Genomic DNA, 70717 nt, shown 5'->3' with positions numbered 1-70717 from the left:
ACAATTTGTACTTTACCCTCATTTATAAAGCAGTCACACGAAGTAGTAGATAATTAAACAGTAGATAAAAAAAAAAAAACATAGCAAAATCAGCCATGCAACCACACACACACACACACACACACACACACACACACTCACTCATGCACATATATTCACACACCTGAGTCTAGTGCGGGCTACAGCTGAGCCTGTGGCCATGAGTGCTCTCTGGGGAGGATTTTCCCACCAACCATTATGACCTGCTTAAGAGAGGGAGCGGGAGTGTGTGCATGAATACATGTGCATTTGCACATGTGCAAAGATATATTTGTGAACACCAGCATATAACCACACACTCCCACTAACACACATATGCACACACAGGAGATAGCTATAGACAGCAGTTGAGATGGAGAGGGACCAGATTGGCATCGTCTGAGACAGTAGACAGACCCACAGATAGACATGAGAAAAGAGGGGAGGTGCCGCTATGTAATTGATGTGCCCACCAGGAGCTTTAGCTGGCTGCCTGGCATGGAAGAGGAGGTGGGCACCGCTGCCAAGACAGCAGTAGGAGAAAGGAAAGGGAGGCACGGGCCTTGGGGAGCACAGTAGCGGGCTGAAACCATGCCCATCAATCAGAGGCTAGTTCACCTTGCCATGCCAAGCGGGACCCCCCTCTGTGCCGAGGGAAGGGGTGGCACAGGGAGTGAGGCTGGCACAGCCGCTAAACCTTCCCTAATCCTCCTGGTGGGTGTATCAGTGCCACGTCCGAATGGCTGTAGAGTGAATTGAGCTAGACACAGTGAAAAGAAAAAGAAAGTTCAGCCCTATTCTCAAAGAGGTGTCACTGCATGTTGTTAACATTGTGATGTAGAAATGTGAATGTTGGTTCAGGTAAGGACTGAAAAATGCCACCGCTTGTCCTAAAAAAGCTGTATTTGACCAGAACGGGTCTATTTTAGTATCTGGACATTCATAGTGCTGTCTTGTCATTAGCTTTGGAAAGACTCTTAACAAATCCTCACTGATAGTTGTGCCATATACTGCATGTATTCTGTGGTTTTGACATTTTTTTCACATTATTTATATTTAATAACTTCATGCCCGATTAAAAATGAGCACTGCAACAAACATGTGGGTGGCTAATACCACAACACAAGAGCATTAAACAATGACTTCATATTTCTAATTTTGCATAATCACGTACACATACGCACATACATTATATATAAACGCTATGTGGTGGATAGTGTACATACTGTATGCACACCTCCATACGTCTGTGCATATATACATACATGCACAGTATACGACGAATTACTGATCGTTCTCATCCCATACCGTCCTTGTAGTGTCAGAAATCTTATAGTTTTGAAGGAGATGACGGCGTAACATCTCCATGAACACCTGTATTTGATTTCCTCTGCATACTTCCAGTTTTTGTAACACAGGGGATGGAGATGTGTGAACAGCTTGGCAACGTTACTGAGTGCTTTGAAGTTGACTACCCTCCTTTTTCACCATCTCTCTAGGTGAACTCGCATTTTACCTGCTGTGAATAACGGAGCCTATTTGATCATACAAGCCTCCTTGACAATTCATGGCCGACAGACAAATTAACCAGACAATGCAAACAACAGATTTGCTATAGGTTTACAAGCAGTTTTACTGAGCTGACTCTAGTGCTAATGTGCCAAACAAAAGGAATAAACTGAGCCTTTTGCTTTTCACCTCTCATACAAGTTTGAGATCAGTGAGCCTGAAGGCTGGAAGCGGTCCAGAAACAGTGAAGCATTATCAGGACACAGTTTCTGCTTCTTTGGCACAGAGTGCCTTGAAGTGCAAGGGCAGCTGGGAAGACTAGCTGGGAGGGTGATAGAGGGAGGGGAGAGCAAGAGACAGAGGGAGAGGGAGAGAGAAAGGAGGGGTCGGCCCTATAGGACCATTTGTGATGAGGCTCATTTGCACAACGGCACTTAATTGGCTACAACAATTAATTAATGTGTTGGAAAGTTGGCACAAAAAGTTCATTTAAGAGGGTTTTAATAAGCAATTAGGGAGAAGTAACCAGTGAGGTAGAAGCAACCACAAAAAAGATGCTGAAAACTCTGAAAGTATAAACTCCAGCGAGGACTCTTTGGGAATAATGTGCCATATCTGGAAATCAGGATGTGGTTTGCTATTATGGGTAGTTACTGCGCATCCCATTGTGAGCACTGATGACATTAAGATACATTATTTTTACCCCATACTTTTACAACCCCAACTGTTCATGGCACCCACTTTCCAAAAACAGCATTGTCTCCTTTCCCCTTCATTCTCCCTCCCACTGTCTGCCTCCCTCTCTCCTTCTCACTCTGTGTATGAAATATCGCATGACTAATGAGTGGAGCAGGTTGAAATCCTGGGGAAGATGTCCTTGGAAGACGAATGCATTTTCAGCAGAATAATTAACTTAATTAACAAATTCACATGCATATTCATCAGCCTATTAATGTCTCCTCTGCGCGGCTTGATGAGCAGTAGGGTAATAACCATCTCATTTGCATAGCCTGTTCACACGACTCCCCGTTTAAAGACAAAATAAGGGAAGGAAGAGCACGGGAGGAAGAAGGAAGAGAGATATTGGAAAAGGGGACAACAAATAGAAAACAAGGGAGAGGCGCAGCGGGGTAACGCGCAGAGGTGAGGAAGTGACGTGGAAATAGGCTAACAGTTTATCTGACGGATGGGTGACATGAGGAGGGACGGCAAACATGAGCCCCAACAGATTGACTCCATCTCTGTCTTTCTCTTTCTCATCCCTCCAGTCAACCTTGTAAACCATCTTCTCCCTCCTGCTGTTCCATCATCACCATCTCCTTGCATCCATGCCATAAAATTCTCCTTTCTGAAATAAGCATGTGTTTTCTTTGAGCTTTTTTTCATTTCCAGTGTAGAGTTATAGCCAGGAGAACAGTAATATCACCCATCACATGTTTGTCTTGGTGAATTGTTCCTGTGCTGATCCTATCAGCGTGCCCTCTCCACGTTTCTCTCCCTCTCTGTCTGTCTGTCTCTTTCTCCCCTTCCTACAGTCTCTCAGGGGGAATCTTCTTGGCATTGCTCCACTCCTTTCTTCTCCACTGCCAGGCTGCTGCTACCGTCTCTACTCTGTTACCACTGTCTGCACACAACCTGGTGCTCCTAGCAACGCCACCTCTCTCACATACACTCCACATGGCGGTCCGAATGCTGTGTGTGTGTGTGTGTGTGTGTGTGTGTGTGTGTGTGTGCGTGTGCACTAAACACACACACCTCATGTTTACCGTGGGTTTATTGCCACTCTTATATTTGTGTCTGTACTAGCATAAATCCTTGGTCTACAGAATATAAGCTGAGTGTTTATTCTGCCACTTTGAAAGAAAACAAAAGAAAAATGTTAAACTCAATAACCCTGCATGCTGTCAATACTTCTGTCTGCTCCAGTTTGGAAGAGTTTAGTCTCAATATAATACACCTACTTTTGTTCTAAGCAGCCAGAATAATATTTTTTTTTCTTACCAAGTGAGACAATTCTATTACACTTTATTACTCTAAAATCGCAACAGTTCTCCCTCTTTCATTGCAAAAAAAAAAAAAAAAAATGCATCACACATGCTCAGATTATTGGTTTATGAATTAAACAGGTGCATTTCAAATGACTTTTCTACAATTTCCCTCACGTTTTTAGCTCTTACAGTGAGCTTTTTCAATTTTGCTGTTGTGTGCAGGAACATAAATGAATGAAAAAGAAAATGGATTGGTGATTGGCTTGATGGACTAAAGTTTCTTCTTCTGTCCTAACAGACTAAGGCCACCTTGTCTGCGAAGAAGCAATACAGTATTGAGTTGCACAAAGGGCTCAACTTCTCCTTTTTGTTCACTTTAAAAGCGTATCTTTTTAAGTAACTCTCCCCACTCTGTCTTTCTCAACCATGCTTTTGTTCTTAGGGAGTAGCATTGATAAAGTACCAACATGTTACAAGCCCTAAATTTGCTGTTCACAATAGCTGTGAGTAGGCGTTTCATCTCTGAATGCGTGCGCTCCATGGCTTTTCTTGCATTCAAACAATGTTCTTCAGTTCCAGCGGTGAGAAACACAGGTTGGATACCTCTTTGGATTTTGGCTAACTAATTTGAATCACTTGCTGTCATGTGGTGAGCATTTCCTCTGCAGCTGTGGCATCCCAAGTCTGTTTGATCGGCCGTTGGGCGATGCTGATACTATACATTTGCTTTTGGAGTGTCATTGCCTGCAGACGTACGCACAGCTGTGGCCTGGCTGGGCATACCAACTTATAAAATCAGGTCCAGCCAATTAGAAGTACTCAACACTTACAGGGTCAAAACTGGACCATCTAGTGGATAACTGCATGAGTAAACTGCTGCAAAATGGCCTACAACTTTCAAGCATTTGAGAACCTAAAGGTCCTGGATGGGTTTGGTTTAAACAACTTTTGCTGGGCTCACCCACACTATGATTTCTGTCTGTCTGGCTGCCCGTGAGACTTGATTGGTGCAAGGGACTTTGGTTTGACACTGACGATATGATGACCAGGAAGGTTTTTTTTTTTTTTGTCAGATTTTACTTAGTTTCATCCAATGACGCTGTGAGAAATTCTACTGACACAATGAAGAACACTAACTCCATAAAGAAAACAGTGATTGTGTTCGCTGATCTATTTTACCTCCACGAGATGGTTAAGATGCTTATCTGTCATGCCAACACAATGCTGTGGCTTTGACACGTCTTGTTACTGTGGTTAAATATTGGCATGAAAAGTGGCATAACCATATTTTGCCGTTTTATTTTAAGCAATGTTTCCTCCCATTATCTCCTCCATCGTGACAACATAATTCCACTGTGGGGCGTGAGGCCATCTGCACATCCCTGAGCTTTAACGCATGAGTTTTGACGTCAGTCCAGGTTATGTCACTCAGGGGGATTACGTTTTAGATAATTTCACATTTTTGTAAAGTTATTATTTTGTGATTTGTCTCTTACACTTCTGCGGACAGGTTACGCCATGATGATTGGCCGGGGCTCAGGCTGATAGTGTAGTCGTCATGAGAGGAAGAACTGGGAGAGGCGATTGAGATACAGAGCATTAGCCGGTGTCAGGAGGAAATTAAAGGCCAGATCGCTTTCTTAATCAGAGCACAAGCACTGCGTTAAGAAGGAATTAGGTCGACAGCTGCTGTGTTGCTGCTTACCTTGCTCTCACTCTCTCGCCTCTTCGTATGCACTCATGTTCTTTACACACTCTCATAGTCATCCTCCGTTTTGTTTCACTCCTTCACTTTTTTTCTTTAGTCACACTGTATTTGTTGTTCCCCCTGTGTTGTCACTTTTTGTTTTGCTGTCTACCGACACTACCTCCCAGGCTCTCTTTCCATATCCAACCTTTGGCCACACCAAACCCACACTGGGACAAACAAGTAGAACCAAATGTACCCAGAAAAAAATCGAATAATCTACAAAACGTGTTCACAAAAAATATGAGAGTGTGGAGAAAAGAAGAGAAGTGACGCATGATGGATAGAGATGTTTTTTGGTTCTGTTCCAGCAGGCTCAGTAGTATCCCTGTGGCTGATGGATGAGCTGTCATTGTTGAGCTCTTCCACGTACACCTGAGATGAATGGACAAACAGCAGTGGCCCTTTCCCTGTCTATCCATCTTCCTCTGTTTAGATACATTCTGCTGTCCATGCTTGTTCCCCACCCACACACGCGAGGGGCTCATCAGATATGAGTTTCTGAACGCTAATACCGTTATTTTTAGACTTGAAATTGGCAGTGGCCAATATTTTGCACCATTAACTGCATTTTTTAATTTTCCCATTTAATGCCAAAACCTGGCAAGGATCAGTGGGAAATCAGTGTTTCCCAAGATCTGTATTGTTGCTGGAATGATTCAAAAACAAACTCTAAAATCACTTACACCATGTGAAACCAATAACATGCAAGTTGGCAGTGGCATAACTGACTTCATTTATTCAACAGTCAAAATAAAGACTCACATGGAATTCAAAAGTAGGATTGATCAGTACAAATTCTCATTATGAAGCTGTGAAGACACAGAACCTTACTTACAGTGCAGGTGGGTAGCTCTGCCATAGGATCTGATTAAAGGCCAATATCAGCTCAGCGCCAGATCAGCATGTCAGTCCAGATTTTACACCTAAACATGCATATTTAACGCTCTTGCAATCAAACTCTTGTCCACATTTCCAGCTCCCACATCTTTTCAAACCAGAAATAGGGAAGATTGGTCACTCAGGTCAGGAGTCACTCAGTTTTTTAATTTGGCAAATGCAGCGTATAAATTTTAATTTGTTGCTTTAATCAGTTGAATCAACTGGAATGACCCGGAGTCTGATTGCCAGCGTCTTTCTGTATGTAGACAGTTTTTTTGGCATATTGTTCAGGTCATCACTCCATGGAAATTACAACCAAGTGACAGGATTCAATATTCAGGCACGGACTTCCAAGTTCTCCTGTGGTGAATCTGCTAAAATCCTGGAATTGTTTTTCTCAAAATGTAATTTCAGTTTAGAGGAATTAATCCATAATTAATGGTCGTAATTCGGTCAATATGAAATCATGTGCATTTCGTGTGATGGAAGGATACGTTGACACAACAAGTTATTTAAAAATGATCATCATACATGTGGTATTAACTAGATTTCAAAAGCAACTACAAAAGAAAATTATAAATAACTGGCTAACTGTGTGCAATAAATAATATCGGCTTGGTTTAATGGAACAGAACATGTGATCAGTGTCCTTTTTGGTGCATAAAATGTAACATTGCTAAATGGGTGTTTTAATATTTTGCATCCTGGAAAGAAAAAAAATAGAAATACCCACTTTATTTTTGCCCCTGGGTCAAATAGCATAAACACACTTGGCATACATGGATACACAAGAATACCACAAACTGCCCTCATGAAGTTGGTTTGATTTGTACGGTCCATGTTAACCAACCTCTCGGTGGCACAGGCACACTTTGGGGTGAAACTACTCCGCGTCCTCTCTAAGGGGGAAGCTTTAAAAAACATTTAATTAGGCTTTTGGCATGGCTTCACTTTTAGCCTGGAGGTGTTGGAGGAGGTTTTACAGACTTCATCCCTTTTAGAGCCGAGCAGATTAAACATTCATGGGAGCAATCAGCAGACCCTATGCGATCTCTCCTGCTGTACAACTTCATCTGTAGTTTGTGTGAGGCGTCACGTTTGTGTAGGTTGATGTCGGTGCATATGAATGGTGCACTTATATAGTGTGCACACTATATTTAACTGTCATTCTCTTATACCGATGCAACAGCGAACTGTATGGCTGTGAAACATAGTATATTTAAGTGTTATTTAAGTATGCATAATATCATTAAAAGTGTGAATCTTAAAATCATGTTTGGTGGTGCCCAGAGCCGGGCTAGAGAGGTGGTGCATGGGAAGGATGGTGCAGGAAGGCGGAGGAGGTTCGGGGGAGAAGGGTGGAATAGGGGGTGGGTGGGGGGGGCAACAGATGGTACGCCACGCTGCGAGGGACGTCGGCTGCCACGGGTGGGGGGTGGGGGGGTGGAGTGGGGGCAGATAAATGGGGGGTGGGAGGGGGTACTTTTCCCCAAAGTGCCAGCAGGGATGACGAGGAGGGGGACTGGCTGTTTGAGTGTGTGTTTGCGTGTTTGTATGAGCGTGCTTGCATCTCCGTGTGTGTGTGTGTGTGTATGTGAGAAGGGAGAGCCATATTCAGACTTGAGTTTCTCATCAAGTGAGGTGAGAAGCCTTTGCCCCAGTGCCTCATGCCCACTCAGTGTCTGTGGACGTCCAGCATTGGAGAACAGAGTGATGACTCCCCACGCACGAGTACACAGCTAGTTCACAGGCATCAAGACTGTATGAAGATGATGCTGAAATTACTCGTAACCCAGTTGTTGTGATGAGCCCCCCCCTCCCGTCTCTTTTCCTCTACAATACCTATGCACGCACAGACGGCACACATGCTCACACACATGCACATAAATGCACACACCAACCCCCAATTACAGTGGGTGCCTGTAAACACACCAGCTTCAGTGGTGTATATATGGTGCTGCCTATTGAACAGATGTTGTGGAATTTAAGATGCAAAAGCACCCCCTCCACCCCACCGCCCCCCCATCCCCACACACACACACACACACACGTGTATATATACACGCACACACAAGCCCTCACTGTCTCCCTCCCCCCCAGCTGGCCCTGCCATGAACGTGCCATGTGGCGCTCCATTCCCCCTGGCACTTCGACTCTGGCTGTGCCAACTCTGCCGCGTCTGGCCGCCGCCAACTGGAAAGACCAAGAAAACAGCAGACTCAAAGTGGACTGTTTCTTTGTGTGTCTGGGAGTGCGTGTGCACCTGAAGAAGGACAACACTGCAAAACTTGAGCTGTCAGTCACTGTAATTGGTATTTATGTAGAACTGAGGAAAGGAGAATCTGACATTTTATTTTCCAGGGTGAAAAATGACTAAAATGTCCCGTATGGTTAGGTAGAAGATGGGAATATGTGTGTGTGTGTCTGTAATTGTGAGTTTGTGTACCTTTTTTGCACGTATTGTAATGTGCGCAGCGTGTCTCTCTGTCAGTCCGTAGGCCCTCATGCTGGTCGTGAATCCACTTGGGAATGGCGGTGGAATTCCTGTTACCATGGAGATGTCCAAGCTCATCTGTAATAACATTTCAACTTGAGAGAGATTAATTCAGGGGAAAGTGTTGATTTATTCATCCTGGTGGATACTGATGCACTTCCTCATTCGCTCTGATGTTTGACTGTGATGGCTGCCCATTTGCTGACTGGTTTTCATTTTTAAAACCATGTCACTGCCGAAACGTCGCTGCCGGGTCTATCGTCTCGTAGATAAAGTTAAAGGATAAGTGAAAGTAAGTGATCTTTTCATAGGATTTGTTGACTATAACAAAAATAAGCTATGAAGTGATCCTACTAATAAGTCCCGTCTATCTATCCAAACCCTGATGGGCCCTGTAGCTGATTCGTCCTTGCCAAAGAGCTCCATTGCTCCAGAAACTATTCTAAACCCACACCATTGCACTAGATGATGTTCTTTCATTACAAAGAACATGTTCGCAGTAGTTCGTTTTTGAGTGAATCCCACATACGCAGCCCTGCTGCCCTAACATCAAGTACTCAACAGCGTGTGTTCTCGTATCTGACGTCCGTATCAGCACCATCTCTCTGTGCCTTCATAAATCACTGTTGGTGAAAGAATCTGTTTTATGATGACAAAATGTTATAGTTGAGGTTTTTGTCAGGGAAAGGTCACAGTTTGGGTCAAAAGAAGTTTAGGGAAACATCAGGTTAGCGCTAGAGCCGATACATTGAGCGATATTAGCTCATTGCAGATCTCTCTATTGATATACATGTCAGCCAATACATGGCAAAAAATAGAGATTACAAAAATGCCAGAGATATATTTTTAAACAGTTCGATAGCAAGGGGAGCTTCATCGTCATGGATACAATAATAAACACTTGGTTAAGAGGGAATGATCGTCGTCACGCGTCAAATGTTGACTGGCATCAGAAACAGGAAACATTCTGCCCGTACGAGGACTTTGTCGCCAAGTGATGCTGTCGTCTGCCTTTCTCCTTGAAAACAGCTGATGGCGTCGCTCTGCCTCTACCATATATAGTCACTAGAGAACCAAATGTGTATTAATCCACAGCTGAAAGTAGTCCGCTAAAACTACACAATTCACTCCAGTTTGTTAAAAAACTGCAGTGCCCAGCTGTTTTAAGCAATTACTTTGGCTTTTTTTAAAAAATGGTGCGTGTCATTTCTGTGCATTTTTAAAGATTTATATCTTTAGTGGGAATGAATGGGCTCAGGTCAGAAAGCGTTGAGGGATGGACTTATGTGCATTGTTGGCTTTGGCTCTTTCATAGGATTTATTGACAATACTGAAAGATGAGAATAAGATTTATCCTTTTAAGACATCAGTATTCACTGTTTCCCAAAAAGCAGTCGCACAATTAAAATAATTATTCAAAAGAATTTGTTCCTGGTGCTCAGCACAGGTGCAATGACTCTGTTCTTTAGCTGTAAGTATTTATTGCCTCCTTTTGAGTTAGGGTGAGTAAATGAGTGAAGCTCAGTTCCTGAAGTTTAAATGCATATATTTCTCACATGTGACACAAGAGATGTTGATATATCACTTACAACTGAAGTGTTACCATTCCTGTGCTTGTGTTTATGTTCGTATACATGTCGATGCATCCTTGTGTGCATATGCATGAGCATGTGTTCAATAGCAACACGTCTCTATGCAACCCTCAAGTCTCTCTTTAATTCAGTGGATGACCCCCCCCCCCCCTCCCATCCTCTCCTTCCCCCCATGCGGTGACGAGAAGTGAAAGCTCCTCATTCCTCTTCTGATAATCTCTTTTAATCTAAGAAAGCAGGCGTGGGCTGCTATGTCAATGCCTCATCTCAAGGCTGCCACCGGGACGCACACTCCATTTTGTCTACTTCTCCTCAATATCCAAGGAGGGGTCGCGGGAGAGGAGGGTGAGAGACGGATGAAAAAGAAGAGAGGAGGAGGAAGTGAGCGCTAGCCCATAGGAAACGGTTGCGAGGGTGAAACGGGCAGGTTTGACTTCTGACAAACACCATGAGAGAGTTGAGTTCATGTTAATACCAAAACTAATTAATAACCAAAACCTAATTACCAGTTTTTAGTCATTTACTTTACATAATAAAATAAATAATAAATAGGTAAAAAGTGATAATTAACATTATTACAGTCATTACCTCTATCTATATGCAGGATGAAGTCATCAAAACCATGAGAGAGAAGATTAGTTTCATGCAGAAGTAAAAGATACAATGAAATACACTAACACATACAAATCACTGTAGATCCTAAGGGCTTCTGTCTTTGCAAAAATAAGATACAGACCAACTAAATGTATTTCCAACAATTTCCAAACCAACTAAACTGTTAAGTTTAAGTGGAGGTCAATGTGGACTGAACTGTGGATCACTTTTCATTGCTTTGACACAAAATTCATTCAGTGGTTTTCACAGTCAAACTCAAACACACCAAATCGCTGTGTATTTACATTCCATTTTTTTTTTACATGTTAACAAACTTGTTTAAACTGTTAAATTTGCGTTCAAAACCAAAAAAAATTTAAATGCATAAACTCCTGTTTGGGACGCTGAGCACCTGTTTTCATTCCTTTATTTAAGACTTGTGCCGGGTCAGTCAAGAGGGCAGGTGAGGCAGAATCCAGAGGGTTTTGTAACTATGGGACGATGTGGCGTTTCACCGTCTCTTCTAGTCACCAAGTGGTTTACAGCCCATCCCACAATGTCACTTTTCCCTCCAAACTTACTCTCTGTTCTGTTCTTCAACCCCATAGGAATTATTGTCCTTATGGGGGTGAAACGTTTCTGAACATCAGCCACATGCTCAGGTGTCCCTCTTGGACACAATGAATGCTGGATTTCTTGACATTTTTGCACAATATTTTCAGGTAGACAGATAATTTCCCGTGTGGATTGCAAGAAAGGACATAAGGTGTGATGTTGATGAAAACGCGTGGCCAAGTGTAGAAAACAGGAGCACTGTTTCTAAATCTGTATTTCTAAATCTGTACCTCTCCTTTAATGAATATGTATAGTTTTGTATGTGTGCATTTGTGGGATTACCCTCACTTTACAATTCGTTTTGTGCACTTTGAATTGAATAAACAGCAAAAAATATAGTTTTTTACAATCGTTAACATCCTTTTGCATAGTCTATAGACACATTTTCAACTCTAAACACAATGAGCACAACATCTATTATGGACCATTTACAGAATCCACGTTTTCACAGAATATGCAGTTAATTAGCACATTTCCAAAATGCATAACATTTCTTTACATACAGACGTACCCAATACCAAAATGATGGATCTTTCATGTCTTATCTACAAATGATTGCACACATTATGCCAGAAATGAAAACTTAATGTTCAAAACCTTAAATAGAGTATAAAGCCTCTACTTTTGCAACAGCAGCTCAAAAGCTAAAGTGAATCAGCTGATGAAAACATCATTGAAACACTGAGAAATAGCTGATTTAAGCTGTAAAACAGACGAACCACAGCTGATTCTAGTCTCAATCAGAGACATAACCAGGTACTGAAGTTCTCTCACTTAAATGTACATATACAGTAAAAAGGGGACTTTATGGATTGATTTTGTTCAATGTGGATACAGAACAACACATAGCTAATAAGGCTTTTACTGCTGCAACTCTGTCACTTCTTTTTTTTCTTCAGCTCCTTCAACACAGTAAAGATGACTAATTCACTTTTAGATAGTATATTGCCAAAACTGCACACATTTTGACACTCAACCAAGAAATATAGAGTGGTTTGTAGTGCAGGGAAACTGATTTATATAACCCTAACCCTAACAATTGATATCATATTGTCAACTGTATGCAGGTAGAACTGAAACATGAAAAGTTATGCAGCTGTTGTGACGCCATCAACTATTAGCATTTCAGTGGTTGTGTGGTTCAGTGGTCACTATACATTCCCTGATAGAGAAGATGAGATTTGAAAGGGTGCTTTGATACTGAGTCAGGTTTCTGTGTTTTGATAGACTAAGTGTATGTAGAGAAGGTGTTTTTGCATTTTGAAAAGTTAGTATTTAATGAACAACAATGTCGTTTTGAGAGGAAAATGAACTATTTGACATGTTTTGTATGTATGTTTGGTGTGTTAGAAGAAAATCCATCCATCCATTGTTTATACCGCTTATCTGTAAGAGTCGTGGCAGAGTTTAGAAAATGTATCTTACATTTTGGAAAATACTTGTCAGCAATGGTAAAAAACGTAAGTCCTGCTGAGGTGTATTTTAATATTTTTGATTTTTTTTGACACATACTTTAAGGAAGTAGAAGAAGCAACTCTATTTTTGTTGTAATGGAATCTTAGTTTATTATGAATAAATGAATAGCTGAATAAAATGTACTTTTACAAAGACAATAGTGACACTAGTTGTAAGTGTTACCGTGTTACAGTTGACAGACAAATGTTGTCAGTGTTCGGATATGTGAGTTGATACGAACAAGTGTTTTGGTTACATTAGTGCATTTTGGATGTGAGATTAAGTGTTGTGCTGAGCTGCATGATGCTAAGGGGTGTAAAGTGTGTAGAAAAATCAACTCAATTAAAGCAATAAAAAAAGATACTATACTGAAGAATATACCACCAGTGAATATATAGCTGATACACATATTACTGTCAGTGTGTCCTAAAAACGTGTAGACGAACAGACTAGATCTAAAACCAAATAGAAATTTGTACCAATTTGAGCATAATTTCCGTTCTTTGACCCCTTTTTGATCAAAGACTATATTAAGTGGGCAAACAAGTGTCACATATGCACAAAATACACACACGGTCAAATGCACACTTAGAGGTCAGATCCACACAAAGTCAAAACCTGTGGGTGGCTGCTAAGTCAAGGCCAGCGACTAAAGAGTGTGTGCGTGTGTGCGCCTGTGTGTGTGTGTGTGTTGTGAGCATCTGCATGTGTGAGGGACACTGTGGTAGTCTCTGTATGTGTGAGAGAGTGTTTAAATTCAGTGACAGCTGTTCATTAGCCCATTACAACCCCACACTGCTGATTCCTCAAAGCAGCCGACACCAGCAGAAAGAGACGCTGGCGAGGATGGCACGAACTCTGCAGGAAGGACGAGACGCTTTTCATGGCTATTTTTTTTTTGTTTTGTCAGTATTTATTCTGCAGATTTTCATTTTTATTTATGAAAAAGACATAGCCTTTTTCCAACACCAGATTGCATAGAATGTGTCTAATAGTATCTTTCTTCTCTTTTTACTATCACACTCACAAGACGCTGCATCTTACCTGTGTGGTCAGCGCCGCGGCGCCACACATTTTGTTTGAATTTATGTAGGTGATGCTCTTTGTTTCTCTGCTCACCCTTTGAATTTGAAGCTATTCTCCGTCTTCATCATCGTCGTCGTCTTCTTCTATTCACCGTTACAATACGTTGTATTTGCCGTGCAGTGTGTACATCTGTGGGCTGTTGTGTGTGTGTGAGTGGGACATTATGGAAACATATGGACAGCGACCAGCATGGGTCTGTTTAGCTGATCTTTAAATGAAATCTACACACCTGGCAGATATCTGCCTTACTGTACTTACAGTATAGGCCCGAGTTTTAAATGTTTTCATACGTAGGAGTATTCGACTTTGACTACATTGGGGGAAAAAAGAGTTGAAAATAAATTTAGGAGTAGCTATCCTATGTCACATTTTCTCCATATTTTTTTCATTCCATGTAAAGGTTCAACTTAGAGAACATGTAATCATGTAAAAACACATTTATAAGAGGTAGTTTGCAGTGAGAGTCAACAGATCAAGGCATTATTGGAGTTGATGTAACACCGAAATGAATAAAAGAAACACAATTTAGAGAGACAGGCGTACATGTACCCTGTCTTCATTGTTCTTCACTCCTCCCCTCCATCAAATTCCTATGAGAAAACTCCTCTTCTGTATGTTAGGGGCACTTTCTTTCCCCTACGTGTATTTGAAAATAATTGTATTTGACAGCTAACGGCAGCATTTAAACATTTATATATTCCTCTTGTGTTTTGAAGACTACTTTCATTATGATCGACAGTGAAATCCACTGTTGGGAAACCTTAAAGACTTTTTAGTCATTTGAAGTATACATCCACTAACAATTTTGCAGGTCACATTATACAAAATTGCTGATATTTAATGTTGAATAGAATAATTGTTTTGGTTTTGTGTTTAAATCCAAATGCTTCATGTGGCACCAGACTAATCTCGGGAAACTCTCCAGCAAGTTATAATCGTACAATCTACACCCATAGGCTCTTGGACATCACTCTTATCATGTGTGAGATAGAGAGGCAGCTAATGTAAAATGTACAAGTGTGAGCATTTTCTCAGGGACCAGATTTAAACCCGCAGTCACCTAATCGCCAGCCATCACCTCTGTGCTTCACCTAAAGCTCTTTGAGAATAAATCTGTCCATACTACCATCCGTATGTCCCGATAACATTACACCTGTGCCTTGGCAGTGAGCCCGGAAATCTACTGTACATAATGAACCTAACAATTACAGTGTATGGTGACTATTTCATACTGTTGCATCAGGATGAACATGATGGCAGCATCACAGGAAAACCTCACTATGTCATACATCCAAGTTGGTTTGTTCTTTAATGCAACCCCACTTTTTGTCCTTTAGTTAGCATCACTCCCTGTTATTACATGGTGAACACCTAAACGAAATAAATCCAGACAAGCTATCCAGCTGTTTTTCCTGACCTCTAACTTGACCTACATCAACATCTGGCTAGAAGTCTGTACTTAAAGCTATTACTGCTTGGAAAAAAAAGAAAATGAAATTAAGGAAAAGGGTTTAGACTGCATGTGTGTATTGGTTAATGATCAGCCAAAACTTACTTTAAGATGACGGACACACAGAGAAAAACAATCTCAGGGGTGGAAACTGTTCTGTTTCTAGAAAGAACCAACTGCATGGGGTCGGTGTATGAGAAGAGAGAGTGTGTGTGTGTGTGTATGTGTGTGTGTGGGTGACCAGCGACGGAGGAACTAGGCGAGGGTGTGATGTACTTTAAGAAGTTGAACGTGTTAGATAGAAGTGACCATGTGCCATCAGTGAGAAAAACTGGAGAGAAGAAAGTAAAGAGAAGAGAAAGGTGAGGAAAAAGTGATATGCTGGGACCGGAAAGTGCTGTGTGGAGAGAAAAAAAAAAAAAAAGAAATAATGTAATGGCTGTGTGATCAGAGAAAAGAGGGAGTTATAATGTAAGTCTGTGTGTGGGATGAAGGAGAGATGGTAAAGATGGGGAAAAAGGGAGGAGAGGGGAACAAAAAGAAGGGAACATGCCAGAGAAGGAGAGGAGGCAGAGGGAAAGAGAGGAGAAAGGAGCAGAGGAGCGAGGGCAATGAGCTGGATTGAATACCATCTGACAGGTCCAGCTGGGAGTTTGCCCACCCCGCAGCACCGCAAAACCCCTCAATATGGAGGCCAATTACTGCTGCCCGCGTGACCGTGGCATGGCAGCATCAGAGATGCAACCCTCCTCCTCGCCTCTCCTTTCCCTTTTCCTCTGCCCCCCCCGCCACCCCTCCCCTTCTCATTTCCTCACACTCCCCCCAAAAAATAAATAAAAAACACTCCCACCATCTGTGCAGAGTGACAACAACCTCTATACCCTACCATGCACAACACAGACTGAACACTGCACACACACATGGGGCAAACACACACATCAAACATGACAAATCCTCACTCATGAGCTCTTTGTGCTTTTATACTCCATAGCAAGTCTGCGAGTGGATTGGTTTTCGGTGTGTGTGTGTGTCTTTTATTTTATTCATTTATTGTTTACCAAAAACCACAGTGAGGTCTGATACTTTCACACCTTCTGCATGTTTTTTTTTTTTTCTCTCTCCTTGTAACACATAAAGACAGTTAGCCACAAGCAGGAATGGGCATTTGGGAGTATACAAACACACACACCACTATTGTTCCACAGATGCAGTGGAATTTCACCCTACGCCAGCTCCATCTCTCTTCACAGAGCTGGGCGTGGCGCTCAAGCTGGCAGGGTGGTGGTGGTGGTGGGTGGGTGGGGGTGTTGGTGATGGTGGGAGGGTGGGTGCAGGGTGGGTGAGCGTGATGCAGTGGCACCCGATGCCCATTGCGGTCGAGGTGACTCCCAAATTTAGCTCCATGTGCAGCCAGACAAGCTCGTCTAAGTGGTGTTTTTTGTTCTCGTGCCCCCTCTTCAACTGGTGTGTGGAAAAAGGGGAGTATGTGACAAATAAAACATGTTGTATATACATCATAGAGCTTTCCCCCTGTCACACACACACACACACACACACACACTGCAGGGACACTCATCTTTTAATATTTAAATTGTTGGTTTGAGGTTTCTCTGTCTCTGGTTTCCACCTCGGTCACTGTCCCCTCCCTCCAACAAAACACTCTGAGGTATAATTATGACACTGATTCATTTTTGAGATTAATCCCACAATAATTAATCCGATAAATGTGTACCTAATCTGATAAATGGGAGTAAAACTCTCCAGATGGAGATTTATGTACAGTAGGCCTGGGCCTACTTTTTTGTCTCTGCTGTGCTGTGTGGCTTCAGCAGATCGGTCGATCGTTTCTAAAGCAGCTAAATGGAGCTCTGTGCGGGATTATTTAATTACAGTAATTGCATGGTATTTTCTAAAACACTCATTGAACAATTAACGCCTGAATAGGCTCCCAATTAATTGATTTTATGGACCTAGTTATGTCAGTTAAGCCCATTTGTCACAGATATTTAGAATGACCATCATGTTTTGACATATCTGCATTGTAAGAAAAAATACATCATAATAAGCAATTAATGAGAGAATTCGTTCCAGAGATCCAGACTTTAAGGCTTAAAAAGAGTTAATTCGTTCTATTCATATAATAATAATAATGACAATAATAATAATATGTGTGTTTTATTGAATTAATCCCACTCAGGCTTTTGGGTAGAATTGAATTTTCTAAATGAGGATGGACCCACAGGTGAGTTTAGCCGCTCATGAGTCACACAAAGTTTAAAAAGGACCGACAGGAGTTTAAAACCTCCTCTTTAAATCTGCAGAAATGTCCGATTAGTTTCACGCGTCCGTCTCTCTGCAGTCTCGTGCAGAAGTGCGTGACCGGGGGTGTAAAATAAGGTCCTTTTTGTAGTCCGGGGGCTGCGCGTGGACACTCAGCCTCCTTTTAACGAACACGAGAATAATGAACAGATGCTGAGTGAATTAGGAAAGAAATACTGGGTCCCTCCCACAAGGGCCACTTTGGCAGGGGCCGCCTGGCTGCCACGTGGCGCAGCTGGCACCGGGTTGGTGATGGTGGGCTTTACTGGTCTCTGGCTTTACTGGTGCTCAGACATTTAGCGACTTGGCACCGCGCTCCGCCATCAAATCTTCTGCCAGCCGCCGCCCCTCCTCACCGAAACACTGCGCACACTAACTGAGAGGTTAGAGCAGGAAATAAGATGAGAAACGCGCCTCGCACCTCCCGGACCTTCCCTCCACACGGGAGTGGGACCTTAAGGAGACCAGTGGTGACACCGAGGGGTGCTGGAAACGTCGCAATATGTGTTCTTGTAGGGGGACCTGATTTACGCAAAGACACACAGTGATTTTTAATTTTTAAATTACGTTTTTAAGTATTCAACCACTCATACAAGTGTGTAAAGAGGTTTTATTGTTTATAGGTAAAAATCTATCAAACTGAGAAAAAGTTTAAGTCAATTTTCGAGACTAAATTTGACCAAATCCAAAGTTTCTACATGCTGTATGATACCTGTGGCCTCCATAACCTAGGTGATAAATGTCTGTTAACTTGTAAAAACTTGGGTTAACCTAAAACCTTCTCAGTGGTTACCACTATATGTAGATTCTTAATTGTTTTTAAATTATTAGTATAAGTTAAACTGGACTGCAGTGTATTCCAGGGACTCATTTTTGTGGAAGACACCCCCCCCCCAAGTTTAATTTTCTCTTTGTATTCACCCTCATATAAACTGAACTATTTGAAAAATAATAATAATAATTATAGGCTATGAATTTTTTTTTATATCAAATTGGTTAATGCCACAGAGAATTAAACCACTGAGTCACTGAGGGGAAAAAGTAAGATGACAAAATCTCTCAAAAAAGCAGCTTTGCCCTTGATGATCACTAAAATTGCAGCCTGTCCAATTATTACATCAGGCTTTCAAATGTGTTTTTTTTTCTCCATCTTTTTATTTATTATTGGTGGTGGCAGTAGTAACAATTTGGACTGTGTATATAATCTGTGGTGAGAGGTGTGTGTGAGTGTGTTTGTATGCCCGCGTGTGTGTGTGTGTGTGTGTCCATTATGCCGTCCCTGAGCTTCTCCATTTCAAACCAACGGGCCATTGATTCACCTGATTTTGCACCTGCCCAACTCTTTCATTGATGTGGTGAGTCAGACGGGCCTTTCAGGCAAAAATGAAATCAAATTAAAAATGTCCACCAAAAAAAAAAAAAAAACATTATCGCTGGAATAAAGGGATATTTTTGCAGGGTAACTCCTTGCCATGCAGAATTAGCTTACATCTCCTCTGTTCCTGTTTTCCGCCCGGGTCAGTGCAGGATGGGACATTTTCCACCCCGTGGTGCCCGGTGCTGATTTCCCCTGGACGTCCGCAGCAACATATGGGACCCAGGGCAGCGGTCCAGGGTTGGACCCTGCTCCCACTTTTGATTTGAGAAATCACCAATGATGTGATCCAGCCTGCACAAACTCAAATTGTCAAATGTTCAATTTAGATATACATGTTGTTTAGAATAGCAGGAATATTCACCTCTTGCTATTTTAAACAGCCTGTATTTAATATTTTCAGAACAACCAAACAAGCAGGTTCACTGAAAATACTAGGTTAAGTATTTATATATTTTCTTTTTAAGTGAATTATTTTAGTTGGACAAAAAAATGAAAAGGTATCAGGCAGTCGCCCATTTAGTCATGTTTCTGTTAATACTTATATTTTAATGAATTATCATGTAAAGAATATGAGTGTTGTGACTTAACAGGACAATTGTATTGTATACACTCACCTGAGAAGTCTGAAAGGTGCTTGGTTTGGATCAAACCATGCTGCTGTGACCAGGCCCAGATCCACGTTCGCTGTGCTGGAGAACAAATTGTTCTCTTTCATCTGAAAATGCACATTGTGCGTGTACAGCGTGTCGGGCGTTGTTCTTTTTTCTGTCTCTGGCTCGTAGGGACTGAGGCCTTCTGATCATTCTCTGACTTCTCAGTTATGTTGCTGTACGTTCTGAAGGCTCAGAGTCAGAGAACACACGGCGCGCAAAACAAAAGGTCTTGTGTCTGACCGCCTTTGATCTGAGCCTCTGTTGGTGTCAAAGAGCTGATTCTAATTTGAAATCATTTGGTGTGCCGGTCACTTCCTGCTACATAACATCAGGTGTTTTGAGTGCACCATATGAATAGATATAAACATAAAATATTTTAGTTACTTGGTGGCTCTCGCTCATGAGCGGCTCTGTAATTTCAAATGGCTTTAACTGAACATAGTTTGTGGGTTGTTATGGTGCCTCCGTGTTGCTGTGCATAACCAACAACAGGATAATGTGCACAACATCTCAACCTCACCAATGCAATTATTTTACCCAACGTGATCTCTATGGAAACATACCAGGATACAGTCCCTAAGGCTGCTGCATCCAAATAAAAGCCACTCCAGAGTTCAACGCTGCATTAATGTCCACAATGGAGTGTGAGATTAAAATATAAAGTGTAAAGTTTGGTGTAAGATAAAATAGTCTTTGATTCTTTTGTCACAGGACATTTCTCGGCTGCACTCTGCTAATTCTGTCTGCTTCTTTACCATGTTTGCTTGATTTGTGTTTGTTAAATCTCTCGTCTATTGGATTATTTCAGTACAGGCATTTTGTCAAATTTAACTTCAATTATAATGCTTGTTAAACTAATTAGTAGTCCTGCAGTATATTAGATTTTTGGGGGTATTGTTGTTGTTCTGGCTTGTTCTTTAGATATTTTAGATGCTACAGTCACTTTGTTTATACCCAAAATCTAGAAAATTAAAAACGACATAGGATTATGTGTAACGTGCCTCCTATCATAATATTTTGTGTTTTATTGTTTAACCCAGCCCATAGATTTTTAATTTCTTTCACGTCTGCACAGCAGACAGGGTGGAAAATCAAGCTTACTTTCATCGAAGTCATCCATCAACAATGAAGCACAATCTTGAGAGCTAAACGATCTGAAATGTGATTTTAATGTTTAATTTTAACAGACAAAAAAAAAGATGAATAACTTGAATCATTTTTCAATTTGATTAGGAAAAAAAAAGAGAATTACAGCCAAAGATTCCTAATGATTCTATTTCAGATGAGGTTTTTATTTGTGTGAAGGTGTTGTTTTTTTTTTTAGTTCCCAAGTTTTATTTTTTAATGAAGATTATTTGATGAAAACGACTGGAGGCCCTCATGTCCACCCAGCCCCACTGTGAATGACCCCCTGATGTTCAGAAGAAGATTTGTTCAATCATATCAGATAATTATAAAACATTTTTTTTTTATTTCTGCTTGTTTGTGTCATAACATGTTAGGCCTATACACGGTTGATGTCAGTTGCACTCATTCTGCATACAGGATATTACTGGACACACTTTGATTGGAAGTACAACAGTATAGGGATGACATCAGTAGAATACAGAAGGTAATCAGGGGACTTTTTCTGCCACTTCCGTCTCTCATCCTTTCACAAGCTCCTCTTGTTTCCCAAAAAATATTACACATTATAGGATTGTCATTATAAGGTCAACGTGTCTCCTTCTTAGGGCTCAGTTGTGGAAAAAAGCATTGAGGTCCTCATACGGGGGCGCCCTGTCGTGGTGCAAGTGCACATCGTGGAAAGGTGGAATGTTTTCCGAGTGCGCACCTCCACTGCGCGCTCCCGAGGGCCCAAAAGGTAGGCTGTGGCTGGGCCGAGACGTGGTCAGTCCGGAGTAATGCATAGAGTAATGGTAGTTCCTGTCTGTCTCAGAAGACTCCTGCTGTCTCCCGGACAGTCCGCCGTTCAGGCAGACGGGCGGGCTGTGCTGGCCCTCGTAGTCCGGGCTGCTATAATCAGGGGACGTCCCGCCGGGCGGGTACACGGCCTCGTACCCTGACCCGTAGGAGTGGGCCCGCAAGTTGAGCCCACCGGCTCCAGGCTGGTAGTGAGGGCTGGAGAGGCGGGAGCACCGGTAGGAGTAGGGGTGGACGGAGAAGGGAGAGCTGGGCACGTGGAAGCGGGCTCCATCAGAGCACGGCTCAGTCAGGAAGTTCCTGGTGTTGAGCTGCAGGCAGCCCGCCACCAGGTTGGTAGTGGGCTGGGACAGGCCTTTACACAACATCTGCACGTAGGTCACCACATCTGGACGTTTCCCGTTGCGTAAAATCTCCCCAAGGGCCAGAATATAATTCTTGGCCAGCCTTAGAGTCTCTATCTTGGAGAGCTTTTGGGTTTTGGAGTAGCATGGCACCACTTTGCGCAGATTGTCCAGCGCAGAATTCAAGTCGTGCATGCGCGTGCGCTCCCTCGCGTTCGCCTTCATTCGGCGCACCTTGGAGCGCTCCACGCGCGCCGCCGTCATCTTGCGTTTCTTTGGGCCGCGCTTCTTGGGCTTGTCTCCACTGTTCTCATCCTCGCACTCCTCTTCCTCGGCCTCATCGTCCTCGTCATCGTCGCCCGCCAACTCAGACTCAGCTCGGCTGCTGCCTTCCTGCGGCTCGTCCAGATTGTCCAGATCGTCATCCCCGAGGTGACAGGTGTCATCGTGCTCGCCGCTCTTGGTCTTGCAGTCGTCGTTCTCATTGTCCTCCACCCAGTCAGCCGCGAGCCTCTGGACGTCCGGCAGCACCTCGCTGAACAGACGGCTCAACATCGTGGCAAGCAACCTGCAAGAGACACAGCCGAGGCTTTAGCTGGACCGTTTGGAGCCTGCTGCTCTTTACGCACTGATGGGTGCGCTGTCACCCCAAGAGAAAGTGCCCCAGTGAGCCCCCACAAGGCCGTCTGATGACCATTACTAGTCCGTGGACGTTTTATACACAATTGAAGCCATTTGTGATATTTATCAGTGAGTTTATAATTTAAGGCCAAGGCTTCTTTTGACAGAATTTCATTTCTCTGTTATATGGAAGTTTATTTCGCACCTCAGCTTTTCATTCATTGGCTCTATCACCACCCTTTGCATTAAACATGTAGGCTACAGGCGGTGTTTCTCTCGTTTTGTGGGGAATAAGGCTGATTCAGTAAACCAAACACCCAGGCTACAACAGCCCCAAATACGTTTACAGGAAATTCACATTTTGCCACCTAATGTGGAAAAAAATTAAACACTGACTTGAATCCAGTTAATGGATAAAAAGGTAAACTGAACTGGGCAGATGGGGCCTTAAAACAGGTAGAAATCTTAAAGGGTTGTGTGTGATGTAGGTCTTTTTTAAAAACATTTTTATTTTGCTATGATAAACATTTTTAATATGCATTTTTTTAATTATAGAAAATCAGATTTTTGTGGCATACAGCAACAGCGTGGGCCACCCTCGGCCTCCACATGTGTCTCCGTCTGTACCCTCCAGCAGTCCGGCGCAGGGAGCGGTGCTGGTCTGCCTCAGACGGTCCCCCAGGGACGCATTAAGGGTGCGGGTCCCTCCTTCGTCCTATAAATTACCAACCTGGAGGAATTCCAGCACTGCCAGGCCGCACACTGGACCACAGGATCCCAAACATTTGTGATGTCCCTCAATGAACATTTATTTTTTTTAAATCCGAAATAGTTCCACTTTAGAGGATTTCTGCCATTACAAATGCACACATTTCTGCACGAGTCGTCGCAGATATTTCAGAAAGTGAATTAACAATAACGACATTGAGATACGTCTTCAGGACCAGAGCCTCTGCACACACACAAAAAACGTAATGTGACATTATCCTCTGCTGGACCTTAGTCCATCCAGGGTGGTAGATCTTTTTACTTTAAATTTCCTTCATTAAAAAAAATGCAGATTTTAAGTGAACCAAAGCTTTTTTAAAATGGTGACGAAGGCAGGTTTCAAAGAGATATTTGATTATCAGAATTTGTTTGGAAAGCTTACTTATATCAGGTGTTTTTTTTCCACCTCTAATTCGGGCTATAAACAGACAAGTTATTTATTAGGGCGAAATACAAAAACTGTAACATCCCCAGATCTTCACAGATGTTTGCAGACTGAGCTCAGCTGTGCGTGTGGAGTCTTTTTTTTTTTTTTTTTTTTTTCCTAATCTTGTAAGCACAATGTAATTAATGCCAACCAATACCTTGTCAATTAGCCTGTGTATCTCTATGGAGAATTCTACCCCCTCACTGCTGTGACGCGCGTCGTGCAAGAACACACACACACACACACACACACACACACACACACACAATCACAATCACATACACACATACACATACACGTCTTCAGGTTTTCTGATCTGCAATTTTATCATAAAACACAACAAAATACTCTTTGCTCATTTGTTTTCTGAGGTAAAACAAAGCGAATTGTCGACACAGAAGTGCCAGGGATCAATGTGGGGGGGTGTAGATTAATTTAACCGAAATCTATCAAATTAATCGTAAGTGGATCAATATATTCGATAAGACTGAGTGATTAAGAGCTCGAAACAGAGATTAAAAGCTGATCACATCACGTCATGCATGCGGGGAAAAGATGGAAGAGATTTAAGAAATCAGATAAATGCACTTCTCTCAGCCTCTAATTCCTCCCGCACGATACAACAGGCGGCAGGACACAAAGGCAAAAACAAGTCTCGATCCATATCTGATTCTAATAATGACCGTAAACGTGTAACCTACCTCCGCGGTGGAGCTCAGTGACGGGGCAAAGCGGGTTTGTTTACACCATCTCTCTCCGGGTGGGCATCGCATCCACACGCCCTGCACGGATGCTTGTGCAGGCGAGGCGCTGTGTTCTGCTCTCACACCTCTCTCTCCTCTCCTGCCACCCTGCTCTGTCTCTCTGCTGCTATCCCCGGCCCAAACGCGTGGAGGGAGCCGTGTGGCACCTCAGAGGCAGGACTGGGTGGGTTACATACCAGCTCTGATGCCAGGCCCATATGGCTGGCACGTCATTGGCAAGAGCCATCACATGAGAGCCGGTGATTGACATGCGGCCGCATTCACAGAGACTGGCTCCCCCCTGGGGGAGAGGGACTCGCCATCTGTCACCGAGCTGAAAGAGAAAATGGAATAAGGAGTGAATGGCACAAAAAAAAAAACGCAGTGGATTCAAACAGCTTCTGTTAGCCTCCATCTTTGGGAAAACGGGGTTAATCTCATATAGAAGGTTTAGGAAAACAATCCCCTTATGAGGAATAATTATATCAATCCTATAATAATCAATTTTACACAGATAGCAGTCAAATATTGTTGGGTTGTTGTAGGATTACTGATCGGTTAATGTTTTTTCTGGATAAAGAAAAGCTGATGAATAGACCTAATAACCACACAGACCAAATAATCCCCATAAGAAGTAATTCAATTGAACGTTTTAGTGAGACACTTTGAAAAAATGCCCCCAAACAGGCCAATAACAAGTAAATCCCTATCGAAATGTTATAAAGCAAAACCTGCTTTCGAACAAGAGGAAATTCACAAGACAGAAAGCACTACTGCGTTCACACAAAGGCCCGGGATAAATAAGAGACCTGCCATAAAGATCAGAGTCAGGGTGCAATTGCCTAAACGAGTCAATTGAACTGAGCCAAGCAGAGCGTCTTGGTTTGGTTTGCCAGGCTTGGCACAGGTGCTGGTGGGCGGGCTGGTGCCAAAGGTGGCAGAGGCACAGATTGCGGAGAGAGGCCAGAAGATGGGACAGGACAAGAGAGACAAGAGAGGGAGAAAATACGAATGAAAAAATAGAAAGGGTGAGCTTATCCTCACCATAATGTTCATGGAGTACAGTTTTTTTTTTTTTTTTTTTTTTTTTGGTTCTTGCTCGTCTGGCTTTCTCTATTTTCAGTGAAACAACCAAAATGTTTGAATGACTACACCAAAGTGTTTCTGGTCATGGTTGTTCAGTCCCATCTTCTGCTGATGAAGACTCACTGTATAACCAGGGTCACACCCCAACATGACGCCCCTGTGTCATCATCCTGAGGGACACATAAGTGAAGACCTGCTCGTTCTGTTTGACTAATTTAGTGTTTAAGTCAAAAATAAAATAGAATCCAACGTCATTTTCAAATGTTGATATTCTGATTACAGAACAGTTGCCGTGCTGTAATGATATTTATTTCCAGAGAGTCACGTGTTCTTTTCTTATGTACAAATTAAAGACAAAACACTACATCCTTAGTGATATTTGGCTAATGAGGAGCTGGATATCTGTTTTCTAATTAACTAATGATTTGATTGTGATTTTGTTCTGATTAGAGGTTTTATCTCTCATTATGCCGTATGTTATTCCACAGCTCAGTGTGAATCTATAGTGACCAAATTAATGGTGTTTTGTTCTTCAAACTGCAAAAGACCAAAATCGACTAAAAAAAAGAGAGATTTAACAATTAAAACCTAAATGAGAGTCTGTTTTATCATATCATTTTATTTGGATTGGCTTTGACTGTTTTCACTTAAAGACAAAGATGTGGAGGCAAAGAGGAGACTTGGTTAAAACCAAGGGTGACACTTGCACTTTATGCTTTATAGCTGCTTGTTGTTGGGTTTTATAAATAACTTTAAAATAATGCTGCTCTCTGTACATTCTCAGTCAGCTGTATGCATGAGCTCACACAGGAGCAGGGATTTTCACTGTGTGCTTTCTCAAGCTACATGTGGGTGACATCTACTGGTCATAAAAGTCTAGTGCATGTCTGGGGAAAAATACTGAAAGTGACATCATTATATAATAAATCATAAATATATGACTTTCTGCTAATGACTGTGTGTCAAGATGTCCATCTTCCAAACATGTTTTGAGGCCAATACCTGCTATCTATTCCATGGATTGTCTATTGGAGATCTGTTAAAAATATGATATTGTTATTTGAAATGTGAGGTCTATTTCAAACAAATGCAAATGTTTCTTCCAGGATGTTTAATTTAGTACTAAGCTGCTTCTGTTGTTTTGATTGGTTTGATTCATCTGAATGGTTCGTACTTTCACTCAGGATAAAATTTATTTAAAAAAATGATTTGAAAACAAAATAAAACATATGTTCAGCAGATATTATCCTCCAGAATATTCAGATTTGCCCATCCTCTGCATATTGTTATCACAAACCTTAGCAGACTTTATATAGATACCAGTAGATGTTAAAGACAACAGTTACCCATGAGGGAGTTGCATGATTGGCGCCTCCTTGTGGTCATGTTGAAAAATACACTGTGGCAGGCAACAAAGCTCAGCACAGTATTGATAATGACATTGATGGATTACTCTTTGTGGTTATAATACTGTAATCCTATAGATTATGTCTCTGCTGCTCTGTGCATTTTAACCCCGTACTGACACGGGATGTTGGGTATTTACATACATATTAAACCCCTCCTCCTTAAAAGAAAATATTGCTCCTGCTTTAAACATTAGATGACACTAACTCTTCATACTGCACTCTGTTTCAGGTGTGTCACATAGCGTTGCCAATGCTCATCACCAGTCCATATGTTCATTTTTCAAGGACAACGGCTGAACTGGAGGTGAACTGAGCCACAGATGGGTTGTTTTTAAATTTCCAAGGTAGGCTTTTTTTTTCTTTGCATCTGAAGACCTCCCACCGCAGGTCTGAGTTTTCTGTAAGCAGCAACTCTCCCCTGAGATGGTGGAGATCCAGGACCTTTCTTAAGTTCACTTTGATGCAGGGTGAACCTGTGGGCAGCTCGTGGGAACTGGGATCAAAACTTGGGACACGTGGCCACAGGATGGTTTGGTACTTCTCCAATCCACCTGCATGCGAGCTGAGAGGAAAATACCGAGCCATGAGGAAAATGAACAGTTTGATGACAAAAATGTGTGAAATATTATACCCACAAATGAAAGCCTCTCTTCTCTCGCACAGATTTATTGTCTTTTGTTCTATGTTTCGCTTCCTTCCTTCGCTCCATGCTTGTATCATCTCTTCTTCCTCTCTCCTCTGTTAGTTCATATCTTTTTTATGCACAATAAATCCACAACACTATGACAGTTATCTGTTCATATAGTCAGGAACCAATTTGCTGTTGTCCCCATGCTGTTAATCTCTCTAGCAAACATCCCTTTATCTCTTTCTGTCATACATTTGCATGTAACTTTGTACTCTTACTGCAATTGTCTCTCCACTCTCCTTTAACTTAGTCTTAAGCACTCACACACACCGACACATGCACACAGACTACACTTACTGACTGCTAACACTCAACACTGTGAAGAGAAACAGTTGCCATGGAAATAAACTTTCCAACTGGCCACCTTTTACATATGCTTACAGTAGATATAATACAGCCTATGTAGCCACTGGAGAAAGGGCAGCTTTATGTTTTCTATCACAGTAATCTGATGTAACTGTAAAATCACAGTTCAATACAGTAGTTCTGCAGCAACAGATGTGAGCACAGGTGGGTCCACCTGCTGGGCTCTCCTGCCCGATTCACCTCTGATGGTGCCATTGTGCCATCTGCAAGGTCGTCTGCAAGCCACCCTTCACTGATGTTTTGCTCCTCAAACCCCTGACCATCTCAAGGTGGTGGAGCAGCAGCATGGAGGTCTCCCTGTCGCCCCCTGCAGCCAGCCCTGGGATCTTTGCTTTCCCCATAATCTTCTCATGACCTCCACCAGGTCTTCGAGAGCCTTCCTCAGCTTGGAGCTTTTGATCCCAAGAGACTTCAGCAATCACCGGGTGGAAATGCTCCAGTGTAGCCTCTGCCACCAACTTCCACTGGATAGGTGAACGCACTCCACCCTGCTTGAGAGCACACAGTTGGGAGGTCTGTGTACTTTTCCTTCTTTCTCTCACAAGCAGCCTCCATTCTGGCTTCCCATGCAACAGTCAGTTCAGCCATACTGACCTTCCTGGTAGTTGTGGGGATTTCTTGTGAGAACTTCAACTCGTGGATGAGATCAGCTCCTATGCTCGATTTGCCTCCAGGTGACAGGAGGGACCTCTCCCTTGTGCTGCTGCTCTGAGCCTCACCCCCTTGCCTGCCAATTTGTATCAGCTGCTGTGATGTTACTGGACTGTTCTGGTTTGCTTCCAGCCTGCGTGCCTCCAGGATTTCAGCTAACTTACGCAGGACCCTGTTCTGGCACCATCCATACCGAAAGGATGTGCTGCAAGCTCAGCTTCTGGGAGTCACAGAGCTGGTCTATTCTGAGCCGTACCAGAGGTGCAGGACCTGGGGGCTGGGTAGGTATCGTACATGGCCTTGATGAGGAAGCTCTGCCTCGTTTGGGGCATCCTCCACATATTCTGACCAGGTAACGGCCTTGTTGATCACAGCCTGAAAGCTTGTCCAGCTCCCTTGATTCTGTTGGCTCACACCTCTGGTTTTATAGCTCTTTTTTTTTCCATCTTTCTTTTCCACCCTCCTTCTTTTCCAAATCAAGTCTTTGATTTCCTTATTTGTGGCTATGGACCATATCTTGGGTGCTGTTGCCCATTCAAAATTGGCCCTGCATTCCTGTAGAAATTCAACAATCTCCTGGTGTTACATGATGACCTGATCTACTGTCTACATTTTATTCCACTAGTGTCTTTTATGAACTTGAGCTTCAGTGTTTTGGACAGACGCCTCAGGAGAGTCATCTTTTTCTGTTTATAGTCCAAGCTGATGGATTTCATTGGAAGCTTCAGGATGTTCCTCCCAAACAGTGAGAAAGACAGCCATTTATGTTGGATAGACAGACATTTATAGATGTAGTTGTCGGCTTTCGAGTCCATCTTGAGAGCTGTTATTGAGGTGATGTCACACAACCTCAGGGACCACATTGGACGTTGGTACACAATCTCTTTAGGGCCAGGAGTCATTAACCTGACAGGAATCTGAGTTATTGGACTATCTGTGTCTGAGGGGGGTCTCCTTTCGGCCGTCACTGAGCTGGGCTTTGATTTCGGTGGCCATGGGTGTTCTTTAAGGGGTTCACACTTGCTTTATCTCTGTGGCTTCTGTGTTTCCTGATCCTTTTGGCTCACCTCCGGTGTTTGAGTCTTATTTTGATCTGGTACCACAAGTTCTTCAAGCCCTCTTTTTCCTGGTCCTTGGCTTTCCTCCAATAATTCCACAAAAGGCGTCCTTCCTTTTAACATTTGGAGGACTTCACTCTCCCGTGTGCTGCTTCATTTGTTTGCCTTCCCCTTAAGGATTGCCGGGCCCAGGTAGGTTGTCACCCTGGATTGCTCACATCTTCAATAGTAGTAGATGATTTAGAAAGTTCATGTAGCCAACACTTTAAGTGCATGTGGAATGGGTAACTAGCCTCTCCTCCCGTTGTGCAGTCTTTCTTGTCACCAATCAGTCGTCCCCCAGCAGCCACCCAGTCATGGGGAACATTTCTTTTAGAATTTACCGACCAACAGACTTCTAAGTTTCAAATTTGAGAATAATCATCTTTCCTTACAGACACATAGAGGAGGGTATCTTCTGTGTATTGGAAATGTATTCCATAACTGTGTACAATTTGGCCAAGAGTTAAAATGTACTCAGAGAAAAGCAAAGGGCCAAAAACAGAATCCTGAGGTACTCCATGTTTCATTTTAGTAAATTGTGATAAATAAATATATCGAAATTATTATAACAGGAAACACATTATATCAGAGTAATCTAGTGGGTATTTTGCTGTAAAATCAAAGTTAAATGCAGTAATGCTATAGAAACATACTGCCAAATCACATTCCTGAAACAACTCATCAGGCAAAATAGGTAAAACGCCTCAGTTGCTCCTTACTATTCTTTTATATTTCTTTTTCAAGTATTATTATAAGTATCATTTAGTCTTTTTATTTCAAAAGACAGACACCTGGGGAGGTTACATTCTATCAAAAATACATTCTCCTTATAATCACCTGTCATTACAAATATCTACATAACTCAAAGAAAAGGGTCTGAACTCGTGTGACAGAGAAGACATCTCGTCAGATTTAGACACGTCTTATTTTCAGCCCATCTCGGGGGAAATTGCTTTCTGGGCCACCTTTGAATTGCATTTGTTGCAAATTCCCGACGGCAACTGAAAGCATCCTAAACTTTCACTCCTCTCCTTTTCTCCTCGGTGGGAGAGACATGAAAGCACGGTGCGTGTGAGAGGGAGGGAGGCAGAGAGAGGCGTGAGAGAGAGGAGGAAGCAGGCAAAGCTATTAAACGCCGCTCAAGAGTCCGAAGAGAACCGGTGGATTGGTGGTGCAGAGAGATGCCGCTGTTTACCAACAGCTAGATTATCTAAAAAAATATATATATACATAATTATATTGCGATATATAGTGTAATTTAGGGACATCTTTCACAGTCAGTCAAATCGGACTGACTTTTTGAGTTGGAAATCTGTGCGCTTGGCTGCGGAGGTGAAGGGCTGGATACCATGGACCCGCTGCTGCCTGCAGAGACGGAGGTGATGGAGCGAGAGGCAGACAAAGATGCCAGGAGGAAGATCCAGTTCTCCGTGCCTTCCTCCGTGCCCACCCAGCTGGACCCGCGACAGGTGGAGATGGTAAGAGCGTAGGGAGTGTAGCCCACACGGATGCTCATAGTGGTGGTGGTGCGTGTGTGGAGGAAAGAGGTCAAACTATATACCAATACTATAAATATATAGAAATACCAAACCTGTTTCAGGATCACTGGTGCTTTGTGTCTTTTTTGTGCAGCTTAAAGCCAAGTATCTGAGTCATAGAAACACTGCATGATGTTTAAATGCACATTGTGAGCTTTATTTTACAGGCATGATTTGTTTATCTGGCAAAAATGGGTAATGATGAAAATGCTTGCTTCTTACTTTCATCTCGACTTTTAGGAACACCAAGAAGGTGAGTGCTGCCTTCTTCTGTGACATCTGAAGCATCAGGCCTTGGCTGACAGACAGTTACATAATCAGTCTAGCGCGACTTTGCAGAACTCTATTTTGACATTGGGTATTTCTCTGTGGGCAGCAGGGTATGGGCAGCGTTGGGATTAAGCTGAGCTGTGCAGCCTCAGTTTTTGGAGCCCTTAAAAGTGATGAGGCATCTCTGCCCTCTGAGTGCAGGAGGAGGAGGAGGAGGAGGAGGAGGAGGAGGCAGAGGAAGTGAGGGATAAAGCACTGTTAGTAATATTAAAAATGAGATTATGCGTCTGAGCAATAATGCCCTTACCACATCTGTGAAACAAAATATAGAAGGTCACATTGTTAGTCATATGTTCGAAGGAGGTGCTGAGTGCATTATGTAAACTAAATAAAGCATAGCTCATCTGTAGCTTATGATGAACTATTGCAAAAAAGCAAATGCAGTTGAAACATGCTGACCTGGTAGTATAGACACTATGTTTGTGAAATAGTGCAGTGTGAACAGGAATAATGTCGGCCTTTGCAGTATGGATGCAGACCAGCATTTAGTCTGGCGATGACGGCCCATAAAGGTCATTAAGGTAACACTGAGATAACTTTTGGACACTATTCTCCCAGCAAATATGTGTGTCTTAATGGCAGGCTGCTCCCTGGGGAGACATCTCATTGCAGAACAGGTGCAATGTCCTGAATCCCCTTCCCAGCAGAAGATTTTGAGATTTCATGGGGCATCTGCATGTGCAGCTTGTGTTTTAGCCTGGAACATAAAAATAAACGAATAAATCAATAATATCTCAGCTCTCAAATATTTCTCCCACATCTGTTATTTACAGCCCAACTTGCGGTCTCTAAGGCTATGGACTACTTTCTCTACCCCTTCATGTGTCCGATTTCATGAAAATCTCGGCATTCCTCCTGAACACTTCTGAACACTATTTGGGTTAAACCAGCTCTTAATTACTTTTTTGCAGTAATTTGTTACTGTGCTGAAATGAATTATCTCGGAAAGGTTCACATTGCTACTGCTAGTTCCATAGTTCCTCAGTTATTGAGACCGTTTTGACAGCATAGTGTGAGCTGAGTCAGTTATTCCTATAGGATGCTCTGGCTCAGGATCCACTAAGACTACTGCAAATCTTCCATCATGGATCTAATGGGAATCAAAGCAGCAGCATTCACTCGTATAGGTTCTTACATCTTAATATGTCTTAAGACACATATTCTTATAGCCACCAAAGTGGTCCTAACTCTGGTGTTTCAATCCTATAGGATCACCTGTTGCTGAAAATCAAACTGGAGAAAAGTCAGCTGGCGATTTGAAGAATTTCTTCAATACTTGGGATAAACAGTGGATAAACAGTCAGCTGCAAAATAAGTTTTTATAATCCATATTTCAGGCAGCCTGCATGATAATCCCCCTTTTCCCTCCTGTTTCTTAATTTCCAACTTAACATTGCAGTGCAGACTGCCAATCTGGTGATTAGTAAGTCTCCCTAATGGTCATGTCATGTGGGATGAGACTCAACTGTTCTCCAGACATGTGTGAATGCTGCAAACCACAACTCTCCTTAAAACTGACCCCACACTTCTGGGGGAAAAAAATTCTAAGGACTTTGACAGTGGCTTGACCAGGGGCATTTCTTGTTTATTTTTTGCCACACCATATTGGGGATTTAACTTAACCGAATGCATTTGTCACCTGTCTGGTAATCTTCCATTGCCCTGCTTATGTTCCAAGGGTTTAAAATGAATTGTTGATCCAAGCATGACTGCTCAAGCTCAAGCTGTTCAATCACAGCTGAGGCCATTGTCAAATCAATAACCCTCTCATACAGCCATGTGAGGTTTGGTCAAAGGTATCTTGTCCTTTTCTTGCCTTTGTGAAAGGCTCACCCTGCTGCCCATTCCCACTGACAGTGAATGAAACCTGTGTGAGCAGCCAACAGACAACTATACGGATTATGTGTGAGGGTCAGCCAAGTTCTAGTGTACAACATTTCCAAAACACAGCCATAACATTAGCATTGAAATGGCAATCAGTCGCTTGGAGACAAGAGACAGGTAGAGCGATAAGTAGAAAGAGTGGGAGGGAAAATGTAGTTGACAAGGACAAGAGGGTGGGGAAAAAAAGAGAAATTTAACTTGACAGGATGCACGTAAGAAAACAATCATCAGCCAAGGAGATGACTGATTAAAACCAAAGAGATTAGCTGTGATGACTGAAGCCTGAATCAAGGGCAAGGACAGCTAATGCGAAGAACAAATTTTCGCCGCGTCACAGCCGACGGCTCCAAACTCCAGTAGGGTCTTATTCAACAAACCCTGCATTTTCCCTCCTGCTCCTGTTAACACATTTTTAATGGCCAGCTGAGAATTTCTGGGGTAGCAGGAAAAAACAAGCTCATCATCATTCATCATTGAGGAAGACACAGTTATTCCAGTTGAATGTGAAGAATTGCAATGTGAAGTTTCCAGTTTCAGGGCCATGTGTGTGCAGTATGTGTGTGCAGCCCTCCCTCCAGTTTCTATCATGACTGTTGAGGCAATTACTGCTACAAGAGTGTATTTCCAGTAAAGATGCCTGGTTGATAAGGGTTAAAATCAGACGTCATGTTTTTTAATCAACTCCCCTCTATTTTTAGAAATTCTTCAAAGGAAAACAAAAGGTCAAATGGCAATACTGGGATTCAGTCATCTTTTCTTTAACATCGAATCAAGCTCTAGACAGGATTATTCACAGAATAAATTGAAAGCATTGTATGGACACAGCAAGGGATTTATACATCCACTGCATCGTCCTAATTAAGTGGAGAGGTTATTTAGGTATAAAGTGTTCTTTAGGACACCCAGTGGTGTCACGGTGCATTATAAACATCCAGATTAATGCACTGAAGTTTAACGTTAAGCAGCCATGAAGGTCATCCTACCTACCAAAAATGGCATTTTTTTTTAACATGGATTAAAAAATGCTCGAAGTAAGAACAGAAAATCGTTAAGGGACCGACAGGCAGAGTTGGCATTGAGTGTTTGATCCAGCTGTCCCCACACTCACTGGCCATGGCATGGCATTGTGTGTCTGATATTCTTTGTTATACACCCAGTAACAACAGTAACGATTTCTTGAAACAGCTATTCTTTTCAGGAAATCTTTCAGTCTATCAAGTTACGTGATATATAAACAGGCTTGTTCAAAATGTAATATTTTAATGAGTTTCATTTTGTGTTTTAAGATATTATCTGGTCTTTATTTGACCTTTCTGGCCTGTAAAGATGCATTCAGGATCCTGCTCAGGACTTTCTTCCAGGAGATGGCTCTTTGTGTTGGGAATGAAAATTGACAGAATTGACTTATTTTAACGGACTTATTTTAAGTGAAGTTAGAAGGAAATCACATGAAACATGTGACATAATGCAGGTCTCAACTTAAGGCGTGCTCTCACTACAGGAGTTTTAGGTCAATTTGTCCCCGATTCAGCTCGATTGAATCGTAGGAGAAATCTGGTGTAGTATCTTGGTTGGCAGAGATGTCTGAACCACAACAGCCAATGCGACAGACAGAAAGTAATTTAGGTTATCTGCTCACAAGTGGTCCCCCATTCATCCTTAGAGGGTGCTGAAAATGCTAATTTATGAGCTCATATACTGTATGAGTTTTATCATCTTATTTTGACCATTCATGAAGAAGACAAATAAAACTAGTGTGCTAAAATAACAAAATATTCCTTACAGGGAATTAATGAAGCACTAGCTAGCTGCATTTGCTGAGAAATGCCAAACAAATCTGTTACAAATCAAATCAGTCCTGCGGTGCAGCTTCACTGAGCTTCCACTGGTATTTACAGGCAGTTCAGACATGCACAACAAGCATCAACAAGCATCTGATGAAAATACTATGTTCGCTGTTGGTGCTTGACCTTCTGGCAGCCATGTTTACAGTGCACTCAGAAAGGTCACACTGTCTGAAATGCCTCTCAGATGGTGCTCAACCTGTGGTTTGGTCCTTTGACTGCACATGCTTTTTCCAGAGAGATGTGTGTGTGTCTGTCTGTCAATGTGTGTGAAACTACTCAAGTTTGTTTGATCACCGCATTGAAATTTTCATGTTGACACATTTCTAACCTCTAATTGGATGCCTCATAATTCATATTTAAATTTGTTCCCCCACAACAGCAGCATTTTAGTTCTAGTGTCTGAGCGATAAATATGTATGAATCCAGCCCGCAGAGTGAAGCAGAAGCAGTCAGAGTTACTCCAAAGTGGACACCGCCCACACATTTCATGCCTACACACTCAGCTGTGATTGGCTTGGCAGCTGCTCACATCTCACAACAATAACACATTACAAAATAGAGATAGTGATGAATCAATTGTATATTGCATAACACATTTAGTTATTGTTAGCTAGGTGTTTTATTATTGTTTGTCTATGACTATGAATCATCAAAGGTTGGTGTAGTTTGGACTTAGATCATAAAAATAGGTGGAAATAGCATTTTCAGAAAAAAATGAAGTATTGGTTACAAAAGGTACTTAAAAACCAAAAGCAAAGGACCAATGACTCCTGTAGTGTCATATTAGTAGTAGTGTAGTGTTATATTATTATATTATTGGATTATCGTTACAGTATTGACGCATTTCCATATAAGGAATAATTTATGTTGTAGCAGGTCACGGTGGAGGTAATTTTGATTACTTGTGTAGTTTATTCAATAACAATACATTAGATTCTATATAACGATCATACGTTTTGAATTTAAAGTCTCAATCTGAAAAGTTACGAGTGACTAGAGATATAAAATAATTCTTGTGCGGTAAAAGGTGCAAGATTTCCCTCTGAAATATAGTTGAGTTGAAGTCACATAAAACGAAAATACTCAAAGTATAAGTACCTCGAAGATGCTATCACAAAAATTCGATCAACTGATTCATAATCATTTTATCTTTTATTCCATATCATCGCAAAGTTGTGTTATATAACAGTTTTCTCATATCAGACTGAAACTGATGTGAGAAAGGTTATACTTCAGTACATTTTATATCAGTTGCATAACTGCTGGTTTCTGTGACTCACTCTGCTTCACACATAGAATCCATGAAGATGATGAATCAATAGAGATTAAGAATATACAACAGGAGTATTATAGTATACTACATCAGTAGTAACAACAGCTGCAATGACAACTGATAATAATTTCATTTTAATGATCCCTGTCTGAAATAGTAATTGAAAATGTGTTAAATTAGCTGCACAGGAAAAAAATCAGCTATCATGAAGTGATGCTGAAAGGCATAAAAGCCCTAGAAACAGATCACCAATATTTAAACCAACCACCATCCAGAACCAATCAGTGAAGACAAGAGGGCTATTATTTTGGCAGTGTGATTAAAGACTGTTCAAGAGGGTTTAAGTAGAAGTTTACATGCATCTAATGGTAAAATGGTAAAATAACACATGAAAACCTAAATGATTGAAACCCAGAGATGAGAACATGCAGTACAATACCAAAGCAAATTTAAATAATCCAATCCAGAAATTTAAGGAATCCAATCCGGTAATCTATGACAAAGTGTAATCCTCATTCAGGGACAATCTGGAATTGTGTGTGAATGTTATGTAATAATATACATTTTGTCACTGCATTGTTGTCAAAATTGTCTGGAGACATTAGAATGACAATGCTGAATAGAAAAGACTGTTGGCGTCTGTCACACCTTGTCCCTGCGTATGGGTCTGTTTGTGTTGGGTTTTGCATAGCTCACATATATGTAAATAAACACAGATTTACATACACAGCATAGTCTGATACAAGCTCAGACGTTCTCTTCCTCTCTTTGCTAAGATACGACGCCGGAGGCCGACACCAGCCACACTCTTCAGATTGACAGATCCACCATCACCAGAGGAAGACATTGGCCCTCACCAGGTAGATGAACCATTGTGCTCTGTTTCTGGACTTTAAAATCAACTAAGATTCATGTTTTCTTCATTGTTAAACCCTCACGTTGATAGAAAGCTCTATATGTACACAAACATGCATGCAGCACTCTCAGGCTTGTTCTCTGGGGCTTGTAGAAAGGCTTTCTGGCAAATTTTGCGAATTTGCACTGGAGGCAGGAGTGTATGTGGTGGGATGAAAGAGAATAGATCTACACCAAAAGTAAATTCCCCTCAGAGCCAGCTCTGTATCTGTCTTGGGTGTGTGTACGAGGCAACAGGATTGAGGACTCAAATGCAGATAAACATACAAACAAGGTAAGCAGGTAAGATGAAGAGAACTTAGCAAGCAATGGGACGGCAGACCAAACAGTCAAACAAATCCAAGAGGGTCAGGAACAGGTGACTGGTGAAAGCACAGGAAAAGTACAGATGGTTGGACACAAAGGCTGAGGTCTGAGGGCATCTGGTGGACAGGTGGAGAATGGCAGGTCTGGTAAATTCATTAGAAAATACATGGGCCTGGGGGAAGTGAGGAAGTAGTTATAATGTTGAAATATACACTGCACATATATCTGTCATCTGTAAACCATAACTTGGATGTTTTACCTCTACAGTGGGTTCTGGGGGAAAATGGAGCCTTGAAAACCAAACTGGTTCATACATCAACTTACCAGCCTCCCTCGCTTAAAGGTAAATTCACTGTCTTGAATATACTTTAGTGTGTTTCACAGATATGCTTTAATTCACGTAACAAATGACACCAAATGGAAGAGTTTGGTAGACCTAATTCTGCTTTGGCAACTGCCATGTGGTCTATATCTGTTTAGAGTATGTGCATATCCAAAAAACACAGTAAGAGCTGTGTATTTGTGTGTGTACGTGTGTGTGTGTGTGTGTGTGTGTGTGTGTGTGTGTGTTATGTGAGATTAGGACCAGAGACAGCTGTGAGTCTGTTCTGGATCATCCTGGATTACAGGATGGGCACACAGCTGCAACATGGTCTCACACATACACACACACACACACACACACACACTCAGATACACTTAGAGTCACACAAATATAAACACACACAAAGCATTACTATTTGCTACAATGATGTATATATTATGATTAAACTTTTGTTTTGTGGGAATTGTGAATTTGAACCTTGCATTCATTGCTACTACTGCTTAAAATGTGGTTACATTTCAATTAACATCCTCTTTACACCATGCATTTCTAATTTCTACATAAATACCATGTATAGATAAAAAACAAACTACTGACTGCTTGAAATACTGAAAATGCCCCATTGAAAAATCTTAACCACTGGCTCAACCCAGTAGAACTCATCTTTTAATTACAGGTATAACAATGGTAACAATGACCATCACTCTATATGCAGATGACATTATTCTTATCAGTGTCTTTTCCTTCACTTTCCAAATCGTTAGATCTTTATGGAACATTTTGTGGTTACTAAGTCAACTATGAAAAAATCTAATTTTCTTTATCAAAATAAGTCTAAAAGAGTGATGATGGTTAATGTTTGATACTCTTTAAAGCAGCTACAATATTTTTGTAATAACAATGTATCAAATCGCTATTTTAAAACAACATGACAGCATGATAGGTGTACTTATTATTATCCCTATTATCCCTCTATTGATCCATCCATGGATGGAAGGGCTAAACTACAGTACTCCTTTTATTCTGTATCCTGGTTTGTATTTTCAGCTGTCCAGAGGATGGCTCAGGCCCACCTGTCCTCCTTAGACATGTCTTCTGTGGACAAAGAGGAACCTTCTTCTTCTGAGGAAGAGGAGGAACATGAGAAGGAGAGCCAGCAGACAGCACCAGCTACAGGTGAGTCAAACAGGAAGGTCCTTCACAATATATAGTTTTTCTATCTTCCACTGGCATTTGTACCACACATAGACACTGCTTCAAAATCACTTTTTCTTCTCAGATCTAAGTGAAGAAAGCGAACCACTCAGAGATCAGTGTGCTCTGCTGGACAGTTTGACAGGGAATGCTGATCTCAGCCGCAATCACGCAGATGAGAAGGAGGCCAAAGAAAGAGAGGAGGGAAAGGGGGAATGACAAAAGAAGTGGGCTCCAATGGAGGCAAAGTGTTTGTGAGGAAAAGACTTGCATAGTACACATATGGGCCATGCGTGTGCGTGCATGGGTGTACGTATGAGTGTGTGTTAATTGGCTCTGTGAGTGTGAGCATGCATGCGACCAAAGAGTTGAATGTGGAAAAGAGGTGAGAGAAAGGGGAAACAGATGGGCATTTAGAAAGGTCAGAATATTAATGAGCTGGTACGAGGAAAAGTTTAACCTGAGTCTTGTGAAGGAAATCATGTCTCCGTCATCCAAGGAAGCCAGGGATAAATTCCAATCAGCCAAGGACACTGCACAAGAAATATAGGAACTGCTAAGAACTGTGGGATTCTGTCAAGCAAATAAATGTGTTTTTTTTTTTTAGGTTGAACAGGAGTCAAAAGAATTGTCAGACTTGGTTTCAGAAAACTATCCATGTGTGAAGAATCAGATTTCGAATCACCTTTGTTCATGTCAGGCACAAAACATGTTGCCTAACGATACTGGTGCTAAGACACACACGTGAGAACAATTAGAAAGAGCAGATGATGCACACAGTTTAAGATAAGGCTTTGATTTGTTACAAGAGGTAACAAAAATGCAATTGCAGCCTACATATACACATCTTATGCATACTTTAGAAACATATAGGATTCAGTTTTATCAAGTGTGATAGTCAAAGTGAAAACAATGTTTGAGGGCCCTGATGACATTATTTATAGTATGTCTCATATAGTTTGGCCAGAGACTGTGGGTTATTTTAGTATATGATACACAGATATGATACACTATATTACATGGTATTACATGGTACTACAGTATGATGAATATACAGTACTCAGTATTAGGGCGCTGAGCCAATCATATCAGACTTGAACCCAGAAACTGTAGGGATGATTCCAAAACAACTCTTTCAGTCTGCTCTCCTCAACCTTGTAGAAATTTGTGTGCAAGGTTGAGGAAATCAAAGGAGGATGAATTATGGATGATAGGGGCGCAGTCGCAGCCACACCAGACCAGATTAAGTCATATCAGACTAATCCAACTAATCATGATAATGCAGCACCATTTTTCTGGTTTGATATTTTCAACCGGCTTTTTGTAACATGGCGATTTGCAAGATGATAGGTGGGAACTGTAAAAGGACCTATTTTTTCAAAAAACTATATATATAATGAGCGTGAAGGTTCATTCTTGAACTTGTAAATAAATTATGCTTTGTGTTGGTTGCTAATAAAAAAAAATTGTAACGGGCAGTAGGTGTTTGTGTGATTGTATAACTGTAGAATTAATCTGTGGGAATGTACGATGATCGCGTTATATTTCTTTTCCAAGAAAAGAAAGACAAAAGGCTTTATTTGGCATTTCGGTTACCATGTGAAGTCAACATGTAACTTGGACGTGAGGCAAACTGTGTGTGTTTAAATACGGCAAATGACAGCAGAGAGTGAGTTTTATGAAAACATGGATGTATGCAAACTATTTGTGTTCTTTACTACAGTTACCGTTCGCACAAAGAAGTCAGAAGACTAAAAGAAAGTTTACATTCAATGTCCTTCGAAGTCTGAAAACATACAAGTATCAATGTTCTTTATTCACTGTGATCGTACTCACAGTATAAGGTGTTTTAAAGTTAGATTAAATCTGTCAACAAATTGTGGGCAAAAATGAAGATTTGTTTTGTGGTCAGGATGGTTACAGACTGATCCCCCTGATTACACAATCATATTCACAGATTCATATCTTAAAAACATCATCTTAAAGAATATTTTTTAAAAATCCATAGCAAATATTAAGATGAATATGCAATGATGGCTGATTTTTATGTCATCAAATTTACACTGCTTCCACTGGTCTCTGCCTCCATCTATTTCAGTATTAACAATAATTGTATATCAACATATTTTTGTCATTGCAAGGTAAGAAAATATCACTAAATAAGCATTATTTTAGCTCTGCGTCTTTATTCACATTATCACAAACTGCAATACATAACAGACAACTCATCATTCTCTTATTGGAATAACAATTGATCAAAAACAGACAGAGATTATATCAAAATATATAGAAATTTGCCATGCTATGATATACTGAAAACTAAATTGAAGCATTACATTCTTGATATTGTAGTTGCTGTGTTTGAACTGCGGGAGGCAATGTGTGATTACATTTGTAACACTGAGAGGCAGCAGCTAAAAAGGGGAATATCACATATCACACATTATTCACCCTTCAGAAAAAAACATCTATTGGATCAATAAAATGAAATAGAGATAAGTGAAATATTCAAGTCACATGTTTGCGTCTTGGCACTGAGAATCACAAGCAAAGCAACTTCTCAGACGAAGCAAAACATATGTGTGTGATTAGCATCACCAATAATCCCATTTTTATCTGAATTGTTTGCTGTGATGAAGCATCCATTTATTTCTGCTAAATACATATTAGTTTTATCTGGATAGTAACTTCTTTACTTTAAACTCTGATACGCTTTATCTATCCTCTTAACCTTCTATCCCACTTTACCTTTTAATCCTTTCTTGCCTTTACAAAAAACACCCCGGTCACGTCATCAACCCCCACCCTCATGTCCTGAGGTAGTGTGTAAACCTCCAGCCTGATTAAGGTGAAGCCATTCTCCTTCAAACTAGCACATATCTGGACCTCATTCAGAGGGACCACAGGGATCTTTACCCCTGGGCCCCCGAAATAGTAACTCTCTCCCAGCGCTCCGATGAGCAGGAGGTGACCACCACGCCGCAGGAGCCTCCCAATGTGGCCCAGGGCCCTGGTGAAGGCAGCCAGGTCAGGGCTGACGCTCTCCAGACAGAAGCAGGAAACAAGACAGTCAGCCCCCGCTGAAGGAAGGGCATCATGGGCCAGAGGCTGAGGGCGGTGCACGTCAATGGGGAGGATGTCCAGGACGACTTCACGTAGCTTTGCAGCTTTCTCTGTCCATGCTGAGGGCCTGCAGACAAGACCAATGAATCACCAAATGACACGACAGCTAGCATGAATATACATCACAACGTGAATCTGCAGTAGTTCTGCAGCAATTCACTACAGTTCCTACTATAGTGTTGGCACAGAAGAACACCACATTGCAAATGAGTATTTAGTTGTTAATTAGCTGTGCTAGGGGCATAGCTCTAGGGATGGCACTGATGTCTGTTAGTCAGTCAGTCACCCACTTTGCAGACTGAAATGTCAGCAACTTTTAGATAAATTGCCATGAAATTTTGCACAGGTGGTAATGGTCCAAAGAGGGGGAAGTCTCACAATTTGGCACTCCCCTGACTTCTCCTCCAGTGCTGCCAGAAATTCAAAGCTTTCACTTATCCAGTGGAATATCTCTGCTGACTGGATGAATTATTACAAAATTTGCCACAGACATTCATTTTTCCAAGATCATGTGATGATCCCGTGACTTTTAGTGCCACCAAAACTTTAATTTTAATCAATTTATGTTTGGTTTCTGCACATGTCTTTGTGTTCCTTCTTATCAAACTGACTTTCCAAATCAAGGCACTTTAATCAATGTCACATATTCAGAAAGAAGACCAGAATGCTCATTACTCAGTGTTTCATAACAAAGAGATATTGAAGTCTCCTAACAGAGATTAAAGGGATCTGGTCGTACCGTCGCCCCTCCAGCTTGCAGACGTGCTGCAGGTAGGGTGTCCAGTCCAGGCTGCAGCCTCCCTCATCCTGGAGCCAGTGTCTCAGCTCCTCCCTGTTGACCTCCAGGAAGTCTGTGAGGAGCACCTTTTTGAAAACCTCACAGCCGCTCAGCACCTGGTAGAGGGTGGGTCCCGACCCTACGTCCACCAGCAGCTCACCACTCACATCGCCTGGAAAGGCAGAGGAAGCAGAGGAGAGGTGATTTTTTTTTTTTTTACCATAATGCCTTGGTTACAACAGTTATGCACTACTTTTGTCTGGAATTAAACTTTTCATACAGCACGTCCAATTGCCAAATCATACATTTTCTTAATTCTACATCTACTCCCCTTAACATTTGTTTCACACTGTTAACTAGACCCTGCAACATATATTCTGGAGTAGCTGAAATTATATATTCCATCCAAATCATATTTTTGATGACACCAAATGCAAAATATATATTTCAATGTAAATATATATTTATTTGATATTCTAAAGTTGACCTTTTTATTTAGCCTGATGTGTTTAGTATGATTGAAAAAACACAAATATCCTTGAACAGTGTTTGGGCACATTTTATATTACTATGAGAATAAAGAAGTCAATATTTTCACCGAGAACTTAGAAGAAAGGGAAATTGGCAGTTGAAGACGAAAAAGAGTGAGAGACAGAATAACAGAGAAGACAATCAGCATCTGGAGCACCTGCTTCTTATGTAAATCAAAAGAATTTTTAGATAATAAAAACTAAACAATTATTATTGAAACCAATGAACAAAATACACCAATAACATTGAGATTATCATAGTAGTTCTTAATTAGGCCATATCTTTGACTCCATTTCTATACCTTTTTATTGGGCATGGAGTGTTTGGGAATGGACTTTGCATGATCCATCACCCCGTCTCCTTACCTTCAGTGAAAGCTCTATGCAGACATGCTAGTTTCCACGGCACAATGCTGTCCTCTCTTTCAAAATCAGCCCGTGGGGGAGTGTAGTTGTACTGCAGATACGCTGCAGGATCAAATCTCTTATAGCAGGCTGCCATGGCTGCTATTCCATTCTCTGTTCCCTTTTCCTCCATCCTCTCGTTTTCTCTGTGACTCTTCTTGACACCTCTGTTTAGTAGTCAGCCTTCAGGTGCACCGCGACCCCGTCAACCACTTTATATACCTGTGCATGTGAGTGTGTGCCTGCGCCATTATTTGTGTGTCTGTGCTTTTGGGGCTACTCTGAGTTTCATGGGCAGAAATGATAATCCTGTTTTTGGGCCAGTGCTGCTGCCTGATAGCATTTGTTCTGTTCACTTTCCCTGCCCCGAGGCACTGATACCATCAGATCAGGGGCTTCCTCCAACACTAGACACACTAATGGACTCCTCACATGGCTTTTAGGTCTTCCACCCACCTCTCAGAGGCCCTCCATATCTCCACAATCATTCTACAGGGCTTTTCACATGCAAACAACAGACCAGGTTCGTCTCAGGCAACCCTGTTTGAAAGACACAAACAGTAACTCAAACAAGTTTGTCTCCATAGCTGTCTCCTGTTGGCCATTTTTCTGATGTTTGTATCGAGTAGCAGAGAGATGGGGAATGGTGAGTAGTAACAGGGGAAAAGAAAAGTCCCTCGTGTTATTAGATGATTACAAGAAGCTGTTTATCGTTATTTTGAGCAATACATTTCAAAATAGAAGTGGTTTCACTCAGTCCATCAAATAAGAGCAATGTGAGCAAAATGAGCAATGATTTATTTTGATAAGAGGCTTATGTGAAAGCTTTAAAAAATGGCTTTCAAGGAAAAACACACAGAGTTGCGATACTTTTTTGTTTGGATTTAACATTTTTAAATAGATCTGCATTTTATTTTTAGTTTAATTTGCATACATGCATCTTATAAGAAAATATTGGAAGTTTTGGATTATAGAATATTTAAATCCACAACTTTAAAAAAGACTTTTATATTTAAATACGCCTTCGCTTGCCCACGCAATGAAAACTTTAACTTTAAAAAATTAATGATTCAAACTGATGTCCTGCTTTTCCAATCTTGACCACCAAAGACTGAAGAAGGATTTATATCCCACTTGATCAATTTTCCAAAAGCACAAATACATGTAATGAAATATACTTTAAAGGCCGTATTTTTTAGATTTATTTACTTTTTTGTGATCATTTCTTTACTGTCCACAGACAACAGATATTGTGTCTATTTGTATATATTGTCTTTTTCTGTGTTTTGGAAAGAGAACTAACGACGATATTACTAAAGCTGATGCCTGCGTTTAATAAATAACAGCTAATGATGTTTCTATGAGAACCGTGACTGTGTGTTATCAGTGAGGGCAAAGTCCTCCTTGAATAAAAATAAGGTGGGCTGTTAGGGAATTGGGAATTCCAGGATATTTTCATTTGACCACCTTAAACCAGAGATCAAGGTGTGTACCAACAGTATTCTTGCAACATTTAGTACAGTTTGGACTATCTGTAAACTTATTTATCTTAAGCATCTGTATGGTGTGGCATAAGATGTATGCACATACTTCTAGTGAATGAGCTGACGATGGTGAGATGAATACATTTAAATATTATCCCAGTCATGTTCAAGGCCTTGTGTCCTTCTAGGTCACGGTTCCAGGTGTCACCACCAGAGTTTTGGCACTTTTAGAGATTAAATCGTTATAAATGGTGGACACCAATGCAGCATAGGATGTTCGAGGATTAACCCAAGAGCTCAGTGAGAGAGAGAGAGCACTTTTGAATCCTACAGGCCGTATTATTGACTTAGATCACAGAACCTTGTGAAAGACTCCTGTGGTTTGTACACTGGCGCTTCAAATTTTACAGTACATGTCAAATGTCAGACAGTGATGTGTCTCCTCCACGACATGAATTTAGTGACACATGACTGTATTTTTAGTTTGAGCAGACTAAGAATGTCATCATCAACAAACTTATCTCTTCACCTCACTGGAAATATTTAGTATTATGGTTATTTTTTGCCAGGCAGTGGGATACATCTTATTTATTGCTCCATTAAAATGGCTTACTAAATTTTGAAATGACGACTCACAGTGGCCAGCTGACAAAACAGTGAGCTTCATCCCCTGATTGAATTAATTTTCCATCTATTCCCAGCAAATCCCAGAGCAGCAGCTGAACCACTGTGGAACACAGCCATCTACTAATCAAACGTATTCTCCCCAGGAGTCTCTTAACACCTCGTTCATCCCTGGCAGCTGAACCAGAATCCTAAATACACACACACACACACACACACACACACACTCACACTCTGAACTTCTTCAGACGTCCAAAGTATTACAGTGTCCAAGGGAGACAAGGTATTTGTGATGTGAAATTCTGCCAGATGATGTAGTTAAAATCAGGATATTTGGAGATTATAACGAGAGTCAGGCTGAGTAAAAGGGGTCGAGAGTTTTCTTGCCCAGGAGAATGTTAATGCAAAGCATATTTAATTCCCTTTGGCATTACTTCTGAGTCTGCAAATATTCAGTGTTTATGGCTTTTAGACTGAAATGTGTTCGTAAAAGCTGTAAAATGTTCCAATTTGCAAATACAACTCCAGGAAGAAATAAAACGGCTTCCATTTAGAAATATCAGCATGCAGCATATTCTCATATTGTAATATTGTAATAAATTTAGAAATCAGTCATCAACTTCTTCAAGAAATACTTCACTTTATTATTTGTTCAGATTGAAGAAAACTGAGTCAATCAGAAGTCACATGTTTTCATGTTAGTGTCTTTATTTTTGTCCCCTCAACAGCTGTTCACATTTCTTATCAACAGCAGTAATATTTTTTTTTCTCAAGTCCTGTGGCAAAATCAAACGATGGTACTATAGCACGAAAGGTACAACCACATAAGCCTTTGTGAGTATGAATCTAAAAACCCCTTTTGCATCAGTTTTCATAAAATTCAACAATGATGTTGAATTCTTAATTCGACATCATTTTATGACACTATTTTATGTTGTGATACAAATATAGTCTATTGCTATCATAAACAATCACAATTGATTAAGCTGCAAGCAAAAACACAGTAGTGCTTGGGTTAATATGATAATTTGCATTTGTTGAAATATCGAGTATGTTTACCAAGAGAACAAAAGCGTCAGCCAAGGAACCTCGGCAGCTTTGTTATCTTCATCACAGTCTTCCTCTCAGTCGTCTCTAACCCGGCGGTCTTCGGCCTCACTTCGGTCACGCTGCAAACTTCCTTCTGGATATGAAGTGGGCCTCGCTGCACCTTCCGTCCCATGGCAGAGGAGTTGGAGGTAGGCTGATGGGGTCGTCTGGTTGAGTGTGTTTTGGGATGGGGGTAATTCTTGCTGATGGCCCCTGAGAGGAATCGCTGGAGGAGCCTCCTGGCCTCCCAGTGTTTTGCTGAGTGCTCTGCCTCCATCACTGACACCCTGTGATAAATACACTTCATATTCTAAACTTTTTGTTTCTTTATCAGCATGTTGGTTGGTTGTTGCTGCAGACATGCTTGCATCTATCATTCCATTTACACGCTCGCTTCATTTTTATATATTATTCAGTTAAAGTGTCTGTTGACGTGGAGGTCACTAACCTGTGGTGGTCATGTGGTATGAGGGTGAGGCTGTGCCAGTGAGCCACGTAGCTCTGTCCGCTCTGCCAGTCCTCCTCCAGGACGCTACAGTCCAGCTCAGCTCTGCTTGCACCACCCACACTGCACATCCCTGCTGCCTCCACCAACCAACCCTGACAAACACACACACACACACACATGTTTATTCAACATGATTAAAATGATGATTATGTGGCCAAGACATTATCATTATTTTCATGACTAAGAAGCTTATTTAAAAGTCACTGAGAACTTAGAAATACAGACTGTGGCTGAAAGGTGATACACAGTATGTTGTTTTTACCATTATGTACTATCAGCATATCACTGTCCAGTTAATTTGGATGTGAGACTATTGTGCTCATGAGTAAATGACCCCAATACAATTTGTGTCAATCCTACTTTCCTATGATATTACTGTTTTTAACAGCTTTCCTCCTCTGATCCTTTGTTTTGTGCTGTAAAAAAAAATCCCTTAAATCTGACTTAAGAGAATCTGGACATAATATATTATCTTGTCTGGAAGCTACAAATCAACCTGCCAGCATTGGTTCTCACTGATTTGTTGTAATATTAGTCAAATATTATTCTTTTGAATAACAAAGTAATAAAGATGATGTTTTTCAATAATAAACTTGTAATGAAACTTACTTTTTCTGCAGGTCCTTTCTTCTACCAAACCCTTCTTCTCACTCTTTATGTTGTTACTTTTCTGTTTGCTGGCAATCTTTTCCTGTGAAGTTTGTCTTTGTCAGAACGTTTCCACTGATAAATTTTGATCTTCAGTAAAGACAGCACAGCTCCTCCGATCTTTTCTGCTTTTCCCCAGTGGATAACAGGTCAGCTTGACCATGTGGGCTGAGTATTAGAGGGGTTACATAGTTGTGTATCTGCAGCTATTTTAGAGTGTCTCTGCCACCAGCGGGACATGCCGATATTAGAAACAATCCACATGCTGCCACTTTGACCGTGGACACAATCAGTGGACACACACTGAACAACACATACACACTTCACACTTTAATTTAATCTAAGATTTGTTCTAATCAGACTTTAGCAAAACTGGGTTCATATGAGTAAATCCAGATTTAAAATAGAGATGAACCCTGTTGCACAATTGAAAATTAAGCTCTGTTTAGTAAATTCAAGTTTAGTGATTTAAATCAAAATTCAATTTTTTAATCAATATTTTAATCACTATGGAGATGCTTGTTTACCCAAATTAAAATGTTAAAAAATCAAGACATTTTCATATTGTCTGGAGTAAGTAGTATTAGAGAGGGGTAGATCGACTGTTATAACTGTTAACTTTCGGCTGGTTTGTATTAACGTATTAAAGCTCTTTAAACATTATATTGTTTGCTAACTAGCTAAAAAGCTAGTCAAGGTGGCTCAGCACAGAAGTTCCACTTTCTCGCACTCTGAGGAAAAGATTTTATTGAAGTTTAGGGTAAAAACTCAGCTTAACCTTTCTTAATTTTACGTTAGTTTTAAAGTTTGGTGCAACATAATTTAGTTAAACTATGATTCAGGTCAGATCAGGTTGGAAAATGAATCCTCGTCAGTGTGACTCAGCCTTATTGTGTTATCATATAAAGTCATCTAAAGAACCCTCAAGCTCATGTTTAAACTGTCCCACTTCACCAGGTAATTACATCCGCGCTCTGTGCCTCAGCCCACTGGGACAAAGTGTCTGGTCAGAATCAGACTATGTGAGATTCCCCTTTCGAACATCTTGTTATGTCCCATTATTGAACTGCTTGAATCCAGCAAAACATTACAAATATAACTCAAGAAACTCAGAAATAACTCAAACACTCTGGACCAAAGTGGTGGACCAGGCGATCAACAGATGGTCATTTAGTGTGTTGTGGTATAAAAATGCACACCATCAGAATCAGCTACTGGCATCACCTATTTATTGCCTAGTTTTTATGACCATCATTTAACAATGTTATGGTGATATTAGGTCTTTTTTGTATTGTTGTATTGTAGTGTTTGTTGTACTGATTTTGTTCATGACCAGCAATTTGATGCCTAATATGAGGTTCAGTTTTTAAAATTAGACTGTTTTGGTATAGAAAAATCAAGACTTTTAGAAATTCAAAGGGATCGAGAGGAGTTAAAAGATTCTGAAGATACACGAAAGCACATGAAATCTTATATTCCTATACTTGTGAGGACAATTCTTGACATAACGCACTCTGACCTTATCTATCACAACTAAACAATGAACCCCTAATGACAACACACACAAACACACACACACACACACACACACACACAGATAAATTACTAGATTAGTGAAGCCAGGAGTAAGGTAGGGGTCAGTTCCTTCCCCTGAGTCAGATTGGCAGATAAAAGAACGAAGAGGAGGAGGAACACAGGAGAACAGATAAAGGACAAAAGCGGACAACAGAAAAAAAGAACAGGACAGATATAATGGAATAATACACATTTAGCCAGAGCAACAGGAGCCAATTTAGTTATCTATGGTCCTGGGGGTAGTGGGAGTTCCACAGTGTCAGTCAACTCTGCTCTGGGTTACTTTTCATTTTGTCACAGCAGGACAGTGCAGGTACAGAAAACTTTCATCATTGCTGTGGCCCTGTGATAATTTCACCACATGGTGGAAATGAAATGTGCACAGGTTAATGAAAGCACTAATTAGGGCACTCTTGTCCTCCCGTTAGTTTAGATTAACAAACAGAGACTTTATTTTTATTTAATTTATCCTTTATTCAGCCAGGTTGGTCCCACTGAGATACAAGATCTCTACTTCCAGGGAGTCCTGCTCAACATGACAGCATAAACAGTTTCACCTACAAGACAGAAAAGCTGCACAAAGGAAACATAAAACACATAAAAAATGGACTGACATAAAAAAACACTTTCACGTGATAGAACACATACGATACATAAAAGGTACACAGGGGAAAGAGTGAAAGAGTTTTCACATGAAAAGCAGTTTCACCTTAAAAGACAATTTCACAGGTAGTGCACATGAAAGACAGACAAGGGACAAAAAAGTAAAAAAAGAAAAGCGTATAGGCCATACCAGCAATATCCATAACACAGTCCATTTCAGGTTAAAGTTATTTAAAAAAGCAACATGTTCCCTTAAGGCTAGTTTGTAAAAGACCCTGAAAAATATTCAAAGAAGAAAGTGCTTTTGTGATGATGGTATTTTGCAGCTCATTCCATGTCCATGGTGCGTAGATGAAAAAAGTGGTTTTACCAAGCTCTGAATGCACTCTGGAGAAATTTAAAGTTCCCATATTATGCAAAATGCACTTTTATGTTCTTAAGTTTTTAAGTTTTTAACATACTGTAGATATGTGGCCCCAGTGCCACCATTCTCTCCCTTTTTGTCCTGCTCCATCAGTCAGTAAATGTGGGTGAAAACACGCTGTTTAGATTTGGCTCTCTTTATGATGTCATAAGGGGATCTGTTAATCATGTCACCTCCTCCAGCCCTTCAGGTCGACCATCCCCGTCCACTGAAAGCCTCCTGAGTCCACCTTGCTGTCCGCTATGATTGTCCCTCCCTAAAACCAGCTACAAAGATGTCAAAGGTGAGACATCTTCTACTCTGGTATAGAGAGGACCATCCTAAGGAGTTCTTTCTGACAGATAGTTCTCGGACCAATTTAGAGGCATTTTACTGAGGTCTATGCAGCTTAGTCTCCATTTTAGAAGTTCAAAATAGGGCCGTAGCTGAACACAAAGTACTGGGTTTGATGTTGGAGATTAAAAACAGAAGCAATAGACTCCGCAATGTAATCCTGCATCAATGGGATAAATGACTGAACCAGCAGAGATAAAGTCGCTATTAATGGTGTCTGCGGTTAACACATCTCATCACACATACAGCAGCACAGTGATCACTGACATAATTACAAAAGGTCCCAACCACAGAGAATCTGTGGGGTGCATTTGGTGGCCGTTGTATGAAAAGCAAATTTTTGTCACTAATATGAGTAACAAAAATGTGTTACAGTAACAAAAATTTGTTTCAGATATCAATGATCAGTGATACCTGAATCAGGACTGTCGTGTACTGAGTAAGCATGAGTTGTGTGCCCCTACTAGGCCTATATTGTTTGTCAATCTATAGAGTCAGCATGCTAAATACCAAACCTGAATGGTTTTTGTATGCTGCAAGCATTTTGCATTACAAGCATTACACCTCACCACCTACAGTAAGAGTTCAGACGTCTCAAATGATACCAAATATCTCAGGCTGAATTGATGGGATGTGTATATTAAATGCAAAGATTGGACAAGGCATTATGCAGAAAGAAATGAGAGAGAAACACAGAAATTAAAATATAGTATGTATATAGTACTGCGGTAGCTTGTAAATTAGTAAATTAAATATGTGGGATACATTGTAGCTTCCTGTTGTGTAAACAGTAAAATGGTTGTAAACAGCAAAGAGGAAGCAAAAGGTAATGTGTTTGTATAATTTCTAATTATAGCATCTAATTACAACAACTAATGTTATCATTAGGGGAAATTATCGTTGATAAAAAAAAAAATTAAAAAAAAAAAAAAAAATCCATGGATAGGGGACTTTTATTTTGAAATGCGAAAGTTTACACGACACTTCCTTTCCTATTCCGCATTTCGCCGGCCGGCGTGACGTCAGATCCTGCCACTTCACCGCCAGTTTACGAGGCTTTTATCTGCAGAAAAGCAATACTTTATTTTAGTGGTCTCGCCAACCAGGAGTGAGAAATTAATCTGCTGCCCTTTCTCCATTTCCGGACGCGGTGATAACGTTGTTGCGGCGGCCGGTTTGCTGTTGTTGTGAACTGCAGACACAGTTTCATCAGCAACTCTGTCATCTAACTGAGGGAGGAGTCGTGCACATGCAGAGCCCACCTCTGTTTAACATTTGTGTGATAAATGAAAGAATAACGGGTTAAAGAAGATGAACAAGACTCAATAGAAGACTTTACACAGGACAGGTCCAAGCTAAACTGGGACTTCAGGAGGTTAAGTAAGAACAAACACTATTAATTACTTCACCATGTGGGGAAACAGGGATGATTATACTTTGGCTGCACTTTGGGAGTCAAGGGATCACTCTTCATGTTGCCATTTGAATATAAAGCTCATCTCTAATGTCTCGGGCAGATACCACAGTTCAATGTGTTTCATGCTGATGTTGTGTTTCTCTGTTGTGTCCCTCTGTGACAGTAAAGGCTCTAAAGTGACCATGCTGCTGCGAAGGCTCACCCTGTGCTCAAGGAACCCACTGGATTTACAGAGACACGTATGCCGGTCGCTCATCAGACCACTGACACAAGGCAAGCGATGCTGCAGTCCCACGCTGTCATACAGTCTATCCATGTCAATAAGCACTGCGTAGATTATGCAGTCAGCTCACATCATCATCCAGCAGCCAAGATTACGGAAAAGCAAAACAACAAACTTGTTACAGCACATCTTAAAATAGAGGATTTGGTGCTGCAAAATAGTTGATTTTTCCAATGTTGATGTGTGATTAATCATTAGAGTCATTTTTTAGCCAAGTGTGACAAACATTTTCCAGTTGTGGGACTCCGCTCTGCATTTCATCATGCTTTGTGACAGTAAACTGAATTTCTTTGAGTTTTTGGAGTGTTTTTTGCATTTTAAAACACCAGCTTGGGCTTTAGCGACCTGTGATGGAAATGTTTCACCATTTTCTGACACATTATACAACAATTCATTGATTGATTGATTGAAAATGATCTGCAGATTACTTTAATGATAAACTAATGTCAGATTCAGCAGTATAATGTGTAACAGTTTTGATCATTTATTAGGCAGGTTGTCAAGCAGAAATGCTCTTTTTCTCGGTTTCTTATTACTGTGAGTGTAAAATATTGTGCTTTTGACTGATGCATTGGCAAAACCTCACCTCAGCCTTGTGATGGGCATTTTTAAATGTTTTGTGACATCATATAGTCGACATGATTTATTGATCAATTGAAAAAAAAGAAGCAAAGATTAATCAATGATGATTTATTTCATCCTTACTCTCTCTTGATTATGAATTTAAGAGCATTTTGGTTTTGTACTTGATGAAGATTTTCTTAATATATTCAATACAGTATCTGCAGGCAGATGTGGTGACTTTCATAAGCAGACCTGATAAATGGCTGTTTTTTAATGCTGTGCAAACTTCGACTGAGCTGCTGTGCCCGCAGGGAGTTTTCTGACCAACTCTCGCCTGTGCGAGTTGTCATGGGCCTCTCTCTCTCTCTCTGTCTCTCTGTCTCGCTCATGCGCCTCATTGCTCCAGAGAGATGTGTAATGTCAGCACGGGCTTTTCTTGCTCGACCTGCTGATGTGGCAGTTTAAAGGCCGTGATTATCTGTTTCCCGGGTTACAGGTGGGTGAAGGGGAGGGCTTTACTGTTTGTCTCGGCCATGTAATCAATGAAACGAAAACCCAGCAAAACATGTCGTGTAATGTTTGCAGCATTCTTTGTGGAAACGTAAATTTACCAATATTGATACATCAGCAAGCTTTTCAAAAGTGGAGGGTGCTGCATAATCCACAACGTTGTTTATTTCTTCTTATTTTACCTCATGGTTTCATTTTCAATAGATTTTTATCAAAAAAATCTGTTTTGGGATCATTCCATTGTTGCCCTTTGTGTTTTGCTGATGATTAACTTTGAGATAAATGATAAAACACATTTTTCACCTGTAATACCTCTTCCCCCTCCATACAGCTCCCCAGGGGAGAGCCCATGGCAGCTCCTTTGCACACCGCAGCGAACTGCGTCAGGCCAAGAGGATTGTAGTGAAGCTGGGCAGCGCTGTGGTCACCCGTGGTGATGAATGCGGCCTGGCTCTGGGGAGGCTGGCCTCCATTGTGGAACAGGTTAGAGGCCAAATGGCAACACAACCTGTTCATTAATGAAGGATAAAATAACTCTTTGGTCTGTCATATATAAACCCATGCTTGTGATTTTTCCCATCGACTGCAGTTTATATTGATCTGTAGACCAGCTCACTATCATACTTATTTATTTGCATTTTTTGCTCTTTTTCTGATTCCAACTTGTTTTTTTGAGATATCTTTCCACAACAATACAATAGGTGAATTGGCTTTTGCTGTAAATGCAAACATTGTATTATTTGTTGAATAACAGCAATGTCTTTCTCCAGAAACAATGTCCTTTTTTACTCTGGCCAATCTGCCAAACATTGGGTTTGGATTTGGGTTTTTGTTTTTTTTTTGGCAGAAAGTAGATTCAATGAAAGCCATTGGCATTGTTTTTGGAAACAGACATTGCAAGCGTAGCTCCATTCAGTCAATTGTATTGTGGTAGAGGCAAAAAACTCAGACAGATATCTCAACACCACTCAAACACACACTCAAAAATAAAATCATGGCTGGTTAACACTTAATTGGGTGAATTTATCTTTAAAGCTGAATCCTCAGCAAGTCAAAAAAGAGGACAAAAACTAGCACAGCTATGGTGTTTGAGTCCTAATGGTGTGTATTGTTGTGCAGGTGGCAATGTTACAGAATCAAGGCAGGGAGATGATGATTGTCACGAGTGGAGCCGTCGCCTTTGGCAAGCAAAGATTGAGACATGAGATCCTGCTGTCCCAGAGTGTCCGACAGGCGCTGCACTCAGGACACAATCAGCTCAAAGACATGGTGAGAAAATATCGAGGAATGTGTGGGTGATACTAAAGGATAAATCAACACTGAGTCAAAAAAAAAAAAAAGAAAAAGAAATTGTTTCTTCTGCACTCTTTAAATTTCTTATATTCTCAAATCTCATATTCAGGGTATGTGGATGCAATTTATGTTTTTTGACATGGTTTGACTGAAGCGTGTCACTGAGCAGCCAGAAGGCTGGACAGATAATCTCTTTCTTCAGAGAATCAATCTAACCAGACGCCTGCTGCTTATGCGTTGCAGTCTTTGCCAGTGCTGGAGGCCCGGGCCTGTGCTGCAGCTGGACAGAGTGGCCTGATGGCCCTGTATGAGGCCATGTTCACCCAATACAGCACTTGCACTGCACAGGTACTTATATATTTCATAGCAACATAAACTCTGCATTTTGCATTTGTACCAGTCACTGCATCTTCTTAATTCTCTGCTCTCTTCTCTCTCCTGTCCTGTCAGGTCCTGGTGACAAATCTGGATTTCCATGATGACCAAAAGAGGCAAAACCTGAACAGCACATTGCAAGAACTGCTGCGCATGAACATCGTGCCCATCATCAACACCAATGATGCTGTGGTGCCACCGCCGGAGCCCAACAGTGACCTGCAGGGGGTAAATGTGGGTACAGACAGCATGGGGGCGACGCTGGTAGCGGTGGCCTGCAGGGGTCCTGCAGGGGTTGGCGGAGAGTGTTTATATAGTGTGGACAGTTACTTTTCATTGACTACAGTATTATCTATCACATACACACACACATGCACACACACTGACAGAAACACCTCTGCCACCCTGCCTCACCTCATCAGCTCTGCCCTCAGTCACTAAGGCATGTGCATGCATGGAGGGGATGGAGGGCAGTGCATGCAGTCACTGGGGAAGAGGTGCTGTCAGAAGGGGCCGCGACTAACTCTTGTAGGTAGACGCCTCCTTTGCCTGTTCTCAGAAATAACTAACACATCTTTTGCCTGGCGATGATTGCACCTCACCTCCTCTGTCAGTCATTTTATTTCTAATACAAAACTGTTACAAAACTACATTAGATGACTGTATTTGGTATAACATTGCTTGTTGACAAATTCTTCTTTTTCCCCCAAAATTATAACCTGATGCGCCAAATGGTTTGTTACACAGAGCCATCTCCTAAGTCTGTTTGTAAGTGTTTGTAAAGGGGCAGGCATGCTCAGTAAATACATGGCAGGTGATTGGATGAATCATCTGTCTGTCACAGTCTAAAGCAGGCTAGCTTCAACCTATCAGAACAATGAACTCTGTATAATGTAGTTAGAAGTCTTGCCGAAGCCAGTCGGGAGAAGAGCAGTTCTTTCAGTGAAGAAATCCTCTCTATTCCTGTTAAAACTGTGCTTTAGCAGCATCTGCGCTAACCTCTTTAGGAGCCGCCATTGTTGTTTTCAAATGAACAGTTTCTTTTTGCTGTTGTCCCACCTGAGCCTCACCTGTAGCTTGTGCTGATCCGTCTGAACCACTTTGGTTCGCCCAGAAGCACATAACTGGAAGCCTAGCAAGATTGATTCTCAAATGCTGGTGATCTTGCAAATTCGGCTGCCTCCCGAAGTTAATTACGTAAAAAATTTAAATGGAAAAGTATATTCAATTTGAAAACCTAAATGGACCTAATATGTCCATCTCTGTGTCGTTATGAATTTCATTTTAAAATTTGCCCAGCAGAATGACAATGTGGTAATAGAAAAAAACGCTGCACAGTACACGAGTATTTAGTCTTTGTTTCTATTCATCAGGTTGCCTCTAGTCCTTAATAAAAGGCTCAGATGAGAAATGGCAGATGGCTGACTTTCTCCCACTACTTTTCTGTCTTGAGAAGCTTACGTCAGCAATTTTCTGGTTCTGTAGGTGATCAGCATTAAGGACAACGACAGTCTGGCGGCGCGGCTAGCTGTAGAAATGAAGGCCGACCTGCTCATCGCGCTGTCTGACGTGGAAGGTATGCGTGTTACCACAACAACAATCTGGGTCAACTGTTGGATAACCACACCATCTGTCTGTGCTCTTCACTGTGAAAAAACACTCCTGTTAGGGTCAACTAAGAGTCATATGATGGAAACAAACACGGACCTTTTGCCCTCATGTCTGAAATTGATGCTGATGGGGTTACCACACTGTGTGCGTGTGAATGTGTTAGAGGGTTCATTCAGTATCAACGGAGAGGATTTAGAAAGCTGACTTGATTATTGATTTCTTAGGACTGTACAACAGCCCCCCTGGAACAGATGATGCCAAGTTCATTGACATCTTCTACCCTGGAGACCAGCAGTCCATCACTTATGGTACAAAGTCCAGAGTCGGGCTGGGCGGCATGGAGGCCAAGGTATGTTAAAATTCATCATTCAACTTTGTTTATTTACATTCTTATCTCAGTGGACACTCATCTGATAAACAAAGTGCAAAGTTTCTTGTTATATGGATTTTTCTTGCTACTTCAAATTTGATTCCCACGACTGCTAATGAGAAATGCTAACACTGCAGAGGGAGAGAAATAGGAGAGTAACCAGAATCAGTGGTGGAAAGAAACATTTACTCAAACAGTGCACTGCAATTACACAGAAATACTGTACTTCACTGACAGCTGTAGTTATTAGTTACTCTTCGGGCTCAGATTTTGCATATAACAGATATAATCCTTTAACATATTGGTAAAAAATTAAGTTCCAACCTTTTTGGCTTGTGAGCTTTTCACAGAAAAAGCAGCGTGCTGTCGGGGCTTCTTGCCACATTTCAGATGTCTGAGTTGTTGGCAGTTGCACCAAAGAGAGATTTCCTCTCTAACCCTCTCATATGGTTTCAATAAATAACATAATAATATTTCACAAGAAAAGCAACATTTCAGGCCAATTTCCCCAAAAAATGAAAAGAGATTTGTGTATCAGACCTTTTGTTTCTTTTTGTCTTCCTTTCTCTCCCATTTATCATCTCATGACCCTTCACATTTATCCTGTAACACTTTGGAGGATCAGGTCTGGACTTGATTACCTGAATGTATATAAAATGGGTGAAGCTAGCGTCATATCCACCAGCTACAACAATGAAATGCTTCTTAAACATTGATATATCATTGTGCTAATGTCATATATGCTCATATCAGTCAAAGGAGTTTTTTTTTTTTTTATACAAGTACATTTTGATGACAATACTTCTGTATTTTTATTTAAGTAGAACTTGAATGCAGGACTTTTACCTGTATTGGAGTATTTCTGAATTTTGTACCGGTACAATAACTTTCATAAAGGACCTTAGTATTTCATGCACCACTGCTGCTGAGTTGCTACCTCTGATAAGCTTTGATGTCCAGCTAAACCCCATGAAGTCAACTAGTGCAGCTGTGTTCGTGTTCCGGTTTTGTGACAATTCTCCATTTTAAGAAAGTAGACACGTAGACAAGTAGAGACCTTGTTAGAAATTCTGTTTTTCTTCATGTGTTTTTCTGCAGGTCAAGGCCGCCCTCTGGGCCCTGCAAGGTGGCACCTCAGTGGTCATTGCAAACGGCACCCACCCAAAAGTAACAGGTCACGTCATCACTGACATTGTGGAGGGCAAGAAGGTGGGAACCTTCTTCTCTGAGATCAAACCTGCTGGTGAGTTCACCTTGGTTGCTTTCTCTCTTAACCCCTTTTCACATATATCAGTGAGGTTAGACTAAACATTAGAAACACCTGACAGTTCAAGAACAGAACAATCTACGGCATCCAAAAGATTAAGTTCTGTTAAACAAAAACTGAATATTAAACCTTAATGAACGAAGGATTTATTGTGGGGCTGTTGTATTAGAATATGATAGTTGTAGCCTGGGGTACATAATAAGCTGAACAACTGAGTGCATGTTAAGTGTTAAGTCTGTCCTGTCACTGACCTTCACCAGGCCCAACTGTGGAGCATCAGACAGAAATGGCACGAAACTCTGGAAGAGCTCTGGCATCCCTGCACCCAGACCAGGTGGCACATTGTTTTGAATAAGATCAAAAATGTCTATTTAGGTTTTGTTCAATAAAGTTTAAAAACCTAAAGTTTAAAGTCCTAAGCTTACCTTTATCAGACATAAAGAAACGCTGACCCCTTGTGGATAGACGTGCTATATGCTCATCCTGTCTGTATTTGGTTGACTTTGTTGTCAGAGGAGTGAGATCATCTGCCATCTAGCAGAGCTGTTGACTGAAAGGAAGGAAGAGATTCTGGCTGCCAACAAGTTGGACATGGATCTGGCTGCAAATGCAGGTAACAGGTCATCAGGTTTAGAGGGGATGCAACAGTGTAGAACTCTGCAAAGTTTGTGGCAGAAGTTTTTAGACTCACAATATTTAATTCGAACATCATCTTTTTGTGTTATTTTTGAACTAACTAATTAATTCCGACAACTGCAGAGCAAAGTCTGGACTCAGTGGTGTTTTAGGTCCTTCCAGAGAAATACAAGCTCATGTATCCCCACTTAGGTTCTGATTAGGTTATTATCTCTCCACCAGAGGGCAACTGTTATCTCTGTATAGATTTCCTCAGTTCATCCCATATTGCCGAATACTTAAGTGTAACTTTGCTCTTCCTCCCTCATACAGGCCATTTGCCAGCAGCTATGCTAAAGCGTCTGAGCTTGTCTCCAGCCAAACTGAACAGCTTGGCCATAGGTCTGCGTCAGATAGCTGTGGCCGCCCAGGACAGTGTGGGCCGTGTGCTGCGCAGGACCCGGGTGTCACACAACCTGGAGCTGGAGCAGATCACTGTGCCCATTGGAGTTCTCCTGGTCATCTTTGAGGCCCGACCTGACTGCCTGCCACAGGTTTTTGCTATAACTTTATTCTTAGATACGTTTTTTTAGTTATTTTGTGTACTAGTAAGTGCAAACAACATAGATAAATGATAAAGATGCCCCATTGCAAACACTTTTGTTTGAAAATGTATACATATTCCAACAAATGCAAACAAAGCTTTCTTGAAATGACTGCTTTGGTATCACAAACCGTGTGTGTTTTTCTCCAGGTGTCAGCATTGGCCATAGCCAGTGGCAACGCCCTCCTGCTGAAGGGAGGCAAGGAGGCAGCCAACACCAACCATGTCCTCCACCAGCTCACCCAGGAAGCCCTCTCCATGCACGGAGTCAGAGAGGCTGTGCAGCTGGTAAAATTAGTTTTCCTGAACATTTATTACAATAAACCTTTTGTAGCACATTTCACAGACAGGGGGCACTCAGAAGTCAGCCCACACAGCAGGCCTGTACAGCATGCGCTTCTAGCTGCTGTGGTTAACAAACTTGCATTTGTTATAAGGTGAGCACTCGTGAGGAGGTGGAGGATCTGTGCCGACTGGATAAGATGATCGACTTGATTATCCCCCGAGGTTCATCTCAGCTGGTGAGGGACATTCAGCGGGCAGCCAAGGGCATCCCGGTGCTGGGTCACAGTGAAGGGGTCTGCCACGTCTACGTCGACGCAGATGCCAGCATTGACAAAGTCATCAAAATTGGTCAGCATATATACATTTCCCTGCTGACTTGTGCTGCAGAAGTTCATGTTTACATTCCTCCTGTATTAGTAAAGTGTGGCTGTGATAGTGGAAGGCCAACCAACTATGTCAGTTGACTGATGTTTTCTCGTTGCAGTCAGAGACTCCAAGTGTGACTACCCAGCTGCATGCAATGCCATGGAAACTCTGCTGATTCACAGGGACATCCTCAGGACCCCTCTGTTTGACCAGATCATCGACATGCTGCGCACTGAGCAGGTAAAACACCAAATGTTAATGCATTAGTCCACATTCACATTTGTACAAAAACTCATCAAGCATTTAGATGGTAGCCTTTTCAGCTGAAAATAATACTATAATAATAATGATGTGGTATTAAGATTCCGATCTTTTTTGTTTTTATCTGTGTGGTGTCGCTAGGTGAAGATTCATGCAGGCCCTCGGTTCGCCTCCTACCTGACATTCAGCCCCTCAGAGGCGAAGTCCCTGCGGACGGAGTACGGTGACCTGGAGTGCTGCATGGAGGTGGTGGACAGCATGCAGGACGCTGTGGACCATATTCACAAGTATGGCAGCTCCCACACAGACGTTATCATCACAGAAAATGGTAGGTGGCCCAATGTCTAAGTGATGTTTTTTTTTTTTTCTTTAGTCTCTTTTCCTTTTCAAATTCTACCCTTTGGCATTTTGAAATAGCAAAAAATCTCCACAGCCTAAACAGCTCTGGTCAGTCTTGTTCCGCTCCATGCCTCTTCATGTCGCTGCCTGATATTCCTTAAGATATTTTTAGGAATATCATGAAACTAAATGTGTCCCATTAACACCAAAGGGTATATTTTTGAATGTGTTTGCTCACACAAATAACAACGTTCGTAACGTGGCTCAACTTCAACAAGAGGAACTGTTCTAATTAACAAAAATCCTGTACATGATAAATATGCATATAAAGACTGAGGTACAAACCCCCCATAAATGGTTAAGATACAAATATGCAGAAGACTTCAAACATTTCTTCTGATGATCAGAATAAAACAATGAGAAAGTTTGCTGTCAGCATTTCTACACTGAGGATGTGCTGCTGCCATCTGGTGACAACGGAAGGTACCTCACTGAATTAAAATGTACTGTTTGTGTCAGTGTAAGCTCATGTCAAAGAGAGAGAAATGCAAATATGCAGATAGGAATGTAGTAGGTAGATGCCAAAGATAACAGAGGTATAGATGGAATCGAATATGCAGGTATATGATAGATATGTGAGTAGACAGACACATTGGTGAATTGGTAGATGATGTTTTGAAGCAATCAAGAGAAAAACCTCCATGGCTCCTTGTGCAACAAGGACAAACTATTCTATTTACTAATACAACATTAGTATTTCCATCTTTATTTAGTATTTACATCTCAATGAGCTGGACTTAATATTCTTGATGACATTTGGACCTACAGACATCACCCCGTCCAAGATGATAGAAATTGAATTGAATTGTGAACATCCACCCATAAACACAATCTATACATGATTGTGTTTATGGGTGGATGTTCACAGTTCACATGATTTAAGAGCTTATAGCACTGGGTGTGTGCCAAACTGACACAGGAAGACGTGTTTGTGATTGCAGCAGCAGCAACAAATACCAGTAATTATGTTTTGAAATCCTCAGAACAAGTTTTTCTTTAAACCTTTGCTCTTATTCACTGCATTAATACACTATTTCAACTAAATTTCTATGGCACATCTACAATATGTAGTTGTTATGGTACTTGTCATACCTGTCATGGTAGTTGTCATACTTAACGGTAGTGCTGACCAGCCAGCTGCCTTTCTCCTACAGAGGACACAGCGGAGCAGTTCCTGCAGCAGCTGGACAGCGCCTGTGTTTTCTGGAACGCAAGCTCACGTTTCGCTGATGGCTACCGCTTTGGACTGGGTATGCTATGGTCTTATCACCATATCTTTTGTTCCCACTTCTCTTGTGAAATTGTTTTTGACAGCCTTCATATTCTTACTTATATTCATTTGTTATTCTCTGTGAGAACTGCACTCTCTTTCGGTACATGTGATGTTCACCACCCTCACTCACGCTGTTTTTTTTTCTTCTTCTGTCTGTCTTTGGCTCTGTCTTTAGGAGCAGAAGTAGGTATTAGCACAGCTCGTATCCATGCCCGGGGCCCTGTGGGCCTGGAGGGGCTGCTCACCACTAAGTGGGTCCTGAGAGGTGATGGGCACACGGCAGCAGACTTCTCTGAGCAAGGCACCATGAAATACCTCCATGAAAACCTGCCTGTAGGGCAGCCTCCTGCTGGGCAGAGGGACAGCAACTAGACCAGAGACTTTCACAACACTCACTTGGCCTTAATATTGGTCAGACTGTTTTTCTTTGCCCACCAGCAGCTCCCCCCGGAGAGCCGCTGGTGGCTGGTGTCACTGTTTTAAATGGCGAAAGCACACAGCGTGGAGAGAGACCATTAACACACCAATGGTATATTTTATCAGCACAAACAGAAAGTTGTCCTTATTCAGACTGTACTGTTTTTCAGGGACAAAAAAGTTTACAAGTGTTTTTAAATTCTACCTCAGCTTATTATACTTTTATATGAGTTAGGTAACCCTGATAGGCTCCTGCAAGATGTATGATCTGGCGATCACAGCACATTATTAATTGGGGAAACTGAGCCAGAACAGAGATAACTAAGATAACTTTAAAACATTATTTCATTTCATCATGAAGTGTAAATGAGAAAGAAGAATGTCAAAATATTCTTTATCATCAGTATCATCAACAATTTTATTGTGTAAAACCACCCCAAATTTTACATAACCAGTAACAACACAGCATTTTGGTGGTGGATATGTTTTATTGTTATATAAGATCCTTTATTTATTCAGTATTGTATCTCATAGTCTATTCTCTCAAAATAATGTTCCACCTATAAGTGTATATCATACACCCCAAGGCCCAATTTTATTTTAGCGGATTGCATTGGCTCATTACCCACAAGGCTCAAACTGTACTGTTTTTTCTTTGTTCATGTAACATCATTTTTTTCCCTTTGTTGCTGTAACTCCAGGTTGAAGATTTTTGTGGATGTTTCTGAATGTGCAGGTATTTTCATTAGATGACTAGATGCTGGTTTAGGTCATTTCAGACATGGACTGACAGGTTGGTATTTGATAGTAGAAATTGTTACTTTCTCATAGTTAAACCAAATCCTTGTGTGATAAATATTTTAAGATTTCCTTCTTAAACGCGCAATTCCAATTTATAATATGACAAACATCTATATAAGAAATGTACTAGTTTTGTTTTATAGCAATACAAGTTAAATTACACTCCAAACTGTACGAATCCATTTTATTTACTATTTTTTATATACTTGATCATTGTTACAAGTTGTGCTCATTTTTCCATACTTTGCTGCCTTCCTGCTTGTTCCTCGTGGCGCCCAAAGCCTGTCAGAGCAGGAACAGTAATTGACAAGCTGCCTCCTTCAAGCTGGAGGGGAGAGCGCGACTCCTTTTAAATTAAGCTCTGTATCATTCCAGCCTCTGAGCTCCTATCTGATGTCTTGCATTGCACACTTAAGGACTGGTTTGGGTTGTTTAATAGCAGTATTGTACAATAAAAAAAAATGTTGAAAAGGAATATTTTTTTGGATATTTTTCTTACTTTCTTTGATTTTTGAGGTTGAAATGTTGAAGATTTTTACACGTATGTTCATCTCTGTCCTGGCTCTAGTGTTTCTACTTTCACAAAGAACACAAATTAATGGGGGAAAAAAAGGCATACTGATCTGAAAAACAGATGTCTAAAAAGGGCCTTTTTAAAGTTGCCCATAGGGGAATTCGCATTGCTGGAAGTGGGGCAAGGAAGATGGAAGACAATACTATAGAGGTTTAATTATCCAGCCATCAGAAATGAAAAGAGGGAGAAGGAGAACTGAGACTAATAATGGAATCACAGGCTTATGTTCTGGGTTTCTCTGTTTCTTTCTTTTTTCTTTCTCTTTTCTAGAATCTAAAGAATTCATTCTCCAAAACGCACTACTTACCCTTCAATCAGCTTCCCATCACCAAGTCCAAAGGGTTCGGAGATGAAGAGGGAGACAAAACTCGGATCTCACTCTTTTGTCCTTTTTATGTATGAAGCGATTGAAAATATCATCTAAATGACTTGAGGTAGAGACGGAACAATTCAGGGACATTGAGTATTGTCTGTTTGATGCATAGTATTCATAGAATTGTATATTCTACAATATCACATGCGTCAATTGTTCACAACAGTATTGATAGCTATTCAGGTATAAGTGTGTTTCACTTGGTGTATTAATAAATGATAAAAGGCCACTGAGGAGTTTTTGTTGTGAAATCGAAGGCTTCCTTTTCCAGGTTACTGCCTGAAATTACTGTTGTATTTCAAAGTCGAGAGGCGAATTTAGCTTTTGAATCGTCATATCTTGGCAATACATTGTGACGCTGTACACCAGATTCTCAAAATTCCCAACTAAATTGTTACCCAAGTGTCTTATGCTTCATGTTTCAATGTGAGAAAAACTCAAGGTGCATGAATTTGTCTTGAAGTTTTTACAGACTGATGATCCCGTTTGAGGAAGACTGACCATATCAGTAGAAAATATATTTTATATTGCCATGCTGTTTTTGACCGCAGTTCTGTCCTCAACTGTTGTACGCAGTTTATGGCTTTTAAAGTCTAACTGAACCAAATGCAGATTTCAGTGATGTTATAAGCAGAGAATACAGTGGAACTTACTGGATTTTACAAAAGGACTGTACTGAATATTTAATCAAGGCTCTTAGCTGAATTTTATTTCCATTAACTGTTTTTTTGTGAAGTTTGCAAGGTTGTAACCATAAACTTTTAACACAAATGACTATAGACTTATAGTTTTCTTTACTTCTATGTAAGTCTAATGTGTAAAGCTTACTTCCTGAATTTGGTTAATATTTGAATCCACTGCCCCTTCATGACCTTAAATTAAGTTCCAGTTATGGCCTGGCAGCCTGTAAATTTCCTCTCATCTTTTATCTGACATTGCCCCCAGACCCCAGCTGATCAGATCCCATGTTGCACCCTGTTGATGTTGTGTTGTCTACTGGGTATTGTTGCCCACAGATATAAAAAGGATGATGAGGGCAAATCACTGGACTTGTACAGCAAAGCTGACAGTCCTTTAATTGGACATTACTCAAGGCCAAAACTCATATTTCTTGTTGTGCTTGATCTTGAGAGACTATCAAATGCACTCCCCACTGGGCTTCAAATTTTTTTGAATCAATAATTAATGGTCAAAGTTATTTATTCATGTGTATCTTCGCCAATTACGCAGTGTCTAATTAACAATTTCAATAATTGATATTTATTTCTGAAAGGGTTCAGTATCTTGGGCTGATGAAAAATGCATGAGTGGGGATGTGGACTGGGTTTTGTTTTTTGTTCTGAGAGAGCTTGATGCTCGGGGCTAATACCAGGCCACTTTGACTCCAACTCTTTGAGTTGGCACTCTCCCTGTGATGTGGATCTAATATGGGCATCTTTCATGGACCCAACGCGCTTACTCTCTACCATGTGATCTCATAAAGACTCATACATGCTTGTCCTCAGATACCCTTTTTTGGTCTTTAATATTGAACTTCAAAGTATAAGCTTCTGTTTTCTTGATAATTTTTCTTTGTGTATGTGAAATGACAATATCACGGCAAACTGTAGAAACTCTTGGTCTTACTAGGACCTCAGTGGTTACACTTCTACATCTAACTCTGTAGCCTCATGAAACTGAAGTTCAAACACCATACTAAAGAGAAAAATCTTCCTCAGATTTATGAAAAACCATATCCCCCTGATCTTTTTATAGTGACAGCTGTAGTAGTCAATTGAAAATGAACAAAGGCTCCCTTTAGTTGACTTTCATCAAGTTTTCGTTTATTGGGATTCCAGTAGGACAGGAGGTTGGGGACCTGTGAGGCAAACCATTTTGCTATGGGACAACCAAAGCAAAAAAAGATCATCACTATTTACTGTGAGCATTTCTTGAACACTGAGTTGGGGAAGAACTTAACCCAACAATGCAAAGCAACCCAACAAAACCAGAACCCAACGTCAGATGCACCAAAACCCCCATCATTAAAATGTATGATTTCAGAATTGGGCATCACAGTGTTGAGACCACACTGAAACAATGTTTACATTAGGGCAACAAGTGGAAAGCTTAATCGTGGGGCTCAGTTTAGCTCAGTGATACGTCTCAGAGAGCCGAAGGTTGGGCTGGTGCTTCCCCACTCGCTGTGCCTCCTGTACTCTCCAGGACGCAAGAAGTACTGACGTCCTCTGTAATTGGGGTGTTCATGCAGGATCCAGTAGCCCTCCATGACATTGACAGAGGAGATGTCACGGGTGTGGAAAAGCTCATTCAGATCAGGGCAGTCCTCCATTACCTCCAGATTCTGGCCTCCAAAGTCAGAGCGCTCAAAGATCTTCATCCTGTAGGTCCCATTATACTAAAACAGAAATGATGAGACACGAAGATGATATTGTCATCGAAAGTAATCTTTTGTCCAACTTTGTATTAGCACAGTCAAGTAGAATAACTCGGCAGTTTGACATGAATGCTGGGAAAACTTTTTTCATGTACTAAGTATACTGCAATTTCGGGTCAGACCAAAAAGAGATGTTTTAAGATAGCCAGAGGTACTGGCAGTGAACGGTGAAAACAGAGGGACAAAGCTTGAGAACTAAATGATTCTAAACTGGCACTTCTACAGAAAACCTTTGTTAAACAGGGTAGGGCATCAGTTAAAACTCACAGGTGGCACCATACGGCATGAGCGGATACAGTCATTGAAGCCTGCCCATCGTTGGTAGTCGGGGTACTCGCCCTTGTTCAGCATGTATTGGTAGCCACCAAAATTTGGCTTCTCGTAGGCCACCCAGCAACCGCTCTCCACTTTTATCGAGTTACAGCGGCTGAAGTGGCTTTGCATCTCAGAACAGTCACTGCTACACTCATAGTGACGACCCTGGAAGTTCCTGTCTTCGTAGAAGGTAATCTGCACATGATAGAGGAGTATACATTATCACAAAGACACAGCAAATTAAATCACAGCTAGTCCTCCAGCTGTTCATACTTCTGAACAATAATAATCATATCATTTGGTATTCTGAACCAGGTTTGCAAGTTAGCTTTATCCAACAAAGTTATTGTAAAGAATAATTGTAAGAGAGGAATTTTGGAATAGACAACCTAAGAAGCTTAAGGGAGTATGATTTTTATCCCCCTAATGGTGCACCAGAAGCAAAGTTGAATAAAATAAAATAAAAATGTAAAAAAAGTGTTGACCTGTTTTTATAGGACTTAAGAACCTAGCTCAGTTGAATAGCTGCATTTTTTACTATCTAGAAGTAGAACTAAGTCTTGTTTTGCAGCTTTTATTTTGCATGTTTCATTTTATTGATTAGAAGTTTTAACGCTACTACATTTACTACATTACTACTGACTGCTGCACTCCTACCCACACAAGACTGACTTATCACTCAGTGCAGGTCTTCAGCATTTGCCTTTAATATATAGATTTTAAATTGCACGCTTACCTTGCCCATTGTAACTGTGTTAAGTTCAGACCAGATCAGATGCCGGCCGGTACAACGCCTCTTTATAGACCCTGCTGGGATCAGGGCTTTGCAAATGTGAAACAAAGCTTTGTCGTGTCAGCACAGTGCGCCCTATAGACTGCAGAGCACTATAGGACTGGTGAGCTGCAGCAGACTCTTTGTCTTTGTTAAAGCTGTCTGTCTATGGAAAATACTGTACAACTGCACTTTCTCAAAGGGCATGAATGCCAGAAACGTAAATGCAGACTGTGAGAATAGGAAGGACAGCAAAGAGAAAAGGTTTGTTTTATTTCAATAGGTGACATGGATGATTAAGAAGCAGCAGGCTTTTATCGATTGATAAAATATTCTGCTTGGTCAAAGAGTGTTGTACCTCAGAGTTGTGTTTGCAGGTTGCATGGATTTGTTCAAATAAGCACACAAAGCACACTGTTATTTTAAAATCAAATGTTTAATGTGTACAGGTGGGAGTTTACATGAGAGTCCTCATCCTCCTGAAAGAGCCAACCATGGGGTTGTGGCAGCCCCAGTCACCACAGGCCCTGTACTCTCCGGGGCGCAGGAAATACTGGCGTCCCCTGTAGTGAGGGTGCTCGTAGAAGATCCAGAAACCCTCCATAATGTTGCAGGAGAAAATGTCACGGTAGTGGAAGCGATCGTACACGTTGGGGCAGTCATCCATGAACTCCATTGAATGTCCCATCATGTCAGGCCTGTTGTAGATCCTCATCCTGTAAGATCCTCTATACTGTATGTGAAAGAGATGAGAGCGATTGATTATTATGCTTTTTTCGTAGGTGTGAACCCTAGAGAGCACTTTGGTAGAGATTTCTGCCCACAGCTGATTTTTTTTTTAAACTTTAAATTCAACCAAGTATTTGCAGTACTTGGTTTCCTTAAGTAAGTAACTACAGATAAGAATGAGCAACAACTCTCTCGGAGCATGACAGAATTAGATTTTTTTTTCCTCCTCCCTAAACTGCCAGAAACACTCAATGTGACTAACAGAATTAGAATGAAGGCACCAAGTCTTGTGGGGGGCGTATCATATTCCTTTTAAAGGCTGACTGGGTCTCCTTGTGGGCTTTGCAACAGACACTTTTATGCTATGACCTGCCTGAGTATCTGTAAATGACATCAAAAGACCAATGATTGACATCCATTTCTAAAGCAGTATTTGATGTACAAGGTGAGCAGTGGGGGGGTGGGGGGGACTACCAATCCTATCTGTCTGTTTGATTGACTTACAGGGGCAAACATCTGGCAGGAGCGGACGCAGTTGTTGAAGCCCATCCAGCTGTGGTACTCAGGGTACTCGCCAGGGCCAAGCATGTACTGGTATCCCATGTAGTGAGGCTTCTCATAGGCCACCCAGTGACCACCGCTGACACGGATGGAGTTGCAGCAGTTGAAGTGCCTGTAGGTGTCCATGCAGTCACTGCTGCACTCCCAGTGACGGCCCTGGAAGTTGCGGCCCTCGTAGAAGATGATCTTGAAAAGGAGAGGGAAGCATATATCACTGAAGTTAATATTAGGCATATACATACATTTACTTGTTGCAATACTCGTGAATGGGCAGTAGGGGACACTGCTCTCCCTTGAACAAACTCAGTTGAATTTTCACGAGTCCCTCATGATTGTATGTGCCTCTCCACTCTGCGGTACATATATTATTTTGCCTGTATGTTATTGTCAGTGTTTGACAGGTGAAAATCAAGGCTATTTAAACTCATTACATGCTTGTCCAATCTGAACACACTGTTAACTTCTCGAAATTAGGGAGCTAGAAATTGTTTCTGTCGTACAAATGCAATGAATCTGTTGTTGATCGCTGCAAACACTTCCCTTTCCAGAACATATATGTGTTCTCCCCTCAAAAATAAGCTCTCAGTTAGCTCAGTTAGTTGT

The 70717-nt window shown here is 41.2% G+C and overlaps 6 protein-coding genes across 6 annotated transcripts; 2 read left to right on the top strand and 4 right to left on the bottom strand.

The window, feature by feature from the left end:
* Window positions 1–21516: 21516 nt before the first annotated feature.
* On the bottom strand, window positions 21517–24895 carry LOC139220262 (neurogenic differentiation factor 2-like). The gene is made up of 2 exons (XM_070852334.1): window positions 24804–24895; window positions 21517–22615 (listed from the first exon to the last, which is right to left on the bottom strand). Exons 1-2 carry the CDS (start codon window positions 24875–24877, stop codon window positions 21517–21519), a joined length of 1173 nt encoding a protein of 390 aa, XP_070708435.1. The 5' UTR covers window positions 24878–24895.
* A 6268-nt stretch (window positions 24896–31163) lies between these two features.
* Window positions 31164–40988, top strand: LOC139220059 (protein phosphatase 1 regulatory subunit 1B-like). The gene is made up of 5 exons (XM_070852115.1): window positions 31164–31384; window positions 37555–37638; window positions 38267–38342; window positions 39372–39500; window positions 39604–40988. Exons 1-5 carry the CDS (start codon window positions 31256–31258, stop codon window positions 39735–39737), a joined length of 552 nt encoding a protein of 183 aa, XP_070708216.1. The 5' UTR covers window positions 31164–31255; the 3' UTR covers window positions 39738–40988.
* A 1281-nt stretch (window positions 40989–42269) lies between these two features.
* Window positions 42270–44487, bottom strand: LOC139220351 (phenylethanolamine N-methyltransferase). The gene is made up of 3 exons (XM_070852432.1): window positions 44316–44487; window positions 43381–43591; window positions 42270–42708 (listed from the first exon to the last, which is right to left on the bottom strand). Exons 1-3 carry the CDS (start codon window positions 44485–44487, stop codon window positions 42270–42272), a joined length of 822 nt encoding a protein of 273 aa, XP_070708533.1.
* An 8754-nt stretch (window positions 44488–53241) lies between these two features.
* LOC139220019 (delta-1-pyrroline-5-carboxylate synthase-like) lies at window positions 53242–63528 on the top strand. The gene is made up of 17 exons (XM_070852057.1): window positions 53242–53332; window positions 54748–54899; window positions 55536–55685; window positions 55953–56057; window positions 56160–56318; window positions 57570–57660; window positions 57920–58044; window positions 59164–59308; window positions 59593–59666; window positions 59846–59945; window positions 60281–60501; window positions 60702–60839; window positions 60989–61184; window positions 61321–61442; window positions 61605–61791; window positions 63017–63112; window positions 63311–63528. Exons 1-17 carry the CDS (start codon window positions 53242–53244, stop codon window positions 63505–63507), a joined length of 2349 nt encoding a protein of 782 aa, XP_070708158.1. The 3' UTR covers window positions 63508–63528.
* Window positions 63529–67422: 3894 nt separating this feature from the next.
* On the bottom strand, window positions 67423–68797 carry crygmx (crystallin, gamma MX). The gene is made up of 3 exons (XM_070851228.1): window positions 68789–68797; window positions 68005–68247; window positions 67423–67698 (listed from the first exon to the last, which is right to left on the bottom strand). Exons 1-3 carry the CDS (start codon window positions 68795–68797, stop codon window positions 67423–67425), a joined length of 528 nt encoding a protein of 175 aa, XP_070707329.1.
* Window positions 68798–69281: 484 nt separating this feature from the next.
* On the bottom strand, window positions 69282–70354 carry crygmxl2 (crystallin, gamma MX, like 2). The gene is made up of 2 exons (XM_070851227.1): window positions 70058–70354; window positions 69282–69557 (listed from the first exon to the last, which is right to left on the bottom strand). Exons 1-2 carry the CDS (start codon window positions 70352–70354, stop codon window positions 69282–69284), a joined length of 573 nt encoding a protein of 190 aa, XP_070707328.1.
* Window positions 70355–70717: the final 363 nt, after the last annotated feature.

Source organism: Pempheris klunzingeri, chromosome 20 (genome assembly GCF_042242105.1).
Source record: "Pempheris klunzingeri isolate RE-2024b chromosome 20, fPemKlu1.hap1, whole genome shotgun sequence".
NCBI classification, from domain to species: Eukaryota; Metazoa; Chordata; class Actinopteri; order Acropomatiformes; family Pempheridae; genus Pempheris; species Pempheris klunzingeri.
Note: the sequence above shows the minus strand (reverse complement) of the source record. Positions and strands in the feature narration are given on the sequence as shown.

What these genes read in the sequence shown, in the direction of transcription:
- crygmx (XM_070851228.1), bottom strand. An exon ending in CATGCCGTATGGTGCCACCT is followed by an intron (nt 67,699 to 68,004) that starts GTGAGTTTTAAC and finishes TTTCTGTTTTAG; the next exon opens with TATAATGGGACCTACAGGAT.
- crygmxl2 (XM_070851227.1), bottom strand. Translation starts at nt 70,354, where the DNA reads ATGTATATGCCTAATATTAACTTCAGTGATATATGCTTCCCTCTCCTT. An exon ending in CCTGCCAGATGTTTGCCCCT is followed by an intron (nt 69,558 to 70,057) that starts GTAAGTCAATCA and finishes TTTCACATACAG; the next exon opens with TATAGAGGATCTTACAGGAT.
- LOC139220059 (XM_070852115.1), top strand. Translation starts at nt 31,256, where the DNA reads ATGGACCCGCTGCTGCCTGCAGAGACGGAGGTGATGGAGCGAGAGGCA. An exon ending in ACCCGCGACAGGTGGAGATG is followed by an intron (nt 31,385 to 37,554) that starts GTAAGAGCGTAG and finishes CTCTTTGCTAAG; the next exon opens with ATACGACGCCGGAGGCCGAC. An exon ending in AAGACATTGGCCCTCACCAG is followed by an intron (nt 37,639 to 38,266) that starts GTAGATGAACCA and finishes TTACCTCTACAG; the next exon opens with TGGGTTCTGGGGGAAAATGG.
- LOC139220019 (XM_070852057.1), top strand. Translation starts at nt 53,242, where the DNA reads ATGCTGCTGCGAAGGCTCACCCTGTGCTCAAGGAACCCACTGGATTTA. An exon ending in ACAATCAGCTCAAAGACATG is followed by an intron (nt 55,686 to 55,952) that starts GTGAGAAAATAT and finishes TATGCGTTGCAG; the next exon opens with TCTTTGCCAGTGCTGGAGGC. An exon ending in TGGCTACCGCTTTGGACTGG is followed by an intron (nt 63,113 to 63,310) that starts GTATGCTATGGT and finishes CTCTGTCTTTAG; the next exon opens with GAGCAGAAGTAGGTATTAGC.
- LOC139220351 (XM_070852432.1), bottom strand. Translation starts at nt 44,487, where the DNA reads ATGGAGGAAAAGGGAACAGAGAATGGAATAGCAGCCATGGCAGCCTGC. An exon ending in GCATAGAGCTTTCACTGAAG is followed by an intron (nt 43,592 to 44,315) that starts GTAAGGAGACGG and finishes CTGCCTTTCCAG; the next exon opens with GCGATGTGAGTGGTGAGCTG. An exon ending in TGCAAGCTGGAGGGGCGACG is followed by an intron (nt 42,709 to 43,380) that starts GTACGACCAGAT and finishes TCTTGTCTGCAG; the next exon opens with GCCCTCAGCATGGACAGAGA.
- LOC139220262 (XM_070852334.1), bottom strand. Translation starts at nt 24,877, where the DNA reads ATGTCAATCACCGGCTCTCATGTGATGGCTCTTGCCAATGACGTGCCA. An exon ending in TGGGCCTGGCATCAGAGCTG is followed by an intron (nt 22,616 to 24,803) that starts GTATGTAACCCA and finishes TGTCTCTTGCAG; the next exon opens with GTTGCTTGCCACGATGTTGA.